Genomic DNA, 72,089 nt, shown 5'->3' on the forward strand with positions numbered 1-72,089 from the left:
TGATATATGGCATCTGACGCAGCTGTACCACACCTTTGCCAATATGGACATCCCCTACAGTCTCCTAGTGGGGGATACTGGGTAACCACTGGAGTCGTGGCTGATGACATCCACCAGCAATGCACACACACCTGAACAATCACAACATAATGAGGCAGATACACAAGCAAGACATATAATTGAGCATGTGTTTGGGATGCTCAGGTCACAGTTCTGGTATCTGGACACATCCGGTGGAGCCCTGCAGTATTCACTAGCTACATGCACACAAATTGTTATGGTATTTTCTATGCTACACAATCTGATCCTGCAGTAACAGTTCCAGCAGGAACAGCATGGGGCAGGGCCACACGGCCCACCACCACTGCCAAGGCCTGTACAGGCACAGTGTGACCTGGAGGAGGAACTACCTGAGCTGGGTCCAGTAGGCGAAAGGGCCGTGCACAGTATCACCTGCCCTTGGCAAAGAGGCAACATAAGGCATATGCACTGACACAGTATGTACCCAGGGATTTCACCCTCTCTGACTCACACACAGTACAATGGATGCCAAACATGACACTACCTGTGCTCAGCCATGTATAGGAAGTGCACTGTGTGCATCCAACATAGGCAGCCCTCCAGCACCGTCCTCAGGTCTGGAACACACCCAAGGTACGTCTATCGACCTAACAATTGGCAGTTGTATTAGAATGTGTATTTACCCGTTGCTATGGTATGGATGTGAGCATACAAGAGCATTTGGTGGCCGAATGTTTGGGCAGCAGACAGTACACGTCCATAGTGGCACCATGACATCTGTAGCACATACCGGGGTCACAACAGTAGCCGGTAGTACACAGGGTGTCCTAACCCACTGCAGGTTATGGGCTGAACATCATGTGTGTCCATACAGCCCACACACGTTCCATACAGTTGGACAGGTGTAGACCACTACAGACAAATGATATACAATGGCCTCTGGATATGCCCAATGAATGACCCCAACCCCCACAGACACACACAGACTACAGCAGGCCAGGCAGTTGGATGTAGGTTGTGAAAGCTAGGATGTCCGACACCACTATGCTGGTAATTAAAGCTAGGATCTGACGTACACTGCTATGCCTCCAACCAGCAATTTAGGTAGGTCCACATACTGACATTGAGTACCTGGCATACCAGTACAGTAGTGGCAAATGTGTACAACTGTCAGCTGTGCCCCCCCTTCCAACATACACATGTGCGCCACCCCCGGTGCTGTGTAGGACTGTGGATGCGGATGGATGTCCCCCCACGCTATGCAGAAATGTAGCAACTCTCAATGCCACATGACCATTAGCTACCCTGCAAACACAGCATGCCACCTGTCAGTGTAGAATGCAGGGGTTGGCACCACAGTACTGACTATCTGGACATGTGACACGTGATCCAGTTGACCATACTTGGCATGCTCACACACATGACTGTATGATGGTAATGTCAGTCGACAACATGTGTAACAGTCATACTGGGCATGCTCACACACTGCAACACAGGACGGCCAGGCCTGCAAACACCAGTGATCCGGACATATCTGCCAGTACATTGCTATACTGTTGGATGACTTTGCTGTATGGTATGTGTGTGGTCTATTGTCTGTATATATGCCATGGTGTATTCGTAATTCACATGAGCTATGTGCGCAGGGTGTTGCTACCAACACGTGCAGAGGACGGTTCTTTGTTTGCGGACAGAATGACGCCTTTGGATACGGAGTGGGTAAGGCACATTTTAGCAGGTGGGAGCAGTTGTGCATGGGTTTGCATGGTGTTAAGCACTGCTGAACTCTGGTTACAGCTACTTATACCTGTTTAAACTCCACATTTCTTTAACAGTGCACTACTGGCATACTGGTAGACAAACACGCTTACACCCGCTCGCTCACCGACTTTTGTGCTTACATTTGTCACTCATGCTGGGTGTGTGCTATCCCTTGTGGTGCATATTACATCGGACTACATGATTACAGTATCAGGTATGTCTAACCATTAGGCGATGGCAGGCGTTTGACTGTACGGACTCGGCGCCCTGTCCAGTGACATAATCATATTATATGCGTGTTCCTCATACAATCTGCTCCCATCTGGCTGATACATGGGAACCAATACTCTGCAATGCTGACATGTGAATGTTATTTGGTTAATGCAGCTCTCTGCCGGGTCATGCTACCGCATACCTAATGTAGGTTTTCCACCTTTTAGATTGGATGACGGGAGACTGTAGGAGTAACACCTTTCCCACTTTGCATGGGACAGTCCCTCATTACGCATATGTGTCATGTGACAATACTCTAGCCATTGCAACTGTCCTGATTAGAGGACATTCTTATATTCTATGTGTCTGTAATAGTTGTATGTAATGGGTCTTGTATACATGACACGTCGATATGTTATGCGAAGTAGCATAAGCAACTTGACTGCTGCTAGAGTAAGCTTTGATTTGTGCTAAAATGTATATTTCTGTACTATGCATGGCTGTAGGTATGTTCTGCCCTGGTACGTCTGACATTTCTAGAGAGCAGGTCCCACTTTGGCCATTCGGAATGGTGACAGCCCTATAGGACCTATATGTAGAGCTATCACATTTGGCAGGGCAACACATACCCACAGCCAGTAGTACACTGACTACTTCACCGGTTTGCATATGTTAAGGTTATTCTTGTAGCATTATTGTTGCTAATACTGTTTCCTATAACATGTAGCTGTTTCTGATACAACAAAATAATTTTATGACACCACTACACACAATATATGACCTCCTTTCCCGAACTCACAGGCCATGTGCCATAACATTCATTTTGCAGGTCACAACTGCCCAGACTGGTGTGACCCTCAAAGGCGAACAGGTGGTAATCCACATCTATTATGCTATCATCTACCTAATGTGGTCAACGAAATATGCGCTTTCCATCACTAGCAGACCTCACATACCAATGGGGGGGAATGAACACTGTATCAGGGACACTGCATAACACCCTGAGAGACACATTTAGATGATTGCTTCTATTAACCAGACACATTGACAGTCACAGAGCATATGTATTCATTCACTTTTGTCGAGGTACATGCTGTTTATGACTCATACATGCTGTCATCAGTCATTACCTGTATTCTGCCACCTGTCCACCTAATATCACTAGTTCTGGAAGTGTTTATTTGGACCTTGTTACATTCTGATTCATAACTATGGACATCCATGCTAATCATGTACATGGCACTGATTTGGTCCCTATGTATTCCCCCGATGGTTTACAGACTATCCAGTAGATGTGCTCTTCAGGTTTGGGAGGTATAGGCGTCTGCTATGCCCACATAGGAATATTAATGACTTCCACTGGGCGGGCCTACTACATCTCTGCCAACCAGCACCTGCACACTTAAGCCCATTATTGCATACCCATGATTCACCTACCTGGCACCCCTCTACAGCACTCATAACAAATACCTGTGGCGCAGCTGGGGTATATGCACACCCTACACATTACCCACTCCCCGTCTTGGGACACGTCATACGCTTTGTCAACCCATGTGTTATTACACTTGCACAACCTACTGTTCCATGTACACCTACATCCTGCTCACATCGATAACCAGGGGTTCACATGTAGAGTGAATTTTTGGTGTCCTGCAAGGGACCCCGTTATCCATGTTTAAAGTGTAGACCTTGCAGATCTCTCCCACTGGTACTTTCCTGCCGGTGTTTTGGACAGCAGTAGTGTATTTATCTTTATTGCCTGTCTGTATGTCTGACCGGCCTAGCTGGGTGGTGTGAGAGGTAAAACGTTTGTTTATTGGACCTCCCAGTAACATATGCCCGGTCTGAACATATGTTACCCATAATTGTTGTGAAGTAACCTAGTTATGTACATGTGCATATCTACAATGACATATATATTTGTTTTGTGTGTATGTGTATATATCAATAACTGTTGTATGTGTATATATATATATATATATATATATATATATATATATATATATATATATATATATATATCTTTGTGTGTGTGTGTGTGTATATATATATATATATATATATATATATATATATATGGTTCTACCCCACTTCAACGACACACCGGAACATCGACAGGGAAATCGCGCGCCCCAGAAGATCGACAGCGCAGAAGACCGACTCGACGGGACCTAGAAGATCGACAAGCAGAAGACCGACCCGGCGGATGAAAGCACCGGCCGAGGATGCGAAATGGGAAAAGGCTGTGTAAGTATGCGGTAGTGACGGACGTTAGGGTGCGAGTAAGGTAAGTGTGGATAGGGGTGGGTTAAGTGAGTTAGGGTTAGGGAGCGGGTCAGGTAAGTGTCGTAGTGATTGTGTTTGGGTTAGGCGGGATAAGTGAGTTAGGGTTAGGGGCCGGGTCAGGTAAGTGTCGCGGTAGTGATTGTGTTTGGGTTAGGGGCGGGATAAGTGAGTTAGGGTTAGGGGGCCGGGTCAGGTAAGTGTGCGGTAGTGACGGACCTTAGGGTTAGGGTTTGGGTTAGGGTTGTAGGTAGTTGTGTATGTGAGGTTTAGTGTGGGTTTGTAGGGATTTTGGTGTGCTTGTGTTGTGTATGTGGTTTTTGGATGGGGAATGTGTTTTGTTTGTTGATTGTGGTGTGTGAAGTGTATGAGGTTTCGTGTTTGTGTACCGTCGGTTATTTCGTTGTCGGGGATGTGGGATTTCGTGTTTTTGTACTGTCGGTTATGTGGTTTCGGTGATTGCGTTGTCGGTGTTTTGGTGTTTCGTTCATGTGAGGTAGAACCATATATATATATATATATATATATATATATATATATATATATATATATGTATATATATGTGTATGTAAAAAAATATATATATATATGTATATACATGTGTATGTAAAAAAAAAACTATATATATATATATATATATATATATATATATATATATATATATATACATATATCTATATATACATCTGTGTGTCCGTTAACCAATACATTTCCTGGACATACCCACTTACACATGCGTATTGGGTTTTATCTCTGCTTCAACAGCATACTATTGCCTTAGTCATTATGACACCGACACTTCACTCCGGTTAACTTGTAATCAGTATACAGCACGTTATACAGCGGACAGATGTCGCACGTTTTTCATGTATGGAGTACCGCTGATAAGTGTGATGTGATACTGTGTCATTTGACCTATTTCTTGTATGCACAGCCTATTATTCCTGCTACTGTGTTTGTTTCTGTGCACATTCATATTATTTATGTTAATAAATGGAGTGCTTGTGTTACAGAGATTGTACGTCAACATATTGTTGTCTGCATGTAGTTGTGTCTTTCTGCTTTTCCCGGTTTGAGATCGCCACAGCAGAACTCCGGTCCGCTTATGGTTGGCAGATAACTTTTACCTGCCGGGCTGCCAGCCCCGATGCACAACCTCCAACGACGGTACGCCCATTCACGCATGTCCCCACGCAGATGACGCTCTAGCTGGGAATTGCACATACGTACTAGCTGACCTCCACAGGCCACTCCATTGCAACCGGACCAACCAACACTAGCACTCCTGTGTCCATAATCGCATAGCCATAGTTTCTCCAGCCCACCCGTGTTGAGTTTCCATGCATAACAGCCATTATCCACCTGATATCGCAACCATGACACACCCTTACACATTGCCCTCTCCAGAACGTTGGGGTCCTACACACATTTTGTACCACCTTGTGTATTCACAGGGTCTCCCTCCATTTATAATTGCACATACGTGCCTTTCCTGGTGTTATGGATTATGAACAATTTGTGGGTCACAAGTGTAGGTGGTCACAACATGAACTACATTCTGTCTGTGAATAATGTTGACGTAGCAGTTCAACGTTATTATGGCCACTGGTATAACCCTGCCTCTGGTGTGAATAGCGGTGCTCTACTCACTCTTTTGCAGCTTTATCTGGCATACACTGCGAGCACATTATAATACCTTAGTTGCTCTAGATTCCCTTCACAACCTTTATGTATGCTTTCGCCTTTCGGCGTTAATTTTATATATATATATATATATATATATATATATATATAAAATTGCATATTTCTTTTATGTCTGTGGATATTTATCTATACACACATCTATCTATCTATATATATATATATATATATATATATATATATATATATATATATATATATATATATATGACAGTACCACTTTGATTGATGGAATCCGGTTAACGGCCCCATGTGAAACATGCATTCACCTTTACATGTTTAAATGTTGGCTTTACAGCACAGAGGCATTCATTACACAATAAATTGATATGTGCTATAGTCATACTTGAACAGGGAATGCCTTTACGTTAGGCGGATGCTCTAACCACTACACTATTGGTGTTCTGCCTCATTTATATGTTTACCCATGGTTCATAGCTACCCTAACATATGCCTCACCGCTTCACTTACACAGCAGGCATCCATTCTCCTGCTGGGAAAACCGCAGTACTACACTTCCGACATTCCCTATTCCCTACTGCTCTGGATCCGTGCTGCATGTCTACTCACTCCAAGGATATTCAGAACTCCAACGCTTATAGTCCTGGCACATACGTGTGTTTGATTGTCAGGGTGTTCATGTGCTGGTCTGGGTTTAGGCTTGTCTGACAGGTGACTAGAACTGCCCTGTACCTGTTCAAATGTCAGTCATAGCACATGGACAGAGTTGGTCCCGATTTTAACATTCTACCTGTGTTTACAGACGCAGGGGTTTGGGCACCTCTGACCACATTATTATTTTGGCACTACATAATATAGGGTGGTGGGTGCTTCCACTACATGATACAGGGTGGGGGGGAGGGGGTTTCCACTGGTGTTTCCACGGGTATTTCCCTTCACATTTGACTATTTCATTTATTCATATATACGATGAATATTATTCTGGACATCACTTATGAATTCGCTACAGGTATGCAATAACCCTGTCAACAAATGTGACAGTTAGTTGGTGTACATATGTGTACAGACCTCTGTGATACTCGGGGACTAATTTTAACAGTGACAGGGACAAGGCAATGACAAATCAGGGACAATTACGGACACTTCTACAATATTAGTACTATTAACTTGGAACGTGTTGACAGATTCGCATTACTACTTATTTTCTGCAGTTAAATGCATCTATTACTCTTAATTCTTGTCATTAGTCATTCTCATTCAACACCTTTCCTCCAATGGTCACTGGCTTTGTGAGTGACTAAGAGGCTGGCCAGTTATTGTGCGAATGCTCTGACCATTGGTAGGGTTGCCACATTTTCATATGTACTGGATGGGATATATTCTGGAGACACCAGATTTTTTAGGCCAACACACCCACGGTCAGTGCAGTGTTTAGAACATTCAATATTTTCCTAGCTGACAGCCTATTCCTTTAGCACTTTAGTTGCTTAGTCATTTCTTGTACGAATTATGCATTTTATATCCAGACATGACTGCTTTAGGCAACTGTTACATGAAGTATGATACATAGTTATTTCCTACAATCACAGGACATTTGCCATTGTATCATTGTTGGTCAGGACACACCTACCCAAACAGTGACTGTCCCTTACACAGTGGGTCAGGAGGTACCCTGTTTACATCAGCACCTTAATCAACCTATTTCCAAGTCCCACTATGCGAATGTGTACAATATATTCTCTCGATTATTCATGTGGAGAGACGTGTGTTACGGGCCAGTGTTTGATCCTGGGTAGTAGGTTCTGCATGACCGTCTAGGGCTGGACAGTCTTGTGCACCACTACTGCACATTCAACTTGTGTCTGGATGTCTACAGGACTGGACTTCGTGTCCTGATACCCAGTCTGATGTTTACACAAGTTACTTATCCCATGAGGGATATCCAAAAATTGAACAAGACCAATACCGTCCATTCTTTTGGCTTTACGAAAATGTGTTGGGGTTTTACATGCAAGGGATACATACTTTGCAATCCTGAAACTGCCTAGGGTGACACTGCCTACTACATATGAGTAGTGGTCACTATGTGTAGATATGGCTGCGCCAAACTATTAGGCCAAGTATGGCTGGACTTGGTGGACGTTCAGGTATGGGGGTGGGTTGTGTGCTGTGGAGGGGATGATGGGTATTCAATTATGCATCCCAGGTGTGTTGCATTTGAATGGGCCGGTTCCATCCAGACCATTCTGTGGGTATGTGCCGGTGACGTTTCTGTACATTTGTATCGCACATTTTAATATTCATATGTTTGTGTGATTGTGTTCTACAGTATGGCCTGTCAGGTTGTATTGCAGATGTGTATACTTGTTCTTTGTGTTTCTTTCTGATTCACTCGCTGCTCCCTCATACACCTCCAGTTCACCTATTCTGCACCCAACACAGTCTCACCTTTGTGGATTATACCATTACCCACCCCCCCACACACATATTCCTGACACTCCATCCATCACTTCTTTGGTTGATGGCCCATGACACGGTCAAGGGAACACATTGCATACACTACATATGTCAGGTACCTGTATGGTTGTGTGGACTACCCTGGCATGTTTCACCTTCCACATGCTGTACATCACGCACATAGGTACACGCCCATACTTAACTTTCATGACATGGTTGGTACACCTGGGTAATACCCATTCAACTGTGACACATCCTGACAAGTACGGCTTGGACCGCATATGGGTGGATTTTGTCCGACTGCTCTGACCATTTGTAGGGTGCCACCTTTTCATATGTCCAGGATGGGATTTATTCCGGACACATATCTGATTTTACAGGACAACACATACCCATGTCAGCACTACGGATAATACTTTTCCTTTCTGCCTACATGTTAGCTTATTGTTGTAGCAGTTTATATGCTCCTTTTGTTTCGTTTTATTGCTTATTCTATTTCTTGTTACATGTGGTATGTTACATACAGACATACCTATTGTATGTGACTATTACATGCATTGTGGGATATAATTCTGTCATACGGTTGCTAGATATTTACATTTATCATGGTTTTGGTATGGACACATCTGCCCAGCTGTGTACTATTCCTCACAATGTGGGACAGCTGGTAAACCTGAATATTGGGCTAGACATAGCTATTGGCGGCGCGCTAACATGATGCGTTTCACTTCCACTTGGTATAACTATCTACACTGCGTTAGAATATGGGCACACGGTTTTCAATGTTATTTGTTCGAGGGATGGAGACTCGATATTCCCTACCGTGCATTTGTGTTTGCTTCTTCATTTTGTGTTCGCAAGAACTGTCTTGCATGCTTTGCACACGTTTCAGTATCCACGGACTCTGACAGGTGTGATTACTATTGCAGGCAAATTGTTATATTCAAGCATTTTAGGTTGCACGTCGACAGCTGACATTTCCATGCCTCTGTGCGGCAGTTTGACATGCCCTATGCACTCGCGCCCGTTTCCTATGCACGTGGCTGTGGCGGCAGCACACCTTCATTAATATGCATTTGGCGCTACTGCGCCATCTACAAGCCACATAGTTGGTGCAAGCCTAACACCGGCCTTGCGCCGAGCTTCATGAATCCCGGGGACAGTGTAATATTTTTTAGGAATAGCATAAAAAATACATAGCCTGCAAATGCAGGAAGAAATAACAAGAAAGTGCGTGCATGATATACTGTACTTCTGAATGTTTCTATTGTTTTTCCTTCACAGTATTTTTAGAATCGCATGTGATGCATTGGCTTAACAGAATGTGCTTGTGTGGAACAAAAAATATATTATACTTCTGAATGTTTTTGTAACAAATGGCATTAATTACAGATGCGTGTTGAAATATCCTAAACAGTTGAATGTATAGAGATATTCAAGCTAAAGGGAAATGGCTAATACAACAAAAAAGTTACAACAATCCCATCAATGAAAGACCATTTCGCCATGCTGAGAATTGGCTTTTTCTTGATGAGCCTGGCTAACACAGCAGAAAAAGTTACAGACTATCCTATCAATCAAAGAACATTTGTAAAAGGGCATTTCCACCTGCTGAGAACTTGTTTTCTCTGGACTGAGATAATGTTGCAGACAAAGAAAGCTTCAATACAGGAAAATAATGTTTTTATCAAGGGCAAAGATTTGAAACTATAAAAAGACTTTTGTGGTGGACATTTTTGTAATCTGGGTCAGCTGAGGAAGTGTAGTGTACCTGACAGTATTATATCTGTGTTATAAAGAAAATGTAATTAATCTCACAGTAGTGCTTGATCGACTGGTTTCAATAAACCTGTCATTATATGAATATACAGCTGTACAGTTTGTCAGTGTGACATACATGCTGTTAGTTCAATTTAATATATATCTTAAATGCTATAATTTATCTGATTGTAAAACTTTATTAAAATATTTGAGCAAGAAATTAAAACACTTCTTTATTTCTCTGATTTGTAGATATATTACAATATAAATTCTATATATTGTTCTCATTAATATTTTAATTCAAAATCAATCACTGCATAACTTTTTATAGAGTCATAGGAGAATACCAGGTCATCATCCCTGGCAGGACATTTTAAGCCTAGCCATGTTGCCTCTTTGTCAAGTAGTTATGTTATCCCATAGATATTTAGCTATCCTTGTCATCATTTTACTTAAATAAGTTTCATTTGTATAGGATTAATTGTTGGGATCACATCTTCAGTATACTAGGGGGCCCTACTCTAAGGCATGGCATTTTAGCACTGATTTTGTTCATTAGGAGGATAGGGTCAGTCCTGGGATAAATTTCCTATTTCCCATTCATTGGACTAAATTACATTTGAATAAGGACATGGATGAACTTAGTTTTATCTGTATGGAAAGTCTGTCCCAGAGTCGTGGTATCCTCCGAGCTATGTGCCTGTCCCTCCAAACCATTCTGTCTGTGTTGCAGAAGAAGTTTAGGCCCCTGGATCAGAAGCTCCTACCACCATTAGACTTGCTGTTATGAAGTAGATCTATAAATACTGGCTCTGAGGATTCTTTATAAAACAGGTATAGGTTGACTCTTGTTAGTGTGCATGAGGCTGATTACAGTGACAGGGTTTTGAGGCTATTAAAGCCACAAACAGTATTTTGTTGCATATTTACAGATCCTTGTGACTGACTTTACTAAACACAATAACATCCCCATCCAAAGTTGTTAGACTTGAGCAAATTAATACTTATATATCAATGGTCAGTTACAACATAAAAATTCTCCAATAAACACAAGAGGAGTATTCATGATGCTGTAGCTAATTAACCTCTATACTAGGTAAATTCCAGCTTGAACCTCATCTGAAAATCACCATCCAGGTCAACGTTAAGTAAAACAAATTAACAAACAAATACATAAAGATCCCATTACTCAACATGCATAGTGATGATCTTTATCAAGAGACCCTTGACTTAGGAGTACGACTAGGATTGCCACCTTTTCAAATGCCCAAAGTGGGACATTTTTTGTAGAAGCATGAGTTTTTTTCAGGACAAAACATCCCCGTGGCCAGTGCAAGGGACAGAACTTCACTTTTTGCCAAAATAAATGCTTATTTTTGTAGCATTTTAGTTGCTTATGCTATTTCTTATAACATTTAGGTGTTTCAGATTAAAAATAACTGTTTAATACACTTATTAAAAAATTAGAAAATTTTTTTTGTACTAAAATCTCAGGACATTTGTAATTTTTTAGTTTTTTTCACAGGACACAATTGCCCAAAGATGGACTGTCCCTCGCAAAGTGGGACAGGTGGTAACTCTAAGTACGACACTTCAGTAATATTTTTCTTTCAGCTCTTAACTCTGTGGAACTGTGCATGATGGAGCTTTGAAGCAGTGCCAACAAGTAACACCCTCTCCCCCCAAAAAAAATCTAGAATAACCAAAGGAGAATTACTGACATCCATATCACACTATTATGCATGGCACAATAAGGGAGTTAGGAACTCAAACAAAGATTACGGTAGGTATGAGTCCACCTCATTACATTTTGCCTGTACTATAGGGAGGTAGTTACAAGATTAAGTAAATTAATAAGTTCTATACTTTTAGATTTTTTGTGACTACAAAGGAATTATACTGTCTGTCTTGGTGAATGGTGATAGCAGGACATTTAAAAACTTATACAAATAATACAGAGAAGGCCTCAAGATAATTATAAAATGCAATCATATAGTAAATATATGTAAACATGAAACCAGGATGCAGTAACAAAGGTTTTATTCAACAGAAGTAAGAAAAAAATAAAAAAAGGAATTACTAATGTATAGTACATCTAAATGCACAGTGTTTATTAAAGAAATATAGAAATACCCTGAACACTTTTGATGTGAATCTCAAAATTCACAATTCAGTTGTATTAGAGTATATGATCATGGGATTTTATAACTAGAATATTACCAGTGTACTTTCCTTAGCATACAGTTTTGCTCATGTAGTCTCTGCACTAGAAGCCAGACCTGACGTGATGTCTTTCAGTGGCCCAATATAGCTTTGCACTACATCCTACCTGAGCTGTTGAAGTATAAATTTAATTCCTGACAAATGTCTCCTGTAGTCTGAAAGTCTGAATAGTCTTCACTGTAAAGCATTATCAGTCCAAAAACAATATAACAATTTCTATCTTCTATTGCTTTCTGTCAGTGAACCAGTACATTTCGCCTTCTCATGTTACTATTATTTAGTCTGTGCAAACACTTTGAAAAATCACAAGCTCATTGCTCTCCTTCCATGTAACACACTAGTGACATAAGGTACATTATGCTTCAGTCACTTTTTATTTTAACTAATACTCATCTTCAACCTATTTCTTCTCTGCATGTGATACTGTAAAGATCTTTCTAGTATGCTACCTGAATCTGAAATCAGTTCACTGAATTCTTCTTCTTTATCACATTTTTATTTTATGTTACATTGTTCTAATTAGAAATTGCTACTCCTCACAAACTATTTGTTCCCCTCTGTCGTTTAGAGAGCAAGTCTTAAAAAATTCATAACAATCAGAACATTCTTCTTGTTTCTTTCGGCTTTTCCCGGTTAGGGGTCGCCACAGCGGAACTCCGGTCCGCTAATGATTGTCAGTAGATTTTGATGTGCTGGCTTACCGGGCCTAACGCACAACCTTCAACAAAGGAATGCCCACTCACGCATGTCACCACACAGAAGACGCTCTAACTGAGAATCAAACGGACAACGTCTAACTGTGAAGTGACAACGCTACCACAGCACCACCACCGCAGCAACAAACAGAACATTAAGGTAGCAAAATATATTGACTGGCAGCAAAATATATTGACTGGCATTATAAAGTCAAGTCCCTTGCTTTTACAAAAGGTATAATATTAAGCCATGCTTATAATTTCTTTAACTTCTGGATAAAAATTATTTATAAATGAATGGACTTAACTTATCAGAGTAACTGACAGCTGCAGTTCAGTTTAACTATAGTACAAATGAAAAAGCATACAGTTAGAGGGCAAAAATTCAGAGTATAGAACACATTATTGGTGATGGGAATGCAACAAACAAAAATAGGGAGACATACTTTATTGTAGGTTCATAGGTTCATAGGTAGGTACTAGGCTATTGGCCCTAGGGCCTATACAAGCCTAGCCAAAAATGTACCCTGGCTTTCGCCACCCAAGAAAATTATTTTCCTGTGCCCCTGTCAAGCAGAACTACAGAAGTGATCCCCGGGGTGAATTTCCTATTACCCAACCAATCAAGATTTTTCTTGAAGAGTGCTAATGAGGAGCTCTGTTTGACATAGATAGGTAGTCTGTTCCAGAGTATGGGAAGTCTCTGGGACAGGAATCTATCCCTCCAGCATGTTCTGTTTATTGTGGTGACAAGGTTTAGGTCCCTAGAGCGTGTAGCTCGGAGGGATTGGGATTTCTTTAAGTGGAGCATGTCCAACAGCTCTGGGTTTGACATAGCTTTGTATGTTAGGCAGAGATCACCTCTGAGTAGGCGATATGTGACAGAGTAAAGCTGGAGTTTTTTTAGACAGTCTGCATAAGGCATCTGTTTGAAGTGAGTAATCCTCTTTGTGAGGTATTTTTGCGGCCTTTCCAGTCGTTGTAGATGTCTTGTGAGGTACATACCAAAAGGGGCGTTGCACTCTATAATGGGTCTAATGAGCGATGAGTAGAGGGGAACAATGACCTCTTTTTTTCAGGATGAGAAACCTTTTGTGATGAGGTATGCCACGTAGAAGGATTTCCTGACCACTGTGGTGATGTGATTATCAAAGGAGAGACTACTGTCCACCTGTGTCCCAAGGTCTCTTATCTCACTTTTGGTGTTAAGTAGACTACCTCCTATGTGGTAGTTCATGGGTACAGAGTTTTTACCGAAGGGGATGACAATGCACTTTTTGGCATTGAGCTTGAGACCATGTCTTTGACACCATATAGGCATATGAAGGGCCTAAAAGTAGTACACAGTGTGATGAAAATGAAATATCAGTGGTCCTCAATCTTCTAAATGTGGTGAAGAAATTATTACAGTCAACTGCTCACTTATAGAAGCAGCAAAACCCATTCCTATTCAAAGCAAACCATGTAGTTAGAACAATCCAAAGCAGTGCAGGAAAAGTGGATCTAATTTGTTATATCCAGGTAAGCCCAAAAGTTCAAATCCTGCACCTTATCCAAAAGTTTAAACAAAATGTTATTCCGTGGCACCACAGCAACAAGTCTTCCTGACAGAAAAAACTGAATGGTATAAATTTAAAAATACAATTTATAGCAATTTTTAAAAATTGCATCAAATAAAAAGCTAATGAGTAAATTAAGCTTGGCCGGTAAGGTACAACAAATAATCTTAACACACTAAAAATACTTAAAAATGAATGAATATCTATATTAAAGCAATACTTCTAGTCAACTTCTAAATTCAAACCATAATATGACAATATATGAGGAGAGAATAGTTATTCCTTTAGGAGTGTGGGCAAGTGTTAATTAAAAATTAGATAAATAAGGGATGTTTTTTGAACCCCCTTTTGTTTGAACTAAATGGTAAATGCAATGGTTAGAAAGGTGGTTTTTAACATGTACAGACTGGAAGTGCTTCAAAGGGTAAGATTACCAATTTGCATGAACTGCATACACGATTTCAATATAACTATGAGGCATGTGTGGCACACTAAGGAGATGGTAGAGGTAATTCAAGATGAATTACAACAGGCAGAACTTTGAGTACAGAGAAAAGTAAGGGTGAGAGGAAAGCATTTAATTGGGCTGGTATTCTGTCAGAAAATCAAACAGAGGCTGTGGGGATTATGTCTTGCACACAGACATTTAGAGAAATACAGAAGGATAAACTGGAAAGCATTAACAATGTAATTATTTTCTGGAAAGTGTTTTGGGATGTCTTTTAAGAAAATATGTATTAAACAAATTCACATTTGTTAGGGTACTGAACAGTATGTGGGTGTGTATGGGCTTCCAGTGAGAATGGATATAGACATGAGCAGCATTTTATTTTCTGTTTTGGGGGAAACACTTTTATCTTGTCAAAAACTTGTGTATAGCACCAAGAAGAAAGGGGGAATGGCCTTGATTAATCCATTGTTACATTATACATCTCTACTCATGTTCCAGACATTACAACAAATTCAGTGGGAAGGAAGATTTCATTACAGAATTTTTAAAAGTTAGGTATGGTGCAATGTCAGGGAGATTATATGAGTAAAAGTATAAACAAAAATATAATGATTTACTTTTGTATGAAACATTGAAAGGATGTGGTACTGGAGGCTGGATGAGATGATTTTAGGTATAAAAAGACAATGATATAACATAGTATTGAATAAATATTCCAATTTCAGGGTTGGGGAATGTTGCAAGTTGCGTATAGAGATGCGTTAAGGGAAAGGTTACAAACAATAGAACACCTTCCACTTGGGGAGACTTTTTTGGAGGCAGATAAATGACAAACTCGATTTGAAGGGGAAAATTAAATATAAACAAAAAAGAAGAAGGATTGTGTAATATTTGTAAGATAGGAGTAACATCTGTGCATGCATTCATAGAGTAAGGAAGAGTAAATATTTAGTGGGAAAAGACAGACAAGGTATTTTGGTGTTATGTGAAAAACACTTTGAGAAGAGACAATTTGTTGGGGATATTATTTTGATCTGCCAGAGCAGAATTCTAAAAAATGGGATATAATAATAATAATGTGTTTATGAAATATATGCTGGGGAGGTGTGCTGAGATGTTGTATAATAAGAAACACATGCTGAGACAAAAATAAGTATGATTCGATTACTCTTGTATAATGTAAATGGTTGCAAAGAAGTTTTACATTGTATTTTCATACTCTCTCAAATCCTGCTTTATTGTATTTTTATTATTCTTATTTATTTCTTTATTTGTTTAATGAATTTTAGTTCCCGGATGTAAAGGGACCATTTCAACTAAAGCTATGTCTGCTGTCGCTGTAGTGTCTTCTGCTACCATTCAACCTAATTTGATAGAGTCTCAGTTTACTTCAGATCATTATTCAACATTATCTCAATATTTTAATTTTGAAAATCTCGACCTTTCCTTATGTGTAATGTGTGAAAGTGGGAAAATCACTATTATTAGAGATCTGAAGGATGGACTGTCCTCTCTCTGCCCTTATGGAATTACTGACTGAACCTTAAGCTGCATCTTCATGTTCTGATATAGCATACACTGCAGCAGAAAATTAAAGACAACCTGCCCAATCAGTTTTTCCCATATAGTAATTAGGTTTCTAGTGTTATTGTTATGTCAAGTGAATCAGTGTCTAATCAAAAGGACTAAAGAAAAACCCAGAATGCTAGTCTTCCTGGAGAAGCTGCTCCTACTACTATGGGAAGCTTCGTTCTTCCCCACTGGTTAATGCAGCTAAACAATTGCTACTGCCCATTCCTGATCCTCTCTTACGTCATCCTTCTTTTACCATTTCTTCTCTTGCTGCCACACGGAATGCCGTAAGAATGATTTTCTGTTACTGATTCTACATTTGCTTTTGAAAGACATTTCATTAGTTGCAGATCTTCAAACATTTAACTATTTCTGCTCAGAGTGTGTGAGCTATGATATAGATTTGAAAACAGAGCTATGCTGGTGTTTTTTGAGACTGCTTCTGATATGTTGCACTTCCTAGACATGGCGATATGAACCTTAAATGGACAATGACTCCATGGTCTAACATTAGTGTTTTTGCTTATCATTTCACCGTTAAGAAGAAAACTGAGATTTTTTTTTCCAGAACAATAGCTATTGAAGAAACTGACATTAGAAATGTTATGGATGCTTGCTGTAAATGTGTTTTTTTTTTTTTCACATAGATAAACTGATCAATGCCTGTCATATCAGGAATGCTGCTGGTTGGGAAGCATCTGCTGAAATGTACATTACTGATGGCATTGCCGGACTTCAAATAACTCTGTGGAAAGTAAAGGTCATCAGGGCACTTCACATGATCAATGGTAACCTTAAAATTACTATGTTTGTCAATGTTTAGAACATTATCCTAAGGACTGCAGAAAGTGGCTTTGTGTATTGTGTTGCTCTAATGGTCACCCTTATTAGCCTGATAAACCATTTGGCACAAATGGTAACCAAGAAGGTCATTTCTGGACTGACTGTACCTTTCAGAGTCTTCCTCATGAACATATTGTGCCTTCTGATGTGGAAACATAACTAGGGGATGTGCTTACTGAAAAGGTTGTTAAAGTAAAACAAGGTGGAGATGGCAGTGGCGGATTTAGGCATGGGCGCAGGGGTGCGCGCCGCCCACTTTTTAAACTTGTATAATTTTTTTTTTTGAAAATCGGAAAAAAATGTACTACCAAAACTGTACATTTTCTGATTTTCTACTTACATTTTTTTGTACTCTTAAAAAATAAATGCACTATGTTCTGTTGAAAACGGAAACTTCAGGTGCATTCTTTTATTGACAGACATAGTCACCAAACGTGCTTAATGTATCGGATATGCAATTGGAAGTTGCAGTCAGGTGATCCTCCTCCAAGTGCATCTCCCTTGTAGTTGAATTAGGCGCGTTAGTGAGAACACCCTGCGTGAGATGCTGTAAAAGTCTGACTGGTGAAATAATCCATGATTCCGAGTCAGACAAACGTGTTTTGCAGAGTGGGCAGATTAACTCTGAAAAAATAAACTGTGTGAGCAACTCGCCAAGTGATTCTGCCGTAAGGAACTTATTATTATAAGTATTATTATATACTAATATTATTATATATATTTTTTTTCTCCTGAAGTACTGATCCAAGGCACCAAAGTGGTAGAACTATCTATGTTATAAATGTGTAGCATTCAGGAGCTCTGATGCAACTTTTCTGTTTATAAACTGTAATGCCAGTTGCATCTGGAAAGCAGAATCTGCCTCTGTAAATTATCTCAAGCGCTGCCATTCTTTTGTCGTCACATGTTCATTATTTTATAGCAGATTGCCTTCTCACAAATGATGCAGATAGCATGTTTCCCTCTACAACAACTTTCAAGAGATCATTGATGTTACGATGCAATCTTGTTCCAAAACACAAAAGGGCCACATACCTCTACGGCCAGCGACCGCCTAGGGTGCCATACTGGACGGCCTCATAAAGGGCACATTTTATTTATTTAAATTTTATTATTTTTCATTTTAATCTCTTCATCTTTCAAACACACCACACCAGGACTTGAGAGACAAAAGTTTGTGCTCTTCTCGGCGCCCCATCTCTGCGTACATCCTGACAGTACTGTGATGTTTGAGCCCCTCCCCACTCAGTAGCAGCAGCATTGAGGAGAATTTAAATCTCGCTTTAGGCACTTAAAACTGTACGTTGATTCTTACGTTACAGCCAGGGTGTCTCGGAATGTGTATTCATAACATGGTTTCCATTTATAGTATTTGCCGACTTACAGTAAGAACTAGGATGGGAAGTTACTAGCCTTTTTAAAACAAGAATTCCTAAAGAAAAAATTTTATTTAAACATGGGTAACTCTATGGTGGAGTTTAGAATGGATGGCAGGCAATAGATTTACCATCTGCATGCATACCTCTCAACTGTCTGGATTTTCACAGAAATCAGAAGTTTTCTCTCATATTTTAGGACTGTTTCTAGTAAAATTTTTGGTTTTCTGTCAAATCATTAAGGACTGAAGTGGATCGAGGTCATTATATGATGACACTTGCGAATGCAAGCCTTATTATTCTAACAAGCTTCTGCTTTTCTAAGAGCAATATATCAAAAATTATCCTTGATTTTGGTTATCTTTCTCCCATTATTTTTGTCTTTGTCCAGATTTGTAGGGCTTAGAAGTTGAGAGGTATGGTAACAAGTACACTCGCTTATGTTATCAAGCTTTTCTGTTCTGAAAGTTTTTAAAAACTGTTCAAATGCAAACCAGGCAATCTGTTGTTTTTCTTCATAGGACATTGGACATGTCATTAAACTACCAGTGGTAGGATGCCTGCTCTGCTAACACAACATTTCCTGAAGAATGTTATTGGGTAATGTTTACTTACTGTTGTACCACACCTCAGAAGTGATGTGAATTAATTATATTATCCTAGCTCTGGTTAAAAATCAATTAACATTATGTTGGCTAATTAAGTAGCCTAGTATTGCTTCCTCCAAGTATTTGTGTGTGTGTGTGTGTGTGTGTGTGTGTGTGTGTGTGTGTGTGTGTGTGTGTGTGTGTGTGTGTGTGTGTGAAGTACTTATGAAATCAAATTAAAAGTGCCTTTCAGATGTTTGAAAAATCACAGTATATGGTTTCTGTGCAAATTGTCTCATACTTGGGCACTGGCAACTGACACACCTGCTAACCTCATGGTTGGCTGAACGACAGCCTGGTTTGTGTACCACTGTGATGATATGGGCAAGTGCCAGGATAGCCAGCTGGGGTTTTGCAAAGAATGATATGCCCTTTGAATATCAAACTGATTTATATAAGGTGCTTGTGTTACAAATGTAACAGAACTGTATGTCATTTGTATATCAAACTGATTTGTACACATGCTTGTGCTGAAAATGTATTTGTGAGCTTTTTTTCTGTTGAAATGCATCATCAGTACACCCTGCTGAAATGAAGAGAAATGTACATGTATTTAACTTTAAGAAAAATAAGGGAAATGTAAATGATCTGTTGAACCATTAAAAGGCACCCCACATTGCTGAGTAGGAACAGAGATGCTGGATCTGAGGAAGAGCCTTTGTCCATTATCTCAGTGAAAAGAGGGGAGGCCCCAGTCACTGCCATAAACATTTGGATGTGTATTGTGGCCATCTGTATTAAATTCCCATCTCCGCTTCAAAGGGGAATACTGTGAGAACTTAGAGTCAGGTGAACAGATGAGGCCATTTTACCAGCCCTCTTGGTTCATAAGTGTGTATCAGGCTAATGGCCTGGGAGCTTTACAAGCCTAACCCAAAAAAAATTTTCCTTGACACCATGCCACCCAATGTTTGTTCAAAGTGCCTCTATCCAGTAGGGCAACTGATGTGATCCCTGGGGTGAACTTTCTGCTACCCATCCACTTGTCAAGATTTCTCTTGAAAAGGGCAAGTGAGTTGCTCTACTTGACATGAATGGGAAGCTTATTCCAGAGTATGGGCAGTCTTTGGGAGATGAACCTGTCCCTCCAGCATGTTCTTTTGATTGTGGTAGTCAGGATATGGCCCTGGAGCATGTGGAATGGGGAGATTGGGATTTCTTTAGGTGTAGCATTTCAAGTAGGGCTATGTCGGACATGGCTTTGTACATCAAGCAGAGATCACCTCTGAGTAGATGATAAGAGACTGAGAACAGCTGAAGTTTCTTGAGTCTGTCCATGTAGGACATGTGTTTATGGCCTTTGATCCTTTTTTTGAAGTACGTTTGTGGTCTCTCCAGCTGTTGTAGGTGTCTGGTCAGGTATATGCCAAACAGGGCATTATATTCGATGACTGATCTAATGAGGGATGAGTAGAGAGGGATGATGACCTCCTTCTTTCTGGATGTGAACCTTTTGGTTATAAGATGTGCCACGTAGAAGGACTTTCTGACAACAGTGGCAACATGGTGGTCGAAGGTGAGGTGGCTGTCGACCTGGGTGCCCTGATCTCTTATGGCCCCTTCAATATTTAGTGGGCTCCCACAAATGTGGTAATTTGAGGGGGCTGAATTTTTTCCAGAGGGAATAATAATGCATTTTTTGCGTTAATGAGTAACAATCAATTCCAAACAAAAAACTAAACGGAAACCTCGATAAGACCAATGAGTGTACGATTTCACTTAAAACTTCAAAACGGAACAGATTTATTGCAATTGGTAAAAATACAAACTGGATGTTAAGCGCTTTCACTCGTAAAACAGAGCTTCATCAGAACATCCTTTCATTGGTAAAAAACATTGTTTAAATACAAAAATTGGCGCCAAAAAATACATTAACTGCTACTCCTTCCTTAAAGAAATACAGCTACATTTCGTAACTTCTTCATATTCTACTGAATGAATGTTACTCATAATAAATTGCATGACAATAACCTAGTAAAAAAATTATAAGAAATGTATATAAAAATTAATTATATGAAACAAAATGAATGAACACTGTAATACTAATATACCAAGGACATAAAATATATTTGTTAAGCAATCAAAACCTAAAATTAAAATTACCTGTATGCACACATAACCTTTTTGTGCATGCTATAAATTGAGTAAAACTTGTTCAAAATCTATTTGAAAATACTAGAAATGTTACAGTACTGATGAACTGAAACTGTATCTATACATACCCCATAAATGTATATTATATTGTTTGAATAAATGCATTTATGTGACAGTTTTGATAAATTCACTGACAACAATTTTAATAAATAAATAAATAAATAAGTGGGAAAAAGGTGAGAAAAAATTAGATGTATATAAAAATAAATAAATACAAATGTATTCAGTGTATATAGACTAATTGGGATTACAGTTAATTATATTTATCTGAGATCAAATTCAAGGATGGGTTTGCATGAAATGAATTCATTTAAACCTGGAAAGTTTGCTGCATTGAGGTAAAGTTGCCACCAAACTTCCTTGAAACTTAATAGTTTCTTTGGGTGCAAAATCCCAAATTTGAACTCATGTTCAGCCCCCATTTTTTCCACATGTCTAGATAGTGCATTGGTACCATCTTTTCTGGATATACTGTAAATATGATCATAAAGTCTCTTTTTAAAATTCCTTTCTGTTTTTCCAACATAATAGCTAGGGCATGCTCCACATTTGGCGATGTAAGTCACCATTCTAGTGTTGCAATTTCCCTTTTTCAACTTGATTACTGTTGTATAATTGTTGAAAATACTTAATTTGTGTGTGTCTAAAATGTGTTTGCACTGATTACACGTGCCACACTTCCTGGTACCATCAAAAATGTGGTTCCTCTTGTTGTTATTCCTAAAATTCTGCTAGTCATAAAAATTATGTTCAAGAAGTTTCTTGATGTTGTCTTCTATTTTATATACCACCCCTGGTCTTTTTCCTACTATTTTCTCCAAGTTAGGATCAGAATCTAATAAAAAACAAAACTTGTTAATAGTTTCCACAATTTTGTCAGACATTGGATTATATGTTAAGATGAATGATTTTTGATGTAAGGTTCTGTCATTTTTCTTAGAATTAGAATTTAATTCCTTGTTGTTAACTACTCCTGTTCCTAGTAGGGGTTTGTATTTCAAACCCCATTCATTTACCACATACTTCCCTACGTTGTGCAACATTGAAGGGGGATAACCTCTATCCTTAAACAATTTTGTAATAAATGTGATCTCTTCATGCATTACCAAATAATCCAAAGTCATACGAGCAGCACGGATGCATTGTCCCTTGAATATATTCTGTTTTAATTTGGTAGGATGAAAACTATCATATGCCAAATAGTCATTAGAGAATGTCTTTTGTATTCTGGATCTTAAATTGTCATTATGTACATATATATAAGTATCCAAGTAGGCTATTCCCTCATTACTCATATTGTATGTGAATTTCAAGAAATTGCTACTGTTGTTAAGAAATTCAATAAAGGTATCCAATTCTTCATTAGTACCACTCCATAAAATGTAGATGTCGTCCAAAAATCTCGAGTAATGGAGGATTTTACTAAAATGTGTGCTGGGGAATAGATGAGATTCCTCCCAGTCAACCATGACCAAATTGGCGAATATGGGAGCACAGGCTGCTCCCATTGCTACACCTTGTGTCTGTTTAAAATGTTCTCCCTCAAAGTGTATGAAGTTATTGTCCAAAACCATAGTCATAAGTTCCATAATAAGACAAGTCTCATCCCATGTCAAACTCATGTATTTGTTTATGCTGTTACAAAATGCTTCCAGTCCCTCATTTTTGGGAATGCTGGAGAACAAATCAATCACGTCAATGGTGACGAAATAGTAATCCTTTTTCAATTTGTTTACAGGGTATTTACTTAAAAATTCCCAAGAATCTTATTATCATATACTGACTTAAGTTTAATATCTATGTATTTCCCTATGTAATATGTTTTTGAGTATTTACCAGACACAATAGGCCTAAATGGGGGGTCAGAAGTACTCTTCTGGATTTTAGGTATTCCTATAAAACTAGCCAAAGTTGGAAACTTGACTTTTAAATAATCATATACTACACTAGATATTCTTCCATCTATTAGAAATTCTTCTAAGTAAGAATCAATTCTCCGATGGAAAATGTTCACTTCATTGATTGAAATGGATTCATAATTTCCTGAATCATAAAGTATGTCATACATTTTCATAATATATTGAAACTTGTCATAAATAACCACCCCACCCCCTTTGTCAGGTTTCATGACTCTGACCTGAGAATTTGTCTTTAAGGCTTCTAATGTTTCCCTCTCCTGGTAAGTTAAATTGTTGTCAGCCTTAGACTTCATCTTATCTTGATGTAAAGTGTATATTTCCTTAGCTACAATCTTCTCAAAAACATCAACTCTGGGGTGTTATGGTGGAATAAATGTACTTTTACTTTTGAATTCACTATCCTTGATCTGATTGTCACCTCCCTCTTTATTTGTGGGCTCATTTGAAACTGATTTGTTGTTAAAAAATATACTTAGATTGATTTTCCTTGTGATTTTTTTAAGCTCACATAAACAATCAACTAGATTGAAACTGGGAGTAGGTATAAATTTCATACCTTTGACTAGCAGCTTGAAGTAACTGCTATTTATTTCCAAGTTCGTAAAATTGTATATTTTAAAATTGTCATAAGTGTGTATGTTGTCTTCCACTATAATACCATTGTTTTTGTTTCTCTCTTTAACAGTTTGAAAACCTTGGAATATGTCTGGTTCAATTAATTTCACATCACGCACAAAAAGGTTATGTGTGCATACAGGTAATTTTAATTTTAGGTTTTGACTGCTTAACAAATATAATTTATGTCCTTGGTATATTAGTATTACAGTATTCATTCATTTTATTTCATATAATTAATTTTTATATACATTTCTTGTCATCTTTTACTAGGTTATTGTCATGCAATTTATTATGAGTAACATTCATTCAGTAGAATATGAAGAAGTTACAAAATGTAGCTGTATTTCTTTAAGGAAGGAGTAGCAGTTAATGTATTTTTTGGCGCCAATTTTTGTATTTAACCAATGTTTTTTACCAATGAAAGGATGTTCTGATGAAGCTCTGTTTTATGAGTGAAAGCGCTTAACATCCAGTTTGTATTTTTACCAATTGCAATAAATCTGTTCCGCTTTGAAGTTTTAAGTGAAATCGTACACTCATTGGTCTTATCGAGGTTTCCGTTTAGTTTTTCATTTGGAATTGATTGTTACTCATTTTCGATTCAGTTGTTGTTCAGATTCCATGGATGAGACCGGTGTCATATCACGTCCTAACAGCCCTGATGTGAAGGCGGAACTGGTTGGGTTAAGAGGCGAAATAGCCTTTTTGAAGGAAGAAATTCATCAACTGTTTACTCTTTTTAAAGACTCGTTTAGAGGTACCCCCACACTGGCAGGCAAAGGTACGGACAGTGTTTTCAAAGGGCTACAAGCCACGGATTGTGAGTCGGATGCCATGGTACATCATGAACGCAAAGCGTCCAACAGTATATCAGTTGAGGTATTGGCGTTGGCGGATGAAAATAGCAAACCAGCCAAGGACAAACAAGGTACTGTTACTAGTAATTCTAGCTTTTCATGCAGTCATAATGAGGATGCTATCAAACAATATAGATCTAAGGGACAAAATTTTTAGAAGAAAGCTTCAATATTCCCAATGGACAGTGTTCTGGGTTATGTGGGAACAGCAACAAAAAGTGTACAGACTTAAACATCATTGAATCTTACAACAACAGTAGGATCAATCTACTCGACTTAACTTTTGACTTCTCCATTTATGACATTGACGAAGAGGCTTACCGTATAGGGACTAAGCACAAACGTTTACCTCCTGCTAAAACATATTCGTCTGTGACGGTCAATTCTGCACACAGTAATGGAATTGGTTCACATAAGAATGATAGGGGTAGTGGAACAACAAACAGTAAGGGACAGTGTTTGAACAAATTTTTGAATGCCTGTCACCATATTGATATGGACAATGTTACCAAAATCAACAATGTTCTGTCCAACAAATCTTTAGGCAGCTTAAAGGAAATGATTTTTGCATTAGGAAAAATGTTAAAACAAATCAATGGCTTGAAAATTGACAATGTGTATCTGCAGAAATGTGTTGAAATGAAGATTGTTCCACAAGGTTTAAGGTTTTTTAAGAAACCTATGGGTATTACTCTTGATGAAAATTCCATATCTGATTTTAACAAGTTTTTTGAGGAGTGTGGGTTGAAATTCATTAACATTCTTATTGAACACAATGATGCAAAATTATGCAATTTGATTCAGGAAGCAGAGGAATTGGATTTGAACATTTCTAATGATTTGTTGTTCAAAGAATGGGAAGAGCTATATTCTAAACAATTTAGGTTAGCAGAGAAGTGGATAATCAATATAAAGGAAAGGAAAAGGAAAAAATTGATTAGAGATATACAGCAATATAAGAAGGGTGAAGCATACATTTGGTTGGAACGTGACAAGAACTGGACACAGGGTAAGGACAATTACCACAAAAACAACAATGCATATTATAGAACACAATATGATTCTAAAGGGCCCCATTTTCACATGGAATGGAACACACAGGGCCAACCATATCAGAACACAGTAAGGAAACAGCAGGGATGGTATGGGAGGAACCAAGGGAAAGTCGGGAGGAAGGAATTGGAACAGAAATTAATTGAACCAGACATATTCCAAGGTTTACAAACTGTTAAAGAGAGAAACAAAAACAATGGTATTATAGTGGAAGACAACATACACACTTATGACAATTTTAAAATATACAATTTTACGAACTTGGAAATCAGTAGCAGTTACTTCAAGCTGCTAGTCAAAGGTATGAAATTTATACCTACTCCCAGTTTCAATCTAGTTGATTGTTTATGTGAGCTTAAAAAATTCACAAGGAAAATCAATCTAAGTATATTTTTTAACAACAAATCAGTTTCAAATGAGCCCACAAATAAAGAGGAAGGTGACAATCAGATCAAGGATAGTGAATTCAAAAGTAAAAGTACATTTATTCCACCATATCACCCCAGAGTTGATGTTTTTGAGAAGATTGTAGATAAGGAAATATACACTTTACATCAAGATAAGATGAAGTCTAAGGTTGACAACAATTTAACTTACCAGGAGAGGGAAACATTAGAAGCCTTAAAGACAAATTCTCAGGTCAGAGTCATGAAACCTGACAAAGGGGGTGGGGTGGTTATTTATGACAAGTTTCAATATATTATGAAAATGTATGACATACTTTATGATTCAGGAAATTATGAATCCATTTCAATCAATGAAGTGAACATTTTCCATCGGAGAATTGATTCTTACTTAGAAGAATTTCTAATAGATGGAAGAATATCTAGTGTAGTATATGATTATTTAAAAGTCAAGTTTCCAACTTTGGCTAGTTTTATAGGAATACCTAAAATCCACAAGAGTACTTCTGACCCCCCATTTAGGCCTATTGTGTCTGGTAAATATTCAAAAACATATTATATAGGGAAATACATAGATATTAAACTTAAGTCAGTATATGATAACATCCCCTACATGGTGAAAGATTCTTGGGAATTTTTAAGTAAATACCCTGTAAACAAATGGAAAAAGGATTACTATTTCGTCACCATTGACGTGATTGATTTTTTTTCTCCAGCATTCCCAAAAATGAGGGACTGGAAGCGTTTTGTAACAGCATAAACAAATACAAGAGTTTGACATGGGATGAGACTTGTCTTATTATGGAACTTATGACTATTGGTTTTGGACAATAACTTCATACACTTTGAGGGAGAACATTTTAAACAGACACGAGGTGTAGCAAAGGAGCAGCCTGTGCTCCCATATTCACCAATTTGGTCATGGTTGACTGGGAGGAATCTCATCTATTCCCCAGCACACATTTTAGTAAAATCCTCCATTACTCAAGATTTTTGGACGATATCTACATTTTATGGAGTGGTACCAATGAAGAATTGGATACCTTTATTGAATTTCTTAACAACAGTAGCAATTTCTTGAAATTCACATACAATATGAGTAATGAGGGAATAGCCTACTTGGATACTTATATATATGTACATAATGACAATTTAAGATCCAGAATACATAGGAAAAAGACATTCTCTAATGACTATTTGGCATATGATAGTTTTCATCCTACCAAATTAAAACAGAATATATTCAAGGGACAATTCATCCGTGCTGCTGGTATGACTTCGGATTATTTGGTAATGCAGGAAGAGATGAAATTTATTACAAAATTGTTTAAGGATAGAGGATATCTCCTTTCAATGTTGCACAACGTAGGGAAGTATGTGGTAAATGAATGGGGTTTGAAATATAAACCCCTACTAGGAACAGGAGTAGTTAACAACAAGGAATTAAATTCTAATTCTAAGAAAAATGACAGAACCTTACATCAAAAATCATTCATCTTAACATATAATCCAATGCCAGACAAAATTGTGGAAACTATTAACAAGTTTTCGTTTTTATTAGATTTTGATCCTAACTTGGAGAAAATAGTAGGATAAAGACCAGGGGTGGTATATAAAATGGGAGACAACATCAAGAAACTTCTTGAACATAATTTTTATGACCAGCAGAATTTTAGGAATAACAACAAGACGAACCACATTTTTGATGGTACCAGGAAGTGTGGCACGTGTAATCAGTGCAAACACATTTTAGACACACACAAATTAAGTATTTTCAACAATTATACAACAGTAATCAAGTTGTAAAAGGGAAATTGCAACACTAGAATGGTGATTTACATAGCCAAATGTGGAGCATGCCCTAGCTATTACGTTGGAAAAACAGAAAGGAATTTTAAAAAGAGAATTTATGATCATATTTACAGTATATCCAGAAAAGATGGTACCAATGCACTATCTAGACATGTGGAAAAAATGGGGGCTGAACATGAGTTCAAATTTGGGATTTTGGATATTATCTATAATAATCCCAAAGGAGGGGACCCAAAGAAACTATTAAGTTTCAAGGAAGTTTGGTGGCAACTTTACCTCAATGCAGCAAACTTTCCAGGTTTAAATGAATTCATTTCATGCAAACCCATCCTTGAATTTGATCTCAGATAAATATAATTAACTGTAATCCCAATTAGTCTATATACACCGAATACATTTGTATTTATTTATTTTTATATACATCTAATTTTTTCTCACCTTTTTCCCACTTATTTATTTATTTATTTATTAAAATTGTTGTCAATGAATTTATCAAAACTGTCACATAAATGCATTTATTTAAACAATATAATATACATTTATGGGGTATGTATAGATACAGTTTCAGTTCATCAGTACTGTAACATTTCTAGTATTTTCAAATAGATTTTGAACAAGCTTTACTCCATTTATATCACACACAAAAAGGTTATGTGTGCATACAGGTCATTTTAATTTTAGGTTTTGATTGCTTAACAAATATATTTTATGTCCTTGGTATATTAGTATTACAGTATTCATTCATTTTATTTCATATAATTAATTTTTATATACATTTCTTATCATTTTTTACTAGGTTATTGTCATGCAATTTATTATGAGTAACATTCATTCAGTAGAATATGAAGAAGTTACGAAATGTAGCTGTATTTCTTTAAGGAAGGAGTAGCAGTTAATGTATTTTTTGGCGCCAATTTTTGTATTTAAACAATGTTTTTTACCAATGAAAGGATGTTCTGATGAAGCTCTGTTTTACGAGTGAAAGCGCTTAACATCCAGTTTGTATTTTTATCAATTGCAATAAATCTGTTCCGCTTTGAAGTTTTAAGTGAAATCGTACACTCATTGGTCTTATCGAGGTTTCCATTTAATTTTTTTGCGTTAAGCTTAAGGTCATGGTTCCAACACTAATTGTTGGTCTCAGAGAGGCCCTTTTGCAGGATGTCTGCATCACTTGGGGAGTTCATAACGACTCCTGGCTTGCAGTCATCAGTGAACTTGGTCAGCCAGAGTCCCTCTGTGTTGGCCTGGATTTCTGAGATGTAGATGCCAAACAGGAGAGGTCCCAGGACCGAGCCCTGTGGGATTTCACTTGTGACTGGTTGACAGTCTGACTTGCAGTCTGCAACCTTCAATCTGTGGGTCCTGTCTGTGAGCCAGCTTGGAACCCACTGAGTTATAAAAGTTATATAACTTTGTTATTAAAGGAAAATTCCACCTTCAATTGCAGTTTAACTACATCACAAGGTTTCTTTTCTTCCTATAGTATGATAAAGTGTTTACTAATTTTCATGCATTAAAATAATTGAAGGAAATAACCTGGAGTGGCTTTTATGGGGAGTGAGCTACCTGTGGGTGTGGCTCAGATAGGGATGTTTCAGAAGTATGGTGTAGGTGGGGCTTAAGGGGCGCAGAAACACTACTTCGCCTAGGGCACCATTTCAGCTAAGGCCAGCCCTGAATGAAGCATTAATACTTGAAGTGGGTCAATTCCTTAGTTGTTGATGGGTAGACACACACTCACACACACACACACACACACACACACACACACACACACACACACACACACACACACACACACACACACACACACAGGGTGCATGCCTTCTCTCACTTCCTGCCTTTGTGCACTGACTTACAGACTCCAAAGTTCAGCTGAGTATTTAGAGAAGACATTGTTGTACCCTTGCAGAAGAATTCCAGCATTGATAACTGAGTAAGCTGTGGCAGCAAACATTAGATTATCTAAGGAAGAATTGTTTAGTTTTATTCTGATTCAAGATGTAAGATGGCTTTGCGGAAACTTAAAATATGAAATAATGACGTAAGGAAACACAACCGCAAAAGTGCAGAAAGACCCTTGCAGTGGCATGATAATCCGTGCACAAGTAAAAGGTAAGGTGGCATGCAAACACTAAACTTTGCACTGCTAATATTTCAAAGTCAAAAGGAATTGTTATCACTTTAGTGTATGTCCGCATTTATTATGATATTGATGGTGATTACTGTTATACATTTAACAAAGTTAGCCAAGCGAAGGATAAGAAATTCTGAAAATTACCTAAAATTATGCATTTGTCTTGGTACTCATAAATGGTGAATGCTTCATGGGGAAAAAAAGCAATACGTGGATACTTTGCGTGCTTTATGCTAGTCAGTGCTATTAATTCCAGGTATCCGAATTCTTACACTCTCAGCCACCTTAAATCCAGCACTAAAATAAATGTGCCAGACTGGCCCAGACACGAATATCTAATTTCTGAAATAACCAGCTATAGTAAGAACCTCGGTTTAAGGGGTGTTTTAACTTGAAGAGTTAATTTCTTTGCTGGTTGCATAGAGTGTGGTAAATGGCATTGTCACACTTGCTTTGTTGGTTCGGTACCAGGATTTGAGCTTCATTGCGAGTGGTGTATGCATGTTTTCTCTCTGCTGCTTAGTGCTCTGTTTTCCTCCTACTTGCTATTAAAGTGCTGCAAGTAAAATGGCTAGTCATAAAGGTGTGTGTGTGTGTGTGTGTGTGTGTGTGTGTGTGTGTGTGTGTGTGTGTGTGTGTGTGTGTGTGTGTGTAATGAGAAAGAGAGAGAGGGAGCAGAGGGGGTAGACAGACAGATAGATCTGCTGCTCCAGTTGAGAAGGGGTTAATTAAGGAGTTGCATGACCTCATTGTAGATGGTGGGTCTCAGAGTAACAAGGGAAACAGATGCTCTATAATCTAAAGTGAAAGTTGCCGCCTGGGAGTCCCAACAAGAGAAAAGAAGCTTGAAAGCAGGAAAAAGGAGCATCACCACTATCATTAGAGTGAGCTGAGAGCTGTGAATGTAGCTAAAAGACTATGCTGCAGCACCAAATTCCATGACTGAAATCAGCATTAATGGGAAGGTACATTGTACCTGCAAATAACTTTCCCCGACGTAGAATATGCAACAAGATTTGCTACTAATACTGACATCTGCCTTACTATAGATATTTTAACTCTATTGAAGTTGGTAGTATTCCAGACATACAAGTTAATGATAATTAAAACAATTCAGTATCAGATTGCTGTTAACCTTGCATACAGGGGATTACCATTTTGATCTGTGATGCCTCAGGTAAAACATTGACAATGCTAGTAATAACTAATCCCAGAACACTATATATTGCAAATCTATAGTTGGAAAGTATGAATGAAAGATGAAAGCTCTATTAATATGGTGATGGAACAAGAAACCTTCAGTGAGAGTAATCTGATTCTGTTGTAGGCAGTCAGGATGCACTTGGAAACATTTTAAGATCGACATAAAAAGTGCAAGAACACACTGTAGAATAAACAATATTTCCCAGTGAATGATGGGATCCAAGGTTTGTGGAAAAACATATTTTGCCACATCAAGTGCTTTGCCTCAACCTCCCTGGAAAGGAGAACGATACTTCAGTACTCGTGATGCATAACATCACCTCACGTTTCTTGAGTGGGGAGTCCAGTTATCCAGCTGTATCTGACTTAGCATCACCTGTCAGAAGGTGGGGCAGGTGTGCTTTATGGAATGATGGGGTGGTGAGAGCTGTAACCAAGCACATCAGTAAGAGGGTTTTAGTCAAGTTCTAATGAAGTTATAAAACTATAGATGCCACTGTAGAAACATTCCCATGCATGAAGTGTGTAATGTCCAAAAGAAGTGGTCCCAAATATCTCACATGGGATAAATCCAAAAGTAGTAGAATAACTTGTGCACACTAGTATGCTAGAACCAGAAAGTTACTGGCTTTAAAGTTATGACACAACTGTCGTGCTTTCGACTAATGCAAGGAAACTGCTCACAACTCCTGCTGAAGTAGGAAATGGTGTCAGGTACTCTACACTGCCCACTAACTTGAAAAAAAAAAAATGTGTGACTTTCATGGATGGCCAGAATATGGGCACGGCATATCATACAACAGTATTATTATGGTGTTCTAATTGCTGGTGATTTTGGTTTAATAAATTTAGCCTCCTGATGCCTCCTTGTAAAAGAGTCTTCTATCTCTTCACAATGAGCATCTGCAAAATGAATGAAGGTGTTTCTGTGCAGAATAATTAATCCATAGAGATGGCAGCAAAGCAGAAAGCCTGGTTCCCGGGTTCTCACCACACTGGCCACCATGCTAATTACAACTATAGTGGTGGATATTCCGGGAAACCTATTGGTCATCATATCCCTCTTCAATAACCAGAAGGATAGAAAAGCAGATAATTAAGATTTCATTTGCCACCCCACGTTACTGGAAATCATGTAGACTTCCACAGAATTCCAAACTTCCCAATAAAGTAATGTAAATTAAAAATTTAAGTGGGAAATTACATAGATAAAATAATGTACAACATAAACACGAATGTGTGTATGAGACAGACAGATAAGCAGATTGACAAGCAGGCAGATGGACAGACAGACAAACATGCACACGCACTTTCATTTTATTTTTCTCTTGTGTTTTGTTTTTTTTTTTTGTCCCACATTCTCACTGTGGCCAGTGGGCTGCCATGCTCCTGTGATCAATTCATTTCTACACTTCCCAGAATTATATGACACCAGGTGTGGAGGCAAGAGCAGAGGACTAAATGCCTTCATCTTCCTAGAAATGAGGAAAACTTTCCTTCCCATCCTAAAGCCTCACCGTGTTTGCCTGTAGGTGCAGTGCAATATCAGCTGTGCTAGGTTATTGTTTGTGTGCACTTATATAGACCTGCTCTTTCTAGCTAGAAAGTGATAAATCTCCATAGCAGGAGCATGTTTTACATGCTGTCTTCTTTCAGGGCACATACAACTAAGGTCGATCCAACAGTTGTCTCTCCTGCAACAGGATGAACTCCTTCCTCTGGGATTGGTGAGCTGGCATCAGCTGTTCTCTTCCTGGTTTGCTCCTCCATTATGCAGGCTTCAGTCTGAACCTAGGCCATTTGTCCTGCAGATAAAGATTTATCACTCTATGCCACAAAGACAGCATATATTGTCATCTTTTTAAACTGAATATGCAATAATCCTTGAGATATGCATTTAGAGACAAATGTCCTACAATATGTGCTTCTGCACACCTTGACAAGAATTCTGACAGCAGTGTGCATGGCATGAAATGTACAGCCTATGTTCTTGAATGTTTCTTTAAATCCTAAGCATCACATTTCTTGCTAACATTTACTTCAAAAATGTGCTGCCCAGATAGTTTGCACATACAAATCTGGTAAAACCCAGAATAACAAAATGCTTTGAAACTGAATTCATCTCCATCCGTACCCGATTTTTTTCATTAGAATATGCACATGGAAATGTGTCAAAATATGCTTACTGCTGAGGGAAGCCTAGATCCAGGTGTACTAAGAGAATATTTCAATGGTTGGTCATATTCATCAGTACATTTTGCACTCAATGGGACTTACTTAAAAACTGACTTTGTTGAGATTTGCATTTGTGTAGAAACCCATGCTTCTCTTCTAGATGGCTTTCTGCAAATTGCAAATTGTAAGCAATCAGTCACACACATACTAACCTGCTTCATCTTAACTTATATCTGTCCATGTAAATCTGTCACAAGTGAGTTTCCTGACACTCTTAGTGTTCTCACTGTTGGTAATATGAAATAGCTGATTTATTTGTCAAAACCCTGACAAAGTAGCTTGAAATGTATGCATTCAATTTAACTTTCAGGAAAGGAAATGGTGTAATATCAATTCCACTCATCTTGTAATTCTGGCCTTCCAAACTGTAGTTTTGCAGTATCTCAAAATCTTCTAGCTTCATGAGGTGCTGTTCTTGGCTTTGTCTCCAGTCTTTGCCTGAGGTCATTAAGGCCAAGTTGTTGGATGCCCCTTTGAATAATAAATATCTTTTGGGGACTGCTGCTACTGCTGCTGCTGACTTAAGTCTCTTTAAGAGAAAGGCAAAACCTTGCAGGACCCTAAACATATTATTGCATCTCTCATCCCTAAGTTCCAGAGGAATAATCCTTCTGGATCTACGTTTGTCTGCAGGCAACCATGTCAGACCTCTAAGGGCAGGAAGGGGTAAGGTGAGCCTCCTCTGCTAAGGCTTCTCAGACCTCTGTGGCCCAGAAGCCTCCTTTATCTGATAAGCCTGCTTCTGTTTTATAACTTGCCCTCTCCCCTTCTGTTAGACCATGTTCCTTTGTCCCTTTGGGTTTCCTTTTATCTTCTAAATTGGTTTCTCAGTACTTCAGACTCTTGTGTTCTTTCTGTTATCTGTCAGGCTTACTTCATTGCATGGAAGTCTCTGCCTCTTTTTTCAGGGATTCCTGAACCTCCTTTAGATCATCTTCCTCATTTCCCAGAGGTCCTAGGGTTCATGATGAACCAAGGAACCATTCAATATGTTCCCCCTTCCAAAGTGGGAAAGAGTTTTTATTCCAGCACATTCCTGGTTCCTCAAAAGGAGGCACCTGGAGACCTATTCTGGATCTGTCCCTGCTCACCAGCTTTCTCAAGGTTCCCTCTTTTCAGATGCTTACTGTTCAAAACACTACTTTCTCTTTTACTACCCCAGACTTTTCTGGTGTCTTTGACTTTTAAATATGTAGATTTGTAAAGTGAGACAGAGTTCTAGCCATGGGACCATTATTAGTTAGATTTTGTCAAGGTCACAGTAGTAAGAGACTGGGATTACAAGATGTGTCTACTTACTTTTGTGTACATAGTATGATAAGACTCAAATTAGTCATTAAGATAATTTTATTTTATTTTACTTTCAGCTGCAAACTAGTTCAAACATAGTAATAGAGAGAAAAAATAATTAATCAAAAGTTCACATAATAGAAGAGATCACATTGCACATTGAAATTTGCAACATAAATACAGAAAAAAATACCATCATAGCCCTCAACTGTCCAGATTTTCACAGAATGTTCAGATTTTTGCCTCATATGTTTCATCTGTTCCTCATAAAATTTGTGGTTTTCTGGCAAGTCATTGAAGACTGATGTCACTAAATAATGACACATATTTGAGTTTCAGACTTCAAATCCATCAGAAAATGCATTCCAACACAAAACCTTTTATTCTTTCAACTTTCTAAGTTTATAAGAGTAATATTTAAAATGTGTCCCTATTTTTTGGGCATTTGTCCTCCTATTATTTTTGGCTTTGTCTAGATTTCTTATGCTAAGAGTTTGGGAGGTATGATTATACCAGCATTTCAGTTTATTGGATAATCAGTTATTTTGTTAACATATTCAGTTTCTCTGCATTAATTAAACTATACAGAAGTTGTAAAAATTTAAATTTCACTGGTGCACACATTTCAATTAGAACCCAGCAGGTGTGACTTTTCTTTCTCACTGTTATTGTTTCATTACATCTGCTCATTGATAATTTGATTTTATTTTTAAATGTGTGGCGGGTTTGATAACTGTCTTTGCTGAAGTGCTGCTGCTGCTGCTGTTACCTCAGCAGTTACATCGCAAAAACAAAAAGAAAAAAAAATCTATTTTTGCACTGCATTCAAGTGTTTATTTTAATTTGTTGACCTGGATAGAGCCCTAATCTTTTTAGTCTCAGCCTGGTGACTGTTCTTATACTCCTAATAGTTGTGTCATGCCAGATGACATAAAATATTATTACAGTTACAGTTCTCACCTTTACCTGTATACATACATTGAACATTGGTGAGGAGACTCATCTTGGAAAACGTTTGATAATTGTTATAAACTATAATATAAACATAGCGTAGAATAAGTTGTTAAAATGATGAAAATTAGCACATATAATGAAATATTTATTCAGCATTTTAACCTGGTAACCCCAATGAATACAATACCTCTCAGCATCAGAGCAAGACGTCTGGACAAATACAAGAATAATCAGGGACTAAGACCCCAAATCATGGATATATTTTAAGTGTTGCTCTTATAACCTTTGAAGTTGCTAGAATAACAGGTTTTGCTTTAGTGTGTATCTATTAAAGGATCTGAAGTATGATGCTCAAATGTCATTACGTAGTGACTTCAGCCCTCTGAATTGTCATACAAAACACAATTTTTTGAGAGTCAGATAAAAAAATACGAGGCAAAAATCTGTACATTCTGCAAAATTCTGTAGAGTCAAGAGGTACTTCCAATTTATACTTGCAAACATGCACACAGACATACTTATCTACATTTTAAACATATATATGTACATGTGGTGTGTGGCACACAGGAATTACCCATCATGTCCAACTGAATGTATATTACTGTCTTTTCATACATGATGTCAGAGCTTCTTAAAGTGATTTTTTCACAACCACCAAACTCATTGTCCCATTTTCCCACTTCCACCCCGGCAGTCAACTAACCAGACCGCGCCCCCCCTTTTGCAAATTCCTGGATCCGCCACTGGATGGGGACACTGTGATTGTCACACTGGCATATCTAATAGATTTTCACCTTTAAAAAATGTTGTTGATAGTGGTGGTAGGTCCAAAACTGAGGTTGGCAAACCAAGAATCATCTTCCTTCATATTCCTTATATGTATTTACAAACTCCTCTATAAAGATTAGTGCCCAGCTCTTGGCTCACTACTGAACCTGTAAAAAAAAACAACCAGACCCTAAGATACAAAAATAAATGTATCTTACCAAGAAGCAAAATCTCTACTAAAATTAGTGACAGCATACCTAGCACATTCCTAGCAAAGGACTGTAACTCCCTACCCTCTGAGCTTAGAGGAATTTCTAATCCATTCACTTACCAAGCACTATGTAAATCCTATTGAATTACTCCTTTATAACTGCTCTGACAATATTTAAGCTTCCATTTATAACACATCTGGCCTACATCCTTCACTTGTTAAGCATGTACCTAATCATATTCTGCTGATTCACCTTTGATACTCTTCTGTTACCTTACACTACACCAGTAGCTTATTGCTATATCACTGCTACCTCATCTGCTACACGATAATATCTCTTCTGAAAAAACAGCAAATAATAGTGACAAAATATAAAATTAACTGTTAACTGAAATTACCCACTATCTATTTTGCTGACATTATTTGCTTACCAGACCTATACTGTCTACAGTTTATATAGATAGAAGTTATGTGTATGAATATGTTTTTATTATTTATTTTATTTGCCATCATTATCAGTTATATTTTTTTTCAATTTTTTACATAGGATTGGAGTGTCACTTCAGTTGTCCCCACCTCTCTTAATTCAGTGACTCACTCCTACCTTCTTCAACAGTCATGCCCGAATATCACAGATATTCGATCATGTAATCCGTCCATCCATCCGTCTATTCGGTGGATGTCCTTCTCTGCTCTTTTCTTCTTCCATTCTCTCCAAAATTTGTTTAAAAATCATCTGCTTTGCTGAACATGTAACTGAACCACTGCAATCTGTTCTCTTTTATTTTCCCAGCAACTAAGGATGCTTTGCCTTCAGATTAGCTGTCCTCACTTCATCATTTGTCCCACAGTTTGGCTTCTCCTACCCATCTCAGGTACTTCACCTCAATCACGTCAAGCTTTCTCAGCAAATCTGCCTTCATTTCCCACATTTCTTTGCTGTAGAAAAGCATTTGTCACACTACTTTTTGCACAACTTATTTTTCACCTTCTTTAGCATTCTCTGTCACACTCTACCATTTGGATGTAATATGTCTGATTTTCTTCTCCTCATCCACTCCCCCCAAATACATGAAGCTGTTAACCTGTCCCACTATTTCCTTTCTACCTCAATTTTCAGCTTTTCCTGATTTCTGCTATTTGCTGTCATGACCAGTCTTGTCTGTAGTCAGCTACATCCCATGAGCCTTCCTATAATTTGCTGAAGCTTCTTTTCAGTCTGTTCGAAGTGCTACATTATCTACATAAAGCAGCTTTGTTGATCTGCTCCTCATGATCTTTGCTAATGTAGTCCATCACCAGAATGAATAGCAGTGGGCTTAGAGCCAAACCATGATGGACTACCGTTGGTATCTCCTCTGCGAGTTTGAACGCTGTCCATACTTGTGTCACTGGATCCTTGAATACAGCCTGTAGCAATTCTAATTATGTTTGAAGTTTTTGAAGGACTGCACAAACTAGCTTTCTTGAAACTTTGTCATATGTTTTCTACACATCTTGGAATGCCAGGATGAACTCCTTCCTCATCTTCATTTTCTTATCTGCTATCTATCTAACTGGAAACATCATATCAGTCGTATTGTATTCTGATTTGAAATGAAACTGCTCAAGTCCCATCTTATTTTTCTTACTATGCACATTCATTTATCAGTCAACCTTTCCGGCACTTTCATGTAGTGTGACAGGAGTCTGATTTGCTGTACTGTCCTTAACTGTTAACTGCCCACTTATTCTTGTACAGTAGCACTAGTATGCTTATTCTCCAGTCATCTGGGTAGACCTCTGTCTCCATACTGTGATGAGTGCCCTCAGGAGACATTTGTCCTTTAATGTATCTGACAACCTAATCATGTCGACTGCAAAAATATCCAAGCCTAGCACTTTCCCTGCCTTCCTTTCTCTTAGTGTGCTTCATACTTCTTCTAGGAAAAGTCCTCTTTTCACTTTCCTCTAAATCTTAGAGTGCCATGCCACAGTGCAGCTTCTTGGGATTGTCTTCATTCTAAAGCTTCTGTCTGCCAACTGCCATCTTTGTCTTTCGGTTATTGTCTTGCACCTGAAAGAGCTTCTCTGTGTGATCTATGGAATCCCTTTCCAGAAGTTAGCAGATGCTCTTTGATAGTTTACTTGTTTGCCATTTGACTGCTCTCTTAGCTTCTTTGATAACCAACCAGTATGTCTTCTTAGCCTGGCCCCATCATTTTTATCTCCCACTTTTTCTTGACCTCATTTTTTCTTTTGACAGCTTTCTAGACTTCTGTTTTCCACCACCATTTTTTCTTGTATACCTTATGTTTACACCTGGCTTGACTGCAGATCTGTTCTTTTATCTTCAGACATACTGTTTTTTGAGACCCTGACATTCTTATTTTGCGCTCTCTGTTGTCTCTTATTCATAATGACCTGGAGACATAAGTATTTCTTTGTACTCCTGTGCTTTTGCTGCAGTCAATTTCCAGGTCTTCAGTCTATTTTCCTGTTGACCTTAAACCTTTCCTTGACCACTGCTTGCAGCTGATTATAGTCACCAGTGGTCTAACAAGGGATGACTGTGCATTCTCTGGTTCAACCCCAATGTCCTACATGAGTTACGTGCTAGCCACTTTTGTATGTGATCTCATGCCTATGTGTCATAGCAAACCATGTGTTGACCAAAAGTAAGGCATTTGCCATTTAGGAGGTCAGAATAGGCCTTCCTTCATTTTCCTGTTGCCCCAGCTATGTGAACCTAAGCAGTCCACATAGCCTGTTCTGTCTGCCTGATATAAGTATTCACATCATCCCACTTTACCAAGAAGATCATTGCATCTGCTGCCTGAATGCCCCCCATTTCCTCACAATCACAGCCATGCTGTGGGACAGAAGCTGAGATAATGAAGACTACACCATCTTGACAGCTTTAAATACTGTCACTGAGTCTGATGACATTCCTCACTGCCTTCAGAAGACTCTGTCTCACTACAATTACCACACCATTTCTAGACTGTTCTCCCCTTGAGTATTAGATTCTAGATCTCAGCCCAAGAGACTTCACTGCATTGGCCTTCCACCTTGTCTCCTACTTACATAGAATATCGAATCTCCTCACTACTATGATGTCATTCACTTCCAACAGTACTATCAGTGAAACTATATTCAATGTAGCAAACCTTAGCTCCATTTTGTCAGACTGACTAGTTTTATGACCAGATTTTGCATGACAAAACAATCATAGGTAACAAACTTTAAACAACTGGGCACTGACTGACCAGTTGTTTACTGAACCAGTAGTTTTATGGTGGGCACACATTGGCCAAAATGGATGTGCAGATACTTTTGACCATTAGCATGAGTGCCTGGCATAGTTTGTTTTCTCAATTCATTTAATGCCTACAAATATCCAGGCATATTTTGGTGTCATTATTTAATGTCACCAAATTATAAAGCCAAATTTTGCACATCAGAGTGGCTGCTCTTGGCTCAGAGTACAAAACGTGACCATGTACACCTACCTAGAGGATATTCTGTACTACAGCCAATGCCTATAACAGTTGGTCCACATAACTAGCTCTTTCTGCAATAGGCATCCCCAAGGCTGTGTTGTTGCCTATAACTCCATTCAATTTGTGTGTGCATTTTTTTGTAGACATCTCGTGTTCAACTAGGAGCATTGGACTTGAACCGTCTTCTTTGGTCCTTGAGTTGGAAACACCAAGCTTGTTTTTGAGAGGCAGGATGAAGACCACACAGACACTTAAAACATGCAAACCTCACACAGACAGTGTCGAGAGATCTACATTGAACCCTGGACTCTGGCTCTTTGTGACAAAGATTTTAACCATTGCATCACTGTAGAATTATATATATTATGGGTAGGGATTATGTGGATTTCTTATTTTGGTATCTTTCCACAGATGTCTTCTGTTTTCTTTATTACTTGACTCATTTATTTTATTTGTTTTTAACTTTTAATATGATAAATATGTGGTATATAAATTTGTCCCCATGTCCACTTTTACAATAGGCAATGTATATTGGGGTCAACCAGGATAACAAGATATAAATAAATAAAGTGTTAAGAAGAGGAAATGCAAAACAAGACAAAAACTGAAAATTAGGCCTGAAACTTTTAGATGTAAATGTTAATAGCATGAAGCAGTTTCGTAGATACCAAGTGATTTTGATATGGTTAAAGACCACTGGGCAGATATTGTGTATATTCAGGGCACTAGATTTTTGTCTATTATTGGTAGAATTAAGTTGGGGGTTTACATGGGCAAATATGGTTCTATTCTTCTGGTACAGACTATTGTTCTAGTGTTACTTGCTGGCAAGTAATCATGTTCCAGTTTTGGATTGGGGAGTCCAAGCAGTGGTTAAAATTATGTCCTTTATGAGAAGAGATGAATCCCATGTCACATAAAGAATCATTAATATATCTATCCCATATGATTTCTCATCTAGATGCAATATCTTTACTCATGCTGAATGACAGCTTTCTCATACTCAGAGAACCATTTGAGCGAGTGATTTTTATTGTGATTATTGTGTTTCATGAAAAAAGATATCAAGCTATTTCATGACCTAATTCACTGCAATCAGTATATTTTAGTGATCGACCAATGAAAAACAGAGAAAAAGGCGCCCCGCAAAACAAACTAGACCACAAAATATGTAAATGAAGCACCTGAAGCCATGAACTGCTCGAACACGACTTTATTACTACCAAAAAAAAAAAATAAAAATAACAGTAAGCAATGATAAACGCTTAACTTCTTCACCGCATTTTTCATTATCAATGTAACTTCCTCAGCAACAGACTTACAATTTATGCAACCCCTTATTATATAGGGACTTGCCTCCTTAATTAACCAATCCCTTTACACATTACATTAACAGGATTATTTGTTGAGCAATATTGCAGCATAGGCATCAAAAATTAAAATACTTCCCTAAAACCTTAAAAACTATTCACTAAATAAGTATTAAAAATCCTTATTTATATTGGAATAAATTATTTCTATAAATATGAAATACCATTTAGATATGTAAACAATTAAAAAAAATAAATAAATACAATTTATATACAATTATTATGTGACTAGATCAACTTAATAGCATCATCTTGTGACAAACTAAAAAATACACGTCCCTTTTGAAACGTTCTAATAAAAGTTTCTGATACAAGTTGATAAATCTTATTGAACTGATTTAATATTCATAAACTACTCTAATGTATAAAAAATTTTATATATATAAAAAATATATAACAAGATTAATACATAATAAAAATATGAAAATATGAACATTTCATAATCTAGCAGCTCTTAATTTTAATACAGGTACCATGGATACATATTCATTGATCCCTGGCTTTCTGCAAGCTTCTGGTTGCTTCCATAAAGCCAAGGTCAATGAACATGTATCCATGGTACCTGTATTAAAATTAAGAGCTTCTAGATTATGACATGTTCATATTTTCATATTTTTATTATGTATTAATCTTGTTATATATTTTTATATATATAAAAATTTTATACATTAAAGTAGTTTATGAATATTAAATCAGTTCAATAAAATTTACCAACTTTTATCATAACTTTTATCAGAAAGTTTCAAAAGGGACATGTATTTTTTAGTTTGTCACAAGATGGTGCATTTGAGTTGATCTAGTCACATAATAATTGTATATAAATTGTATTTATTTATTATATTTTTAATTGTTTACATATCTAAATGGTATTTCATATTTATAGAAATAATTTATTCCAATATAAATAAGGATTTTTAATACTTATTTAGTGAATAGTTTTTAAGGTTTTAGGGAAGTATTTTAATTTTTGATGCCTATGCTGCAATATTGCTCAACAAATAATCCTGTTAATGTAATGTGTAAAGGGATTGGTTAATTAAGGAGACAAGTCCCTATATAATAAGGGGTTGCATAAATTGTAAGTCTGTTGCTGAGGAAGTTACATTGATAACGAAAAACACAGTGAACAAGTTAAGCGTTTATCGTTGCTTACTGTTATTTTTATTTATTTTTTTTTGGTAGTAATAAAGTCGTTTTCGAGCAGTTCGTGGCTTCAGGTGCTTTATTTATATATTTATTTATTAGCTGGATACATGTCCATTTTCAGTGTAGACATTAAATTTTCAGATACATACACATATTCACTATCTACTACATGCTAATTAATAGATGTCACTTGGCCATGCTCATCTGAAATTGATTATGCTTTAGTTACCCGCAATATCAATATCTTTCATTGTTGCAAACTCTGGGACTTTTCTGAGTGTGCCACCCTGTTACTTAATTTAAGTGTGATGTCTGTATTTTTTGTGGTTGCCCTAAGTTAGATAACTTTTTTTTGTTTCATGAGGATTATAAATGTGTGTTTCATTGACTTGGGATCAGATCATTTTGATATGCATCTATTGTATCTTTCTTACTGAAGCTGGTACAGTGCTTTTAAGAAAAAAAAAATGTCCAATAGCTTGCATGCAAACAGGTTAGAATTTAAACACAAAAGACAAAACGATTTATTGACTAATACCTTACACAATGGTTTGAAAGTTGATAATTAATTATTTCCTCTTCACGAGAAGTACCTCTGGCAAAAGATTAAAATGTCAGCAGTTTTCTACCTTGGGTAAGAAGGAATTTTTCTGTCCTCTTCTTCTTAAGTCTGTCAAGCACACAGAGCAATATCTGCCATAATTATATAATTGTTATGCTATGGTATGTCCTCTCAGTATGATTTTCATTTTCTGCCATAATTATATAATTTGCAGGATACATTTATGTCCTCGCATGATAATCGTTTTCAAGATGTTAGTACTTGCTTATCGCATTTCAGCCATTTTACCATTTAACCCTCTTACAGTGGTTCTTCCAGCTTTCAGTATAGTTACTCTGGTTGAATTTAAAGATATTTTAAAGTGGTTAATAGAGTTTCATCATCTGGTCTTCATATGTTAGACTATGAATTATATTAAACCTTAATTATGTTTACTTGCCTGTCTTAAACAGTGTCATAGATGAATGGCTCAATATTACTAGAGCAATTCCCTCATACTCATTACATTTTTGAAGCACATGGGTAATGTAAAAAACATTTAGATAATTTAATTTCAGACTTTCCAAAACAGCATTTGTCTCAATTCAATTTCAGGCCTAAGTTTTTAAGATTCCAGAGCACTACCTCCAGTTACAAGTCACATGTTTCTTTATCAGGACCAAACATCAATACATCACCAATCACATCAACATCTTCATGCTCTTTCAACAAATTCATTTTATGGAGAAATATTTATGGTTCTCAAGTTATACCAACTGGTAACCTTCTAAAACAAAATCTTTCACTTCAAATAATGAACTTTGTTAGCTTTTAACTGTCTTTCTCTAAGGATATCTGCTAAAACCAATTTGAAGTATCTAGTGTAGAGAACACTCTAGTAATGTACACAGTAGGTGCAATGCCCTGTTTGGTAGGTAGAATGAATCTCTTTTTCATGACTGTATATTTATCTTTTTCAAGTCAGTGTCTACTTGTACACTGCCATTCATTTTAAGGACTGGGACTATCACCATGAAGAGTACATTATTCAGTGTGTTCAGTTAGATTTTCAATCATCCCAAGTGCGTGACTTCTGGTTCTGCTTTAGAGGCTGTTAGAAATAGTAATCTGAAGGTATAAGGAACAACACCTAGATTTAACATTTTTTTACTGGCTCAAAGTTAAAGAGACCAACTTTTTCAAAAACAGCTATACTAATTTTGTTTACTCTGGCAATCAGTACCAACATATGTTCCACTGTTCTACTGAACAGTTTATTTATGTATGAATATGAATATGCATATGATTATGAATATGAATATTCTACTGCATCAATCCAGAATTCACACTTGTGCCTTTCTACTCAGACATTCCTAGGAAGTTACCGATGCATGTGAGTTTGCCTTCAGGGTTCCATATATCTGCTTTGGCCTTATGCAACTGTTAATTTTTTAAGATGCCTCTATAAGTAATATGTGATGCTACAATAACAATAGCCTCATTGCTGATGATTGCAAGTTGGGAGAATCATTGACTACCCAAACGATTTTGATATCCTACAGAAAGGACTGATGTATACTAATGATTGGTGTCACAGCCATGACCTCAAACTAAATGTGAAGAAATGCATAATAATACCCTTTGGGAAATCAAACACCATTGCAAATTACAACATTGATAGCACCCTCTAAGAGTGGACCTAGTGGTGAGAGATTTGGGTACTCAGACAGTAATCTCCACTTTGACCATCACATGCCCACAGTGGTGAGGAAATCATTCTATGTGGCTCAGTTTATATGTAACGGCATGGCATCCAGATCTAAGGATGCCATAGTACCACTGTGTTTGGCCCTCATCAGACCAATTATAAATAGAGTACAATGCACTTTTTGGGATGTACCTTGCCTGGCACCCACAACAGTTGGAGCATTCTCAAAGGTTTCCCACCAAAAAATACAGGGTATAACCAAAATGACATATGCAGACCAGTGAAAGGATCTGTCACTCTGTTCAGTTTCCAACAAATTACTGAGGGGTGATCTATGCCTGACCTACAAGGCAGTCTCTCACATAGCACTAATGTAAATGTTACATATTCACAAAACAAACTGCACAAGGCTTACCCACTCCAAGAATCTAAACCTGATCTCTAACACAAATATATCATGCTGGAGAGACAGAGAGGTGTCCCAGACATTGCCCCTCCTCTGGAATAGGCTTTCTAGTCATGTGATGCAGAGCCCTTCCCTGCCCATCTTGAAGTGCAATCTGGACCAATGGATGGAAAATCAGAAATTCACTCCTGGGGTGGCACCCATGTCCCTTATGAACAGAAGCAGTCTGTAAACATGTCAAAACCATGCTTGCTGAACCTTTTTATCTTTCCCCTAGGGATAGAAAATGGGGTAAATCTGTGTAAAACTGGCTAGGCTTGCAAGAGCTCTTGTGCCATTAGCCTAGTAATCTCCTATGAACCTCTGAACCAAGAAATGCATAATAGTACCATTTGGGAAGTTGGCTACCTCAGGAAACAGCCTCCCCATAATAGTAGATCCAGTAGTCAGGAATTTGTGGATGCATATAGACAGTAATTTGGCATTTGGCCAACATGTGTCTAAGGTAGCAAGAAAATAATTTTATGTTGCTCAATTTATAAGCAAGGCTATGGCACATACCCCTTCTCTGAAACAGGCTTCCCATCCATGTGAAGCAAAATTCTTCCCTGACCCTATTCAAGCGCAACCTGGACCAGCAGATGGGAAACTGGAAATTCACCCTGGTCTGTCACCTATGTCTCAAATGGATAGAGGAAACCTGTAAATGTTTGACCTTGCAAGCCCTAGCTTACACATACCCCTAAAAGTAATCTCTGGGACACCAAACTTTTTGGATACATTTAGCATGCATGGCTAGGCTTAAAAAGGCCCTTGTGGTTGTTAGCCTAGTATACACCTATAAACCTATGAACCTATGAGCAGAAGCATTGCAAAAGAATCTTGTAATCTCATGAGAGTCACAGTCATTTGTTTTATTAGTTTGTTGCTGCTATCTGGAGCAGAAAGCAAGGTTATCCTAGATAGTTCAATACATGAAATAAAACTGTTGTCTGCCATTTCAAGAAAGGGGCTGTTTATATTGCCATTTGCTGTAATGCCCTACTTTTTATGCAGGAATGACTACTAGAACCCTATCAGTGTGAAACTAGATCCCTATCAGTGTGGATTAAAGAACATTATTATAACATTAAAAAAAGAAAAATATGAACAATATGAACAATGTATTATTTAAGCATATAAATTAACTGTACAGATTATGAAAAGTTTTAGTTTTTTTTATTCTTGACTGAATATTTTTGGATACAAGGGGAGGTGATTTCAAGAGGAGGCTGGAGATGAAAAAACTAACTGGCAATTATATCATCAGGCAGACAAATTTCCTAGACTAAATGAGTCTATTCATATTAAATGTTTTCTAAAAAGTAGGAGAATGATCAAATTCAAATTTTTAACTTATTTTACCTGTTTTACGTGCATGTTTTTAAATTCAGAGTATTGTCTCTTTAAGAATGAAAGCTGTTTTCATGTGATTTTACAATGTCATTTAATGGCTATGGTGTGCTTTTATGCATTCTGATGAAGTCTTTGTTTATATTCTAGACAAAAGCACTGAAGTAAATTTTGGATTATATCAATGAAGTCCATGAGTCGTATTTTTGTTTTTTGGTCTCATTTTATACCAGAGTCGATAGGTTGTCTGCTCTATCTCTAATTTGCTTATCTTTAGTTTGGTCAAAGTCACAGTCTTCAGTAAGTTTATACAAGAGCCTAACAAAAGTTTCAACAAACTCTCCTTAAGCTTGAACACATCTGTGACAGCATGCTCCTTCTTAAATCATATTTCTTCTTAGCAAAAAAATGCTCATTGTGCTTACATATTATGGACTCATTCATAATATTCTGTCCCAAAGAAAACTAAAATGAATTATAAATAGCCTCGTTTTCTTTGCCCATAGCATAAAGTGTTTACCTGAATTTTATTATTTCCATTATCCTTTTTAGTTACAATTAAAAATGTGCAAATTTCTGCCTCCATGATGGCCAGGTCAATTGATTTGGAAAGCTTAACTATTCTTTTAGGTTGAACTTGGCTATTTTAGTAAAAAATAAATAATTTAGGGATAAAAGGCTGATATTAGAAGGAACAATTTTATTTAAAGGTAATTTTTTTTGTAAAGCTGATTTACTCTGATCTTGGTGACATTTACTGAAATCTTCAGTGTATTTCTAAGATTGATTTCCATTTTTGGTCATTTTATGTGGAAAATAACTTGATTCTGAAACCATATTATGATATATGTCAGTGCCAACCCTGTCTGCTTGCTAGGAATGGCATCAGACACTACATTTGAAGTAGAATATCAACTTTAATAACTCACAAAATGGCAATATAGCAGACAGGCATTTAATAGCTTTATCACATCTCCAACAGTTCAGCTGACATATCAGAATAAGTGCATTATGGGATAGGCTGTTTTTAAAGATACATAATTTTATTTATTCACAGTACACATGCCTGTGTGTGAACATTTATATCATCATCTTCTTTCGGCTGTTCCCATTAGGGGTCGTCACAGGGGATCATCTGTTTCCATTTCTGCCTGTCCTCTGCATCTTGCTCTGTCACACCAACCACCTGCATGTCCTCTCTCACCACATCCATAAAACTTATCTTAGGCCTTTCTCTTTTCCTGTCACCTGGCAGCTTCATCCTTAGCATCTTTTTCCCAGTGTACTCAGTATCCTTCCTCAGCACATGTCCAAACCAATGTAATCTTGCCTCAATGGCTTTGTCTCCAAACCTTCCAACCTGAGCTGACCCTCTAATATACTTATTCCTAATCCTGTCCACCCAGGTCACTTCCATTGCAAATCTTAACATCTTTAACTCTGCCACATCCAGCTCTAACTCCTGCCTTTTTGTCAATGCCACTGTCTCCAACCCATATAACATAGCTGGTCTCACTACCCTCTTGTAGACCTTCCCTTTCACTCTTACTGGTACTCTGTCACAAATCACTCCTGACACTCTTCTCCACCCACTCCATCATGCCTGTACTCTCTTCTTCACCTCTCTTCCACACTCACCATTACTCTGAACTATTGATCCCAAGTTTTTAAACTCATCCACCTTCGCCACCTCTACTCCTTTCATCCTCACCATTCCTCTATCCTCCCTCTCATTCACACACATATATTCTGTCTTAGTCCTGCTGACCTTCATTTCTCTTCTCTTTAGAGCATATCTCCATCTCTCTAGGGTCTCCTCCACCTGTTCCCTACTCTCACGACAGATCACAATGTCATCTGCAAACATCATAGTCACCGGGGACTCCTGTCTGATCTCGTCTGTCAACCTGTCCATCACCATTGCAAATAAGAAAGGGCTCAGAGCTGATCCTTGATGTAATCCCACCTCCACCTTAAACGCATGCATCACTCCCACCACAGACCTCAACGCTGTCACACTACCCTCGTACATATCCTGTACCACTCTTACATACTTCTCTGACACTCCCGACTTCCTCATAAAATACCAGAACTCCTCTCTAGGCACCCTGTCATATGCTTTTTCTAAGTCTACAAAAACACAATGCAACTCCTTCTGACCTTCTCTGTACTTCTCCATCAACACTCTCCAAGCAAACATCGCATCTGTAGTGCTCTTTCCTGGCAAGAAACCATACTGCTGATCACTAATCATCACGTCCCTTCTTAACCTAGCTCCCACTACTCTTTCCCATAACTTCATGCTGTGACTGATCAGTTTAATCCCTCTGTAGTTACTACAGCTCTGGACATCACCCTTATTCTTAAAAATCAGTACCAGAACACTTTTTCTCAATTCTTTAGGCATCCTCTCACTTTCCAAGATTTTATTAAACAATCTGGTTTGAAACTCCACTGCCATTTCACCTAAACATATATACTATATACACATATGTATGTGCATACACACACACACACACACACACACACACACACACACACACACACACACACACACACACACATAGCTCTACTATCTCTCTCTCTCTCTATATATATATATATATATATATATATATATATATATATATATATATATATACACACACACACATACACACACACACACACACACACACACACACACACACACACACACATATATATATCTATATATATATATATATATATATATATATATATATATATATAGGTTTACCATGAAAGTACCAAACACAAATATGTTGAATGGTCAGAATAACGATAATTGACGTCATGTGATGAAACTTCAGCTATTGAAATTGTCGGCAGTTGAAACATCGAAATCCGATGCCACCCCACCAAATACTGTACCTGCGCTCCCCCTTGGGACCCATGGTAGCACTTGTTCCTGGGTCCAGAGCAGTAGGGACTTTCGGTCCGTATCGGTAATGGTTGTGTTATCCAGGTCAGTTCGACACTATGCGTTCACTGAGTTGTATGTCGCTATTTTCAGTGTCTCATTTGCTTTCGCACATATGCTGTTCGCACATACATTATGCAACTATTTCAAAGTAAACCATATATATATATATATATATATATATATATATATATATATATAAATTCACAAATCAAACATGGAGGAGGAAATTGTGGGATGCAAGGAGCAAACAATATGCTGCAAAATGCTGCAAACACAAAAACATTTCTAGCACCCCTGAGTAAATATTTACTTTCCAATTTTATTTTATTTTGAGAGAAGACAGCAATAGTTACACCAATGATTTAGACAAGATCATTACTGGTTCAACTGCAAAAGCCTTCTACAGTGGATCTTTTGTAAATAGTTGTGGGCTAGACAAGGACTCCCAATACCCCTTCTAAAAGCAGTGTGTAGAACACTAATAACAGATAATATTTCTGTGACATACACATGTAAAAAAACTATACACACATTTTATCAAGTAACATTTTAACTAGACATTCTAAATTACATGAGTTCTTTTGGAAACTTAAGCTTCCACTTAAAGGGCTCATAAAATAGTGGCAGCTGCCAGGAAGATATTGTGACAGTTCATTCAGCTCCTTAGTGAAAGAAGCTTAGCAATATATTTACTTGGACTGTGTCAGCACATATCACATTTAGTTGGTTTCATAAATTCACTGTTAGAGTCTATGTTATAATGAAAATGGTACTGATGTTATTCAAGATGGCTGTTACTGTTGTTACGTTTCTTTAAAACCAATGATGTTCATATTATGTGTATTTTATTATACCTATATCTTTAGTAATGCTACACTTTGTTATAGAAGAAGTTGCTCATTAATTTTATCTGGCCTTTGCAGTAATATGCCATTGTATGGATTCAAAGTGCCTATTGAACTCTTGTCGTATGAAATGTCTTTGTATATTTTTTTATTTTTCCAATAAAATCCTCTACTCTTTCTTTGATAATTTCCATCATACCTTTTATATTCACCTGAGTTGCTACTAACTTGAGCTGAAGAGATCTTGATGTGATATCTTGTTCAAAGAATGACTTCATGTGTGCTGCACTCTCTTGAAGTACTGCAACATAAATCGAAGCACCTGTTGATGGAGTAGAACCCACAGCCTTCTGATCTTTCAGCATTAAGCTAAATGGAGATCGTCTTAACAGGTGAGCCAACGAATGTTGATAAAAGTAGGCCTGATGTGTGTGGAAGCTTAGAAGCATTTTCTTAGCACTTAGGCCATTCATCTTATACTGGCTGCCTTTGATGTTCATGGATGCAGCTTTGTTGTCCTGTTCAACAACATTCTCAAGGCAAAGGATCAAATGTATGCAATCAGTATAAAAAATGCTGCATGTATACAAAATAGCAAAAGGCTACCAAGAATATAATGCTACTCAGGGGAAATTTGTAAAGACAGACAGACAGAATTTGCCTGGCATCTAATATGTACAAAATGTAGAAAAACAGCAACAGGAACACATGCAGGTTAACAAAAAACATGCCTCTCTAAAACTAAATAAGTAATAATTTCAGGAAAAGCAGAGCACATTCTCCATCTGCCAGAGCAGTGCATACAAGAGCATATGAATAGCACATAGCTGAAGCCTTCATTACTGTATAGACAGGAACAAAACATACAGCTCTTCTTGTCTGTGTGTCTTGTTGCTAAAGAGAAAGACTAAGTAGGCAGTATTTAAATGTACTAATGGTCCTTAAGACAACATGGCAAAATGCATTGAAATATATTGAAACAGCACTTGAATGACTAAACTTAAATACACTTCACAAGCAAAACTAATCAGCTTTTATGCAACCCACATTACATGCATCCAGGTAGATATTAGGCTAGCTGACTCTGAGGCTAGGAGTTTCACAATAGTTACAGCTGTTGCCTCATAGATCTTGGTTCTCCAGTTCAGTTCTTGTTTGGGTCACCTTCTGTGTAATCTGTATACAGAACCAGATCATGGTCAAATGGGACTATCCCCCCAGCCAATCCAGAGTCCCATTACTTGGCTATGTTTCCCCAATTACCATAACACTGTTCAGACCTGTCAGTGTGCATATTGTTTTCTTCTTTACTTTCAACATGATTACAGAGATTTATATTTAATTTAAAACTTTTGTTTCAAATTATATGCTTGTATGTATGTATGGTTAAGGTGTTTGCCTTACAAACACAAGGTGCAGCATTTGAGTCTCACAAGGGATAACTGGCTAGGCTTAAAATGCCTCGTAAGGGCAGTTAGCTTAGTATGAACCTATGAACATAAACACTGATGGCCATTTGCTAAACAAAACAGTCTCACATTGAAAACTGACTTGGCATGAACAACAATAAATTTCTTTTCCCTTGAAGCTCACATTAATTGAAAATGCATTCAGGTTCACATTCATTGAATACATCTGGCCAGTGGCATAATAAGTGTACCTTGGACCCCAGGCTGTTTTTAAATCATAGGCCACCTGCACACATTTTTAGGAACATGCATACATGCATGTGTTCTTTGATTCACCTTCCTGATTGTTTTAAATTATATTTAATTTCAAATTAGATTTCTTATTTAATATAGCAACATTTGTTAAAGTGAATTTTAAATCTGTAGTTCTGAACATTTTTTTCAGTAAGCAGTGAAACAAAATGTATGAACCAATAATAACAAAAGTACCCATTTCAAAAGATTTCAACCGTAAAAGGCCACTCAGCCTGCTGTCATTACAGTCTTCCAATATCAGTACTGAACAGTTACGGCCACTTTATCAATTGTGTACACATCATGTCTGATTATGGTAAAAATGGTCAAAGTATTCCAGACTGGTTCACACAAATGCACACTATTCTGGCAAAGACAGACTAATGAATTTTTTACTTTACCAGCTCAGTAGGGTGGGTAACTTTTATAAACAGACTTCCCCCAAGCCCAGATATTATAGCAACATGGTTGACTGCATCCTTCTCAGATGTTTGTGTTAGTAATAATAATAATAATAATAATAATAACAATAACAATAGTAATAATAATAATAACAATAATAATAATAATAACAATAATAATAATAATAATAATAACAATAATGACCAGACTCACATATTACAAATTGATTTCACACAAACACACAGTTTCCAAAGTATTCCAACTTAATTCGTACACATACACATACACACTCATCCTGCAAAGCCAAATTAAAGACTGTTTAAAATGCCCAGATGATGAGCATAGCTTACTACATCCACAGTGTGCCCCCACCTCCACCATCAGTTATAGGTACACCCCTCTTTGTCATGAAGAAATAAATGACACACTTTATCATTGGCTTTGGATGAGCTACATGAAACTGTATAAAGATCACTAGCATCATACCATAAGATATAGCAATGTGTAGCACAATTAGAAGAGTATTTATGAGAACATAAGAAATATTAACCATCTGATAGCATATGCTAAGTCAATATGCTCAATCTCTGCAGTAGTAAAAGTCATCTGAATGGTTCCACATTAAAGACACATATTACTAATGCAGAGATTGCTGCAAACAACTATGCATTGCTTTACTTCATACTGTTCTGTTTGGCATGGAGGCCTCTGTGTGCCAGCTCCAGTGGCTTTCATTGGCTGATGTTTAGAACCAATGAGAACTGGAGCTGGATACCAAAAGCAGGGAAATGAAATATGGTGGCACATATTAATGCTAAAATTGTTCTTCTTATTTTTTTTAATTAATTAATTTTCTGTGTCCAAGCCCTAGGCAGCTGCCTAGGTTGCCTAGTGCTGAATCAGGGCCTGTCTGCAGGTCCTCCCTATGTCAGAATAGGTGTTGCTGGATTATCTGTTTGCTCCCCATTTGAAGCATGTTCCATAGCTGAAATGGAATTCCCTCACATGGTGTGTCTGCATGTATACCATGTTTTAAAGGGTGTGTAAATGTGGTGTGTGTGTCCTACAATGGGTCCTGCTAAATCCAGGATTATTTTCTCTGCCTTATTCTTTTATTTGCAAATATCAGAGGGTTTAGCTCTACAGTCCAGTGGCACCAGCTGCACCTGGTCTAGTCCCTTTTTTGCCTCCCCTAAATAAAAGAGCTTTGCTTTTTTCTAGTTATCACTGACCCTATCCTGATTTGAGTTCCATTATTACAGATTGCATTAAGAAATGCTGTTATATTTTGAGATGAGGCCAGTATTTCTCTAACATCTTTCCTCCCTCCCACACATTCCTTAACAAGTTTGCCTATTTCCTGATGAAGCACTTAAACTTAGCACTCATGATTCCAGTTCTTGTTCCTGTCAGATGCAGACCACCACACTACAATAACCTGTATTCTCTTCAGCAGGATTCCCCAGTCGCCAAAATGATTGCAATCCCTGAAAATCAATTGTTTGCCTGTTTGCTCAACCTCATGATGCACAGCACCTAAGCTGTTTTACTTGTTAAGCAGGTAAATTCATTAGGCCCAACTGCATCTTTCTGGGGTGCCCCAGGAGTAATGTCTGGTTAAGTGACTTGCTCCAGTCTTATGGATATGAATGGAGACAGAAGGATCAAATTCAGAGCAACAAGATGAAGATAATCGGCAGTTCATAGCCTTAGTCTTCTATGCAGAACTGCCAACTAGGACATGCTTCAATCCTAAAATGGACAGCTAACACCTCAAAGAATGCTATTTTATATTCACTGCTTGACAAAGCCCCCCACAACAGTTCCTGACACTCTTACACTGCACTAAACCTTTCACAGCGGCATTGTTTATTCTGACATGAATAATTATATCAGACTTCCTTCCCCATGTAGCAACTTCCATGATCCCAGGAATTTGCTCCCTGTCCCCCACAATTATAGCAACTAGCAGGGGTTTCATCTGTCTGTCTATCTCTTCCCCTCCTGAATCCATTCTTGTAAGACTGGAGTCACAGTAAGTGTTTCCTTGTGCTAAGTCCACTGTAGTCTCCTGCAGATCTCAGATGTGGAGGTACTCAGCATCCTGATGCAGCCACCATTTCTAGTGCCTATATTGGCAGTGTTCCTCTTGTCCTATTTATCTTCCTTTATCTTTTGTGCAATTAAGGAAGCTACAGTTCCATGGCTTTCAGACTGCATTGTTGTTTCTTTCCTGAACTATTAAATTATGTTTCTTTTTACTCTTGGATACTTATTTCACAAAGGAAAGACCTGTATGGTTTAGCAGCTTAGCACAGAGGATTAGGACAATGAGAAGGCTCATACTATAATCCTGGCTTTGCCTCCATTTGCATATCATATGACTCTAAACCAGTCACATAACCAAAAGGTGCGTCTGTGTCACAAGTGAAAATAGATACATGCGATTAGTGAATTTATCTGGTTAACAACATAAATAAAATTACTTCCATGGTGGCCTGTGTCACAAGTGAAAATAGATATATGTGATTAGTGAATTTATCTGGTTAACAACATAAATAAAATTACTTTCACGGTGGTGCAGTGGTAGCATTGTTGCCTCACAGCAAGAGGTTCTCCCGTTCAATTCTCGACTGGAGTGCGGGGAGTGCCTTCTGTGTGGAGTCTGCATGTCCTCCCCATGGTTGGGTGGGTGTTTGAAAGACATGCGTAAATGGGCGTGCCTTCGTTGAAGGTTGAACATCAAGCTGGCACCTCAGCGTTCATGAAAATCTACTGCCAATCATTAGCAGACCGGAGTTCCGCTGTGGTGACCCATAACCGGGAAAAGCCGAAAGACAACAACAGCATAAATAAATAAACTTCACTAGTGCTATAACATTTTTGTGAATAATAACAGGTCTTGTAAAGAGCATCAAAATCAGGCATCCACCCATGCATTCATTCACAACCCATTTTCCTATGGACTCTATCAGTTTTGGGTAAAGGTGGCCACCATAAATTTATGAATGGTACATTTGCATTCAGTAAATCAATACAGAATTATAATGACCATTGCTTTAACTGTGTAAATTTGTTGTTTGGCCACTTCCAGAGTTTATTTCATTTTTTTTTTTATTTTTTTATCCTGTTAATTTTTATTGAACATATTCTGATTCTGTGTACCTGATGTTTTACCTATTTCTTTTTATATTATGCTCCTCCCCAACACACACACACACACACACACACACACACACACACACACACACACACACACACACACACACACACACACACACACACAAAACACACCTGCACACACAGCCTCTCACTCTAAGAACCTTTCCTGATTAGACATTTGAAGCTCATATGGAAAAATATATACACATCTCTTGGCACAATGTTAGTATATTACATATTACTGAGACATACCTCCCTAGACTACATGAAAAGAGACATGGACGAGCTCTCGAATTATGTAGCCCAGGCGGGTATGAACCTAGCCCTGAGCAGCATCCTACCACCACCCAGAATGATACCACAGTACAAGCAGAAAATGATTGATTTCAACAACTGGCTAAGTTTCTGGTGTCATTCTAAGGGGATCCAGTATCTGTCTGCCTGGGATGACATGTTGACAGGCTTCGATGCATTGCTAGAGATGGCCTGCATCTGTCAACCCAGGGCTTCCGGATACTGGCCAAGGCTCTTGCTACCCCTATACTGCCTTTTTTAGGTGGGGTTCCAAAAACCAAATTACCACTGTAACAGCTACAAACAAATGCAATCTGAGGGTCATGATGCTGAATGCTGGAAGTCTAAATCTCAAAATGCACTTGCCATTTGTGCTGTAACAGAGACCTGGTTCAAAGCAGCAGAAAGCACCCCTGCACTACCAGGTTATAACTCATTCCATACCTTTCGGCCCCAGAACTTGGACCGAAGCTCCAAAGGCAGTGATGTTTCCGTATTCATAAAGGATGCACACACCTCCAGACTGGTAGCCCAACATAACGCATCAGAAATATTTCAGGTGCAGCTAATATTGGGTAAGACAGAGATTCAGGTCATAGCCTGCTATAGGTCCCCAACCATGTCTCAAGACTGACACTCCACATTCTTAAGCACCCTGGAGAATATTAGGGTCCAACCTAACACTCTCATACTGGGTGACTTCAACTACCCCTCCATTAACTGGGAAAACTACTCATGTACCAATACACTTCCCCAACGTTTCCTGGACTTCATTAATTCCAATGCCCTGGACCAGCTCATTCTTACCCCCACTAGAGGTAGCAACATCCTTGACCTGGTCATTACTAACATGGGCAACCATTGCTCTACACCAATAGTCAACTCTTTCCTGGTTAGATCTGACCAACATAAACTAATTACCTTGGAAATCCACATCCCTCCCACCACCCCACCCCCTGCAAAGGTAACCACCATGAAAAACTTCTACAAAGCTAACTTTGGGCTCCTAAAAACAGAGGTGGCTAACTTCATACACAAATGCACTGTACAAACATGTACACAAATGCATGAATCTCACCATCCCAATAGAACCAAGATGCTCTCCTTCAAAGAAGGGAAGTCAATCTGGTGGTTGCCCTGCCATAAACAAACTCTACATTAGGAGGAGGAAACTGATGCGGAATAAGGTGAAGTCCCAAGACTGAAAAAACTTCCTTATCAGCTTCAACAAAAAGTTGAGATCCCTCATCAAATCCACTAAAGCTAGCTGTGAAAGCAGAATTCCAGCAGATAGTAAAGACAACCACAAGGCCTTCCATAGTTATGTAAAGAATCTCCATGGCAATACCCAGATTTGCTCTGAGCTACTGCACAATGGTACCTTCTATACCAAGCCAACAGATATTGCCAATATACTGGCCGACAGATTCAGTGCCAACTTTACCCCCCCAAGGACCAATCACAATATCAGTAGATTGCCAGGCATCCAGTATTACTGCTGCACAGGTTAAAACAGCACTGTACAAGCCCAAGAATACAGCTTCTATGGGACCTGACAATATCCCTGGCTGTGTTCTACATGAACTAGAGTGAACTGGCACCTCATCTGTGTGCTCTGTTCAATCACAACCTCACCTCAGGCTTTGTTCCTACTAAATAGCACACTGCTACAGTCAACCCTCTCCACAAAGGAGGAGTGACTACATACCCTGGGAACTATCGCCCCATTAGCCTGATGAGTCTGATATGCAAAGCTATGGAATGCATCATCATGGACCTAGTAAACAAGGATATAGGGAATCTCCAAACTTTGGATCCCACACAGTTTGGTTTTGTGAAGGGTAGATCATGCCTGCTCAACCTGGTCAACTTCTTTGAGTCAGTCACCAGAGCTGTGGATGAAGGCAAGGTGGTTCATACAGCCTACCTTGATCTGGCCAAGGCCTTTGTTACCATTCCCCACTCAGGAATCATAGAAAAACTTGCTAAGCTAGGCATCAACCCCTATATCACTAGGTGGGTTGCAAACTGGCTCACAGATAGAAGCCACAGTATGAAAGTAGCTGACTCCAAGTCAGACTGCTGACCAGTCATGAGTGGAGTCCCACAGGGTTTGGTCCTGGGTCCTCTCCTGTTTGGTATCTACTTCTCTGAAGTCCAGGCCAACACAAAGGGACTCTGGCTGACAAGGTTCACAGATGATTGCAACTTGGGAGCTATTATTAACTCCCCAAGTGATACTAACACCCAACAGAAAGGCATCACTGAGACCAACGACTGGTGTCAGAACCATGGCCTTAAGCTAAATGTCAAAAAATGTGTCATCATCCCCTTTGGGAAAACCGGTTCCCATGAATTACCACATTGATGGTAGCCCACTGAACACAGAAGGCTTTATAAGAGATCTGGGAACACAAGTTGACAGCAGCCTCTCTTTTGACCACCACATTGCCACTGTGGTCAGAAAGTCTTTCTATGTGGCACATCTCATTACTAAGGGTTTTGCATCCAGGAAGAAAGAGGTCATTGTCTCCCTCTACTCTTCTCTCATTAGGCCAGTCATCATGTACAATGCCATATGTACCTTACTAGACACCTGCAACAACTGGAGAGGCCACAAAAATACCTCACAAAGAGGATCCTAGGCCTTAAACACTTGTCCTATATGGGCAGACTCAAAAAACTCCAACTATTCTCTGTCTCATATTGCCTACTTAGAAGCGATCTCTGCTTGACTTACAAAGCCATGTCTGACCCAGCTCTGTTAGAAATGCTACATCTAAAGAAATCCCAATCCCTCCATACCACATGCTCCAGAGTCCTCAACCTCATTACCACAAATCAACAGAACATGCTGAAGACACAGGTTCATAACCCAGAGACTGCCCATGCTGTGGAATAAACTTCCCATACATGTCAAACAGAGCATCTCAGTGACCCTCTTCAAGAGAAATCTTGATGAGTGGGTGGGAAATAGAAAATTCACCCCAGGGATCACACCAGTGGCTCTGCTCGACAGAGGCTCTGGGAACTAAGATCGGGTTGTACGATGCCAGAGTAATCCTATGGGGTAGGCTTGTAAAGGCTCCAGGGCTATTAGCCTAGTACACACCTATGAACCTATTTCTTACCAGATGTTACTAGATGAAATTGTATTTAGAGTTTATTTATTCACCTCCATTATCCCCAGTTTAAGTAAGCTGCTGTAAATATCATTAAAATGAGTAACTATCACTTACTGTATCAGCACATTGTTAGCTATCTCTTGTCATTCACATTTCATAACTACTAGTTTCTATCTCATTACGCTACACTTACAACCAACTAGTTCAGTACCTGAACAGTCTGTTTATATTTGACTTTTACTCATTAATTTATTCATTCATTCATGCATGCATTCATTTACTTATTTATTTCAGTTTGTTAACTAGCTATATACATATATATATATATATATATATATATATATATATATATATACATATATATGTACATATAAGTCAAATATATAACAATACATATGATGGACATTAATGCATATAACTAGGATAACAATATTAGAAGCATAGGTAAAATGCAACAAAGTCATGAGAGCTATTTTCCAAAACATGACAGCATTTGAATTGATACGTCTTCCCTTTTCTTATAGTCAACACTGAGCTACTTCAGAATTTATCAGCAGTTTGTCAGTTTTACAAGAGATACTGTATACACTTCTATCAGCTGACATAAGGCAAAGTGGAACTGACAATCCGTGTACATTTTCCTTTTTCTGAACAAAAAACATTTATAATAAGAATTTGTTTACTGCTTTTTGATAGTGTAAGATTAAGGGACAAAGTTCATTAAGAAAGAAGAAAATCTGCAGTGTGAAGGGCATGGATTCATTGCAGTAAAAAAACTTTCTAGATTTATAGGCACCACTTCTGTTTCTCCTCACCTCACCAAATCAGAATGCATTTATGCAATGCCCGTCTCTTTGCTTAACTTTCCTAAATGAGACCTTTACCTTTATCTGGACAAATTCATCACAACTTGACAGATTGGTTGCAGAGCTCATGTAAAAAAATAAAAACAAATGTCCAGTCTCTTTTGACAGGTCTCAGAAATAGTGAGATGGCTGACAGCTGGCAAAGATTGTGATTTATGTTTTCATATACTGATTTGCTGGCAAGAGTATCTCTGCTGGAATTATAATTTCAAACTTTTCCGTAATTCGTTTTAGAGGACATTGTCTATGTCAGATGTGCATTGAATGTTAAGAAAAGCTCATTAAGTTTCACTTATATTTAGAAAATGGGGGTGCAGTTATAAACCTTAGTGTCAGTGGTGATTTCAGAACTCATTACTCAAAGTATTTCCACATGAAGTATCTGTAATTATGTAATACATAATGAAATGGTACCAAATTCTCATGCATCTTAAATGAATACTTAGATGCAAGGTTAGAAAGAGGCTTTCATTTATTTAGGATGAAATTATATTTCTATTCTAACAAGTTATAGATTTCACAGTACAATGTGCCTAGTTATTAGCTTATTGTTTTTGCATTTCAACTCCTTACAACTCCCAAAATAAAGAAAATAGAAATCTACTACGACAGAATCTAATAAACAAGGCGTTAAAATGTGCTGTCAAAAACTAGGTGATACTGTCCCCATGAAAAGTTTCTGAAAAGAAGATGATCTTAATAAATTGTACAACGGAGGCACTGCAAATTATTTTCCCATAACAATGGTATTACTGAACTGCTAGAAAGTTGTCACTTTACTTAGCTACTCATGTTGTGGGACCTGACAGTTACCTTTTTCTTGCCAGTTATTCCTTCTGGATGCCAATCATTTCAGATTTAAATATTTTCATTTGTATTTTTGCTTTCATTTTGCATCCGTCGATATCTGCCCCATCTCACTGAGTCATCCCAAGTTATGGCATGATCATTGCCCTAATCTCACCGAGACAAGCAAAAATTAGAGCTGCGTTGGGAGTCATTCAACCAAGTTAGAGGGCAACTTTAGCTTGGCAGTTATTATTGTTTGCATTACTGTTAGATCTCTAGGCAGACAGCATTATTCTTCTCTGTGAGAGCTGTAGCTAATCAACCTGCTATGCCTTTCCATACATTAATTTATCTGTGCAACACAGCTTGTCTGTCCTTGTGGAAGATTTTTTACATCCACAGAATATTAGAGAGCAGTTTGACTTTTTCCAAATAAGATTGACATTGTCCAAAGTGGAGAAAGCTCCTGATCCTTTTTTAAGGCTAGCATTTAATTGAAACAATGACACTTCTAATGCATGTTGGGAGGATTGGAGTTTACTGACTACATTCAGCTTATATAATTGATTTCCAGCTTCCATCTTACAACTTGTGGGTGCTACCTGCTGACATCAGACTGGTTGCTTCCAGCCTATGGGTGATCAGTTCAGTTGTTCTTCAGCTTGTCAGTGATTTGTTATCAACTGGTACATTTCTATCTGTTTTAAAGGAGGCCTCATTGACTCCAGTCCTTATAAAGTCATTTCCTGGAGAATTTCCATCCAATCTCTCTCTTTCCTTTATCGGTAAAGTTGTACATCTAAAATCTTACCTTAGGGACAGTAATCTCTTAGAGCTATATCAACCAAGTTTCTGAAGATAACACAGTAATGAGATTTCTGTGCTTAGAGTACTGACTGACTACCTTGTGGCAAGAGATCACAGGTTAAATGCCTGCATGATCCTACTGTATCATTTCATTTTACGAAGTTGATCTCAAAATCCTTTTACAGTGACTCAAGTCTTTTTGTAGATTGTCATCCACTGTCCTTGAGGGGTTGCCGCCTACCTTTCTGGAGACATAGAGTATGGTTTCTGGAATTAGCTCTTCTTCATCTAGCCTTGTGACAACTGTCTTCCCACAGGGTTGTTTTGAAATTCTCTTTTATGTTCTCTGTCTACACTTCTGTTGTTGATATCATTACAGGTTGAGTCTTTCACTATCACTGCTATGTTGTGAAGGTCAGTGGTATGTCTCATTCCCTCAGAATAGCCATTTGTCACTTGTTTCTTTACAAGGTGGAATTGATGCCATCTTCAGGTATATGAGTTATAGCTTTCATTAGATTAAACCAGCAAAAACTGGAGCAATAGCTAAACGTCTGCAGTGCATTCTTCTAAGTAATTGAACATTAACCCTGTGATTATTTATCAGGGAGAACATTTGAAGTTTCTCTTGGGAATATTTATTTATTTATTTAATTATTCCACTTTGATTACCGGGGAAGTCCACTGGGCCAAGAACCCATTTTCAGTGGAGGCCCGGGGAGAAAAACTCCAAAGGCAGTACAACCAAGGAATATAATGCATGAGAAGAATACAAAAGAATATCCACACAGCAAGAATACATAGTAAGATCACTGCAAACGCAAATTTACAATAGAATGTACACACAGCGAATAATACGGAGAAGAACACAGCAAATGCTAAAAAAACAACTTTTTTTTTTGTGAACAAAATTTGCAAAATTTTCAATGTTTTCACCCTTACAGTGAAGTTAGAGTCAGCTAAAAGTATTTGGCTAGAATTAGAGTGCATAAGGTGCAAGAGTACAGGAGCTTAGTTTACGGGAACCTTGGAATTATGTAGGGTGAAAGCAAGAACATTTCCATTTTGAAGATAGGTGTAAGAAAAGTTGGGTTTTAAAGTATTCTGTGTTAGGTATGGTTCTAAGAGAAGGAGGGAGAGAGTTCCATTTCCTACCTAGAGAGAAGGATAGTAGTTGCTGGCCAGTGGGATGTTTAGGTCTGGGGATGGAGATTAGATTTTGGTGTTCAGATCTTAATGATCTGTTGGGAATGTAAGGGGGAAGGATGTTGGATAGAGCAGGGCATTTTTCTGGGTAGAATATTAATTTATGAGTGGTTGTTAGTTGGAGATAGTCAAGGTGGTTTGGGAGTTCTAGCCAGTTTAGAGATTGAAGGGAGAGGCAGTGGTGGGTTGAGTTTTTGGATTTAGTGGCAAATTTAGAGATTTTATTATAACAAGCTTCAAGTTTGGAGGAGAGGGAGGCAGACAGATTAGTTAGGAGAGGGGATCCATAAAGTAGAGAGGCAAGGAGATAGGAAGTAGCTAAGGTTTGAATATGAATTCTTGGAGTGATTCTCTACAGGATCACAAGTCAACTGTGGTCAAGCTTTCTAATAGCCATTTAAGGAATATTGCTTGATTCAAGTCCTTTGTTCCATCACAGGACCTGAAGAGAGTGGTGTGTGCTTTCCTCAGACTGATTCCTGCAGCACCTTATAACTGAGATTCCTGTCTATGAACCTGATAGATTACAGTTAGTGCAAGATTTCACATCATCTTTGTCGACTGCTATCCCCTGTTTGTGTCCTATTAAATGCATGGTGTAGACACAGCATTGGCTGCTGACATCATCACATACATCATTCAAGTTTCTGGTCATTTATTTATTTTTCTTTTTGTACCCTACATTGTTTATGTCCCTGCTATATGGAAGAGCTGCTGCTATCCTAATATGTGGCCTGGACACTATAGTCAGCCTCTCAAGAGCTGTTGGTAGGTTCTAGAATGCTCTTAGACACCACAGAGTACAAATTACTTGCTTTTTTGTGCCCACACATTTGGAATCAACTATCATGGTGGCTTTAGGATTGTCATTATTTACAGAATTTTGGAGTCGTTCAAAATCCCTCTTTTTTGCAACAATTTATGAATACTTCTGGGAGACTTAGTCTTTTACTCCTTTATGATTTGCATTTAGTTTCAAAATACTCAATAAATGTTTGATTGATTGATTAACTGCTTAGCTTTTGCACAGAACACTGGTTGTAAATAGCATAAGGACCAGCGCATGTGCACATACACACACACACACACACACACACACACATAGACACATGCACATATACATATGCATCCTATTGTCCTAGAGGTTTAACTATTTTAAGTTATTCTTACTGTTACATATGTTCAGCAAGAAGTAATGCAAGAAATCATGTGACCAGAAGTAGTACACAACATTAAAAAATGAGTACTAATGACTTTATCTACAGCTTACTCATTTAGTCTTGCTTTTTTCCATATTGTATTTTTCCCCTCACTACCTAACAACCATTACACCTCACATGATCAATTAGTCTATTTGTTCTCTCATGGCATAAAAGTTGATCATATGAGATGGTCATCCAAGCAGCCAACAGGGTTTCTTGAATGGCTCAGGCCATTCTTTTGACAGTTAACAGGCATACTCACATATGTGAGTGACTGTTTGGCCTTTCTCTGTGAGAATGAACATCTCCAGATACACCCCATTTGGTTATAGATTGGTCTTACCCATTCCATGGTTGATAATTATATATTACCCATATGAGGATAACTGGAATCATACCATAGATAATTTGAGGGGACCCATGTATAGGATAAAGTATTTATGAGCTGCCTCTGTCCATTAGTACTACAGGTGTAGTCCAGGGGTAAATTTTCTGTTTCAAATCCATAGATTCAAGTTGTGCTTGAAAATGGGCAGGGTTGAACTTTATTTCATGTGGATAGGAAGTCTGTTCCAGAGCAGTATTATCCTCTATGAAAAATACCTGTCCCTCCAAACTGTTCTGTTGATATTGCAGAAGAGGTTTAAATCCCTAGACCAAGTATTTCTGATGCCATTCACCTGCTGATGTGCAGTAAATCCATCAGTAATGGGCCAGATGATGCCTTGTATGCCAGACTCAGGTCACCTCTAAGCAGTATGTAGGATACTAGGTACAGTGACCAGGCTTTGAATCAGTCCATGAAGGACATGTTATGTAGGCCTTGCATCTTTTTAGTAGGGTATCTTTGTGAATGTTCTATTTGTTGTATGTGCCTGGACAGATACATGCCAAAGGTGGCATTCAGTTCAATGCCTGGCATAATGAGGGCTGGGTAAAGGGGGACACTGGCATCTCTAGATCTGGACACAATCCCTTTGCTTATAAGCTGTGCTATATAGAAGGACTTTCTTACAAAAATAGGTATATGTTGGTCAAAAAATAGGCCACTGTCCCCATAAGTTTCCAAATCCTGAAATACTGGGTCAACTCCTAGGGGGGTATTGCCAATGTGGTAGTTCCTTGGCATAGATGACTTTCCAAAGGACACAATAATGCATTTTGTTGCCATTTGGTTTCAGACCATGATTTTGACACTAGTTATTTGTTTGAGAGAAACATTCCTTCAGGATGGCTAAGTCATTTGGGAATTCAATGACTGCTCCTAGCTTGCAGTCATCTGCAAACTTTGATATTAGATTTTACTTCAGAAAAGTAGATGCCAAACAGGAGAGGTTCAAGTCCAGAACACATGGGGGACTCACTGGTGATTGGTCTCTTTGTGAAGGGAACTTCCCCTGTTTTGATAATCTGTATTCTATCTGTGAGCCAGCTGGCAATCCAGTGGGTGGCACAGGGCTTTATTCCAGTTTATTTATTTATTTTGTCTACTATGCTTCAGTGGGGAATTGTGTCAAAAGCTTTGGCCAGGTCAAGGTATACAGTGTGTACCATTTTGCCTACATCCATTGCTTGGTTGACCTTTAAAAAAATCCACTAGGTTGAGTAAGCATGACCTGCCCTTGGCAATTCCAAACTGAGATGTGTCCAGTGCTTGTAGTTTCTCTAGGTCTTGATTGATTAATTCCCTGATAAATCTTTCCATGGCTTTGCATATGAGGCTGGTCAGACTTATGGGTCTTTAACTGCCTGGGTCTGTGGAAGTTCCCCCTTATGCAAGTGAATGGCTATATCTGCTCTCCATTCACTTGGTACAAAACTTGTATTTAGGCTGAGATTGAACAGTGTTATTAAGGGTGTAGCTAAGTTGTGCTTCATGCTATTTATGATGCATCCAAGGATATTGTCATGACCCATCAATTTTTAGCTTTTTATAGCACTTTTAGGACTTGCTCTTGTGTGATACCTGGAGGCAAGCCAGTTTCAGATATATCTTGAGGGACAGGAAGAGGGGAGAGAATGGAGGGATGGGTAAAGTTAGAGATAAATTTATTGGCCAATAGGTTAGCTACATCATCAGCGTCAGTATAGGTAACATCGTTCACAATTAGTTCAGCACATTGGTGTGATGTGCTTTTGAGATTACAAGCATAACTAAAAATTATCTTGTAATTGTCTTTGTCTTTGGCTTGAATAGTTATTTTAGCCTCCAACTTGGCTTTGCTGGATTTTATTAAGCCCCCAAATTATTTATTTATTTCAGTGACAAGAACTCTAACATTCTGGGAATTACTCTTCTTACTTTTGGTCAAAATTCTTTTCCTTTTATTATAAAGCTTGTTGATATTATTGTTCCACCATGTGCGTTTGTTTCTGGGGTTTGCCATGTACTTGTTCCTCAGGGGTATAACTGCATCTATGCAGCTGTTTACATGCTGGTATAGTGCAGTGGTGTATATTTCTGTGTATTCGGTGGAGTTAACTGGGTTTGGTGGGGTTTTGAAACTTCCCAGTGTATTACTTAGGAGTAGGTAGCTTGTCTTAAAGACATTTTTAAAGGTATCTTGGGTTGAAGCCATCTCTGGTTTCAGTTTTATTACAAAAGAGACTGCTTTATGGTCAGACCTAACAAGTGATGAAGATACAGAAGGAATGGTATAAGATTCTCCCATATTAGTAAGGACAAGATCCAAGATGTTATTCTGACTAATTGTTCCAGGGTATTTGTATTGATAAAGTCCAGGAATCTCTGTGCTTGTGCACTTTTGGTGGTATAGGTTTCCCAGTCTATAGCTGGATAATTTAGATCACCTAGGAAAATGGTATTAGGCTTAATGCTGAGTGATAGCTCCTGTAGACAGGTGTTTTGGCTCTAGTGCATCAGGCTGCTTTACCAGCCTTGATGTGAGTCTCTTCTGGATGTAGACTGATTCACCTCCACCTTTTCCCCCTCCTGTGCAGTAGCTGGTCTAATCATGCAGAAGGCATTAAAACCCTGCACAGCCAGAGTGCTCTCCACAATTTTAAACCATGTTTCAGTCACTACACAGTGTCAATGTCTTCCAGAATTAGAAGGGCTTGTAGGGAGTGAAGTTTCTTCTTAAGGCTCTTATCATTGATCATTAACACCTTCATAGTTTGCTTGGCTTTCTTCATTATGTTAGTTGGTTTATCAGGCTGTTATTGTCGAAAAAAGCACTATGTGGGTGGACAATGTCTTTGCCATTAATCAAAACTGTAGAGGGGACAAATGCAGGCCATCCCTGGTGAAGCAGTGTGATCTGTAGATCATATTCTCCCAGGTGACAAATATTGGACCTCCTTTAAATGGCACCAAAAACTGAGCCAATTATTGAAGTCAATTATCGTCTGCTCATATTGTGGCATCATCTATTGAGAAGGTAGAATGCTGCTTAATGCTAGGCTCATACAAGACATGAACACATAGTCTGAGCTCCATTATGTCTCCCTTCATATAATCCAGGGATGTAGAACTCCAGTCAATGACACCGTCTTGAACTCTTGAACTATGACAGAGTTATACTAGTACTTGTTGTTAAATAACTTAAATGCATGTGTGTGTGGATATATAAATATATATATATATATATATATATATATATATATATATATATATAAATATATATATATATATTATATATATATATATAATATATATATATATATATATATATATATATATATATATATATATAAAATATAAATATATAAGCACAGATACACAAACACACAGACTGAACTGTATGGGTGTCAGTGTATATAAAAGGGAATGGCTCACTATGACACAAGACGTCAGTGCTCTTTTCAGGGAGAACTCAGTTAGATTTAGTGAAATATCATGCATGTCTCTCAACTCTGCCTGATTTTGCATAATGTTCCTAATTGTGCCTCATGGTTCTGCGCCCCCTGTCCCTCATAACATTTTTGATTTTCTGACGTTTTTGAGGACTACAGTCAGTCAATAATTCCAGACATTAGCATTTTACTTCTTATTCTTCAGAAAAATGCATGCAGATACAAAATGTTTTACTCTATTATCTTAAGTGAATTAGACCCAGAGATTCATTAACTTGTGTGTATGCATTGATTTAAGTTACACATTTCATTTGTGTTAGCAAGACGAGGAGCAGTGCTTATCGAATATGCAAGCCTGTAAGCAACTTTACACATTTAGCAGCACCTATTCATGGCGAGAACATCTGCTAGCAGCCACACTAAGGTGCAGAGAGGCTTGAGAACACAGTATGAACAATAGGTTGTAAATATACTCAAGTCCATTAAGCAAGAATGTGCAGACAGCACAATACAAGGAAGGCCAACTTGAAGTTCATAATTAAGAGGCAGGGGGAGCTTAACGAGTAGCTATTATTTACATATAAATAAATTGATGTGCAAACACCACTAATTAAACATTATTGATAACTCATATAAGTAACCCTGTCTCCTTAGGGACACATGTACATAATGAAAATTAAATGTTGACAAAAGGATGTGAGAGGGACACAGCTAGAATGTATGATATGTGTAAAATGAATTTAAATTACAGAGATGCGATAACAGTTGGTCATTAAAAGTAGATACATTGGACGATATTTGCATATACTGCCAGTAGTACACATTAGTTATGTATCCAGAAAGTTATATGTCGAAACAAACATTATGCTGTCAGCCCACAACTGAAGTATCATGAAAAAAATGTACTCAACTTTCAAACTGTTACCCTATGCACTTCAGAAAGGGACTTTGAATTCTGAGTTTTTGGCACTAATTGTCTTAGCAAAGCATGTGTATATAGGAATGTACTATACATTATACAATTGTTTATAGACATTTTTTAGAGACTTTTTAGTTATATAATTTTTAGAGTTTTTATAGACTGTTTCCACTATGGATTTTCTGAGACGGGCTCAGAAAAATGTACTCACAGGAGTACATTGAGAATGCCTAGCTATACCTATGTTGCAGATGCATGGACCTACTTTGCCATTGTGATGTATACTGTGCGAGCAATCAAAGAAAATAATTTACATCCATGTGACTGATGTTAGAATGTACATACAGGTTAAAAAATTATAACCCTTTCATTGATTTATGTGTAGAAGGAAACAATAATGAAGTTGTAATGGCATGGATGTATGCATGTGCTCAATCTAGAAGGACATGACACCTATAAGGACATTTCACTTTGACCAGCATATTATCACAATACTGTTCTGCAATACATCTTTACAGTTGTCTGACTATAGCAGGTGTGAGATGTACATACTTCCAAAATGAGGAATATGGTCATGTGACATATACTAACATGTACATCAAGGTAAAACTCATGTATACTCAGTCCCTTGACAACAGGGTTGTGTGTATAGGAATGTCTGTATGAATATCACAATGCATAGGATGTAATGCATTATGTTCATAGGTTCATGTGTGTTTACTAGACTAATGACCACAAAGGCCTTTTTAAGCCTAGCCATGCATCCCAAATCTCTGACAAGTTCTAGCACCCATGATAAGTGTAAGCAGGGGCTTGGGAGATGAAACATTTACAAGCAGGGGCCTGGGAGATGAGCTATTGACAGGTTGCCTGTGTCCATTACAGATATAGGTGCCAAGCCAGGGATGAAGTTCCTGTTCTCCATCCAATTGTCCAAGTTACACTTGAATTGGGTTCTGGAGGAACTCTACTTCACATGGATGAGGAGCCTGTTCCATAGATGGACTAGTCTTTAGAATGGGTAATTCTGGTGCTGTTTGTTTTGCTGATTTGCAGAAGATCCATCAGACTGGGGTCTGACAATGCCCTGTATGCCAGGCATAGATTTTCCCTGAACAGCCTGTAGGAAACAGAATACAGAGATTGGAACTTGAAGTGGTCTACATACAACATATTACTTGCACCCTGTATTATTTTAATGAGGAACCTCTGTGGATGTTCCATTTGTTGGATATCCCTGGTTATGTACATATCAAAGGGGTCACTGTACTCAATTATAGGTCTGATGAATGCCAGATACAGTGGAACAATGATTTCCTTGGACCTAGATGACATACCTTTCTTTATAAGTTGCACAACTTAGAATGTGATGGTCAAAGGCTAGATTACTGTCTGTGTGTCCCCCAAGTCCCTGACTACTTTGTCAATTCTAAGGGGTGTGTTGTCAATATGATAGTTACCAGGGGTAGATGCTTTCCAAAAGGATACCATTATGCATTTCTTGGCATTTAGTTTTAGTCCATAGTGCTGACACCACTTGTTTGTCTGTGTCAGCCCTTCCTGGAGGACATTTGTGTTAGTGTGGGATTCAATGACAGCTCCTAATTTGCAAGTATCTGCACATTTAGTCAGCCAGAGATTATTTACATTGGCCTTGACTTCAGAGAAGTCTGTGTCTTTCGGCTTTTCCTGGTTAGGGGTCGCTGCAGCGGAACTCCGGTCCGCTAATGATTGGTAGTTGATTTTTGAGTACCGAGTTACCAGCTCTGATGCACAACCTTCAACGAAGGTACGCCCATTCATGCATGTCTCCACACAGAAGACGCTCTAGCTGAGAATCGAACCAAGACAGTGTCTTACTGTGAGACGACAACACTACCACAGCACCACCACCGTGGGTACCTTGACTAAATATCAAAAAGGAGTGGTCCAAGGACTGATCCCTGAGGGACTCCACATGTGACTGGCCTCTTTGTAGAGGTGGACTTTCCAATTTTAACTTCCTGGGTGCTGTCTGTGAGCCAGTTGGCTATCCACCAGGTGACATACAGGTTTGTAAATAACCTCCTGAGTTTGCCAACAATGCCCAAGAAGGGTATTGTGTCAAATGCCTTGGCCAGGTCAAAGTAGGCAGTGAGAACCATTTTGCCCTCATCCATTGCTTTGATGACCTTCTCAAAGAAGTCCAGCAGGTTGAGTAAGTATGACCTGCCCTTGATGAAGCCAAACTGGGTTGGGTTCAGTGTGTGGAGGTTTACTATATCATTATTGATCATTTCAATAATAATTGTTTCCATGGCATTGTATATAAGACTAATGAGACTTATGTGTCTGTAATTTCCAGGGTCTGTAGATGACCCACCTTTGTACAGAGGGATGACTGTTGCTGTTCTCCATTCATAAGGAACAGAGCCTGTTTGGAGGCTACAGTTAAATAGCAATTCCAGAGGGTTTGATAGGTCATGTTTCATGCTATTTAGAAGGCATCCTGGGATATTGTCTCAGCCCACTGATGCAGTGCTCTTCTCCTTAGCGAGAGCACTAAAGACTTGTTCCCTAGTGATAGCAGTGGGAGTTATATTTGATGGTATTTCCTGAGGGAAGGTTGAGGGGGAGTCAGGAGTAAAGTTGGAGCTGAATTTGTCAGTCAGTAGGTTTGCTATATCTTATGGTTCAGTATAGGTGGTTCCATTTACAATGAGCTCTGTACACAATTGTATGCAGGCATAGCTAAAGAATGCCTTGTGGTTGTCCTTGGCCTGATAGGGCAAATGTACCTCAAATTTGGCTTTGGTACACTTTATTTGTCCTCTGAGTTGTTT

Source organism: Protopterus annectens, chromosome 2.part0 (assembly GCF_019279795.1).
Source record: "Protopterus annectens isolate FY-2018-M chromosome 2.part0, PAN1.0, whole genome shotgun sequence".
NCBI classification, from domain to species: domain Eukaryota; kingdom Metazoa; phylum Chordata; order Ceratodontiformes; family Protopteridae; genus Protopterus; species Protopterus annectens.